General features: G+C 44.6%; 5 protein-coding genes and 1 pseudogene across 6 annotated transcripts; 4 read left to right on the top strand and 2 right to left on the bottom strand.

The window, feature by feature from the left end:
• Window positions 1-7,304: 7,304 nt before the first annotated feature.
• LOC136468777 (UDP-glycosyltransferase 73C1-like) lies at window positions 7,305-25,443 on the bottom strand (annotated as a pseudogene).
• LOC136476067 (3-ketoacyl-CoA synthase 11-like) lies at window positions 25,298-27,744 on the top strand. The gene is made up of 2 exons (XM_066473745.1): window positions 25,298-25,435; window positions 25,951-27,744. Exon 2 carries the CDS (start codon window positions 25,958-25,960, stop codon window positions 27,518-27,520), a length of 1,563 nt encoding a protein of 520 aa, XP_066329842.1. The 5' UTR covers window positions 25,298-25,435; window positions 25,951-25,957; the 3' UTR covers window positions 27,521-27,744.
• A 287-nt stretch (window positions 27,745-28,031) lies between these two features.
• On the bottom strand, window positions 28,032-34,861 carry LOC136471436 (uncharacterized). Of its 2 annotated transcripts, XM_066469168.1 has the most exons (8): window positions 34,524-34,657; window positions 33,636-33,730; window positions 33,424-33,559; window positions 32,657-32,738; window positions 31,443-31,618; window positions 30,703-30,840; window positions 30,478-30,617; window positions 28,032-28,528 (listed from the first exon to the last, which is right to left on the bottom strand). In XM_066469168.1, the coding sequence occupies exons 3-8, from the start codon at window positions 33,546-33,548 to the stop codon at window positions 28,359-28,361; spliced, it is 831 nt and encodes a 276-aa protein (XP_066325265.1). In that variant the 5' UTR covers window positions 33,549-33,559; window positions 33,636-33,730; window positions 34,524-34,657; the 3' UTR covers window positions 28,032-28,358. The 2 variants fall into 2 exon arrangements, with proteins under 2 accessions (XP_066325265.1, XP_066325264.1); XM_066469167.1 differs by lacking the exon at window positions 33,636-33,730 and having other exon boundaries at window positions 34,524-34,861.
• Window positions 34,862-38,539: 3,678 nt separating this feature from the next.
• Window positions 38,540-43,311, top strand: LOC136471435 (26S proteasome regulatory subunit 8 homolog A-like). The gene is made up of 9 exons (XM_066469166.1): window positions 38,540-38,864; window positions 39,733-39,830; window positions 40,855-41,079; window positions 41,148-41,210; window positions 41,296-41,459; window positions 41,590-41,746; window positions 41,834-41,932; window positions 42,020-42,130; window positions 42,907-43,311. The coding sequence occupies exons 1-9, from the start codon at window positions 38,654-38,656 to the stop codon at window positions 43,045-43,047; spliced, it is 1,269 nt and encodes a 422-aa protein (XP_066325263.1). The 5' UTR covers window positions 38,540-38,653; the 3' UTR covers window positions 43,048-43,311.
• Window positions 43,312-53,384: 10,073 nt separating this feature from the next.
• Window positions 53,385-54,912, top strand: LOC136471434 (BIIDXI-like protein At5g11420). The gene is made up of 3 exons (XM_066469165.1): window positions 53,385-53,539; window positions 53,628-54,128; window positions 54,254-54,912. The coding sequence occupies exons 1-3, from the start codon at window positions 53,458-53,460 to the stop codon at window positions 54,787-54,789; spliced, it is 1,119 nt and encodes a 372-aa protein (XP_066325262.1). The 5' UTR covers window positions 53,385-53,457; the 3' UTR covers window positions 54,790-54,912.
• A 3,010-nt stretch (window positions 54,913-57,922) lies between these two features.
• LOC136468776 (uncharacterized) lies at window positions 57,923-59,684 on the top strand. Its single transcript, XM_066467223.1, has 5 exons — window positions 57,923-58,093; window positions 58,151-58,470; window positions 58,548-58,617; window positions 58,818-59,066; window positions 59,193-59,684. Exons 1-5 carry the CDS (start codon window positions 57,923-57,925, stop codon window positions 59,682-59,684), a joined length of 1,302 nt encoding a protein of 433 aa, XP_066323320.1.
• The last annotated feature ends 3,708 nt before the right edge of the window (window positions 59,685-63,392 follow it).

Raw genomic sequence — 63,392 nt, 5'->3', positions numbered from 1 at the left:
CGGATCAAGATTCAGTCTTAAAGATTCTCAGGCGAAATAAGGGTGGCTCCGCTGGTTGATCAAGTTCCTTATGCTGGGACCTGCATGCTCACTTATGTCGTAAGTTCTCGACTTGACATGCATGTTTAGAATTTTTTCAATTTAGTGGTAAGCGACACTTGACAGCAATGAGCTTGTCGGACCAGTCTCAATCTTTTGAAGGTACTCACAGAAGCAGGGTGCGTATGTGTGTTTATAGAAGTAAGATTGAGGTGGGCACGTAGGTAGGATATATACATGCATTAATAGGACTGAGTGCACATGCATATATGAGTACTGTGATTCATAAACAAACTCACAGAACTTAGAACAACTCCGCAAGCCTCTCTGTATCCTTCCTTTTTGATAGGAGTAAGGATTTTAGTTTAAAAAATATCTTAAATTAGATCTTCAAATATTGTTATCCTCTATTCTGAATCGTCAAATAGTATATGTTCAGTCATTAACTTGTTATCCTTAGTGTACGGAAAATAATGTGTGTTTTCCTAGACCTAAATTTCAGGATCGTTGCAGCCAAAGGTGATTGATTGCTCTCACTTTGAACCATATTTTTATCGATGTGAAAACGAGCAACTAGGAACTCAGTAATTTCAGAATGATTCGCGAGAGAGGTACCCCAACTTTTCATGTGAGCGTCGAGTAAAGGGTGATGGAAGAAGGAAAAGGCCCATTCCCATGAGTTCAGTTAAAAGTGATTGGTGGTACAAAAGTTAGTGGTGAACTCCTAGGGGATGTTTGGTTATAGAGACTAAAGTTTAGTCCCTGTCACATCGGACGTTCGGATGCTAATTAGAAGGACTAAACATGAGTTAATTATAAAACTAATTACACATATGGAGACTAATTTACGAGATGAATCTATTAAGCCTAACTAATTCATCATTAGCGTATATTTACTGTAGCACCACATTGTAAAATCGTGAACTGCTTAGGCTTAATTGATTCATCTCGCAGATTAGTCTCAATCTGTGTAGTTAGTTTTATAATTAATTTATATTTAATACTCTAAATTAGTGTTAAATATTCGATATGATAGGACTAAAATTTAGTGCGCGGAATAAACACCCCTAGGCCTTCACTAACGCTCCACCGTGGCGTACTGCCCAAACCTCCACGTCCACATTTTACAGTCATGTCATATGATTTGGTAGCCCCGCGGACTGTCAGGTGCAGGCAACAATGCCCTCGCCTGCCAAAAGGCTGAAGCAGCCAAGATGTTCGGCTGGCATAGATCGGCTGGTCGTTTTTCTGACTGGAGTAGTAGTTTTCTTTCAAAAAAAAAATCAATATAAACAGTAAAAATCAGTATAAACAGTATTTTTTTTATTAGTCCAGCCGAACGAGCTGAGCGTCCGAAGAGTGCATTGTAAGGAATAGGTGCTCTGCCCTGACGCCGTCTCTCTCCAAGACCACACTCTGGCAAGGCTAGGAGCTAATCAACAGTGACTGCGTTGCAAGTATAGGATGTGACAGGAAGGGAGAGAGTAGACGGGTCCAGGACTAGAGATATCACTGTGTGCCTTGAAAGAACAGTGGCCTAAATAATTTCCTACCGACGTGCACATCAGCTTTTAGGTGAGACTAATAGCAATTGCTGCCCGCGTCGGGAAGCTCCTGTGTCCCCCGCTTCTGTTATAATCCGTATTTTTTTAGTTTTTTTATTAAAATAGTATTTTTTTAATAAATCAGCTAAAACAGTGTTTTAACTTTTTTTTTCGAGACTTGTCACCCTTCACTTATCAAAAAATGAATGATGGACTCTGGTTAGAACGAACCGTCACTATCAACTCAACGGTGATAAATATGTTTCTCACTAGGGTGTTTTGGCTGCCCAACGAGTTTGCTAGTGAACCAAACGGACGACAAAGCAGAGACGACAAAGGACTCCTAGAAATGGTGCCCACAAAACATATGCTTCGATCGGCTGTTCGTTTGTTGGTTTCAGCCAGCCCAAACCAGCCAGCCAATAGTATTTTCCTCTCACAGCAAACCAGCACCAGCCAGTCCAAACCAGCTTAGAAACCAACCAGCGAACAAGCCAAATATGATCGGCGTGCAAAAGGGGAGGCGCATGTATCCCAGGACAAATTTGGGGTTGAGGACCAGGCCGCGAGACAAACGAGAGATCCATCGCACCGTGCAGGACTCGCGTGGCTCGTTATGCATGCGTTTGTGCGGGAGATGCCAAAGGCAATCATACACCTGCTCACTCGCCCCGTTTGGCCGGGCTCCGGCGGCTCCGGCTCCGGCTGGTTACTGTTCACCAAAGCCGTTTTTCTCTCTCCTTCTTTCCTCTCTCACTGACACAACCGGAGCGGGAGAAGCTCGTTTTTCTGGCTCCGCAGCTCCGGCTCCTGTAGACACTGTAGGCCACGGGAGCCCGGCCAAACGGGGCAACCTGGAAGCGTGGGGGTTGGGTTGGTTGCCGTTGGTCGGCAGGCAAAGCCGAAATTATGGTGCACCGTACGTGCAAGACGCCAAGACTGTACACTGATATGTTCGTTCCATATTTATCCATTTCATTCCAGTTGGAACAGAATATACGGATACTGTAGGATCGATTTACTATAGGGCTAGCATAGGCAAGCCGAGGGGTATGATTGCGAAAGCTAATTATTATTATTTTTACGATTAATACAACACCTCAAATAAATTTCGACTTACCCTTGTTGTTAGAAACAACAATAAGAAATATCATGCATAGATGAATTAAATAATTATCTCGTCGATGAAAAGAATGTAATTATAGGATCCGCGCCAGTCAAAGTAGCTCAAGTTTGACCAAATTTATAATAAATAGAATTAATATTTATATCTTCAAATAAATTTATTATGAAAATATATTCTATGACTAATCTAATGATACTAAATTTGCATCAGAAATGTTAGTGTTTTTTTATATAATTTTGATCAAAGTTCAAATTAATTGACTTATCAGAAAGCGAGAATTGCATTCTTTTGTGGACGGAGGGAGTATATATGCAACAATTTCATATAGTTTGGTGCTTTCTGACCGAGTGCAGTATATATATAACAGCTATATATACATACTATACTATATATAGTAGAGACTTCTTGACTCTCTTTTTTTATGGGCAACATGACGTATCATCAGGCCTCCGCTTGATCATCATCCTAGTTTGTCCGGAGATTTGGAAGGAAAGAAATGCAAGAGTATTCCAACATGCAGAGTCCACAAACCTTGCGGTACTTCAGAAAATCAAGGAAGAGGTGAGAGTGTGGATCATGGCGGGAGCGCAACACCTAGCTAATATTGTGAGCCACCGCCATTTGCAGTTTTGATCGGCACCTCCCCAGTGGAGGTCTTTTTTCTCCTCTTTCGCTCTCTGTGTTTGTGCTTGGTTTTCTTTCTCGTGGTTGTACAGTGCCTGTCCAGGCATTCCTTCTTTTTAATATAGCGGGCAGCTCTCCTTCTTTTTAATATAGCGGGCAGCTCTCCTTCTTTTTAATATAGCGGGCAGCTCTCCTGCCGGTTCGTTTCAAAAAAAAAAATTAAAACCATATATATTTTGTACTAATATATGATCCCAATGTTGACTGTGCAACGTGTACCGGAGGTGGAGGTCCAAATGATGGGAGGAACACGAACCCACAGATAGGAGGGAAAACCGCCAACGGAAAACAGGGGAGGAAACCTCTGCACACATGTTCATTGTGCATGACGCTTTCCAAACACAGCCAACGCCCTTGGACATTTTACTTCAATTTTTAAAGGCCAGTTGCATTGCCTCAACGGCGACTGATTCAAACCTGCCCATTTGCATTCTTGAACTAACAGGAATTAAGCACATTATTGTTATATAGTAGTATCTGTTTGCTTGCATTATATTGTGTACAAATCATCGATCCAGTAGGCGTACGATTAAAGTACAAACTTCCAGCTGAAGAAGCAGTAGTTTGACATAATAAATTCTAGTATATATATATGTGCATAACCGCCGTCACGTTAAAAGTAAGGTGCGCACATACATGCATGCATGTATGGATTTTATTTGATATTCTTGTTGTAGCCGATGATATGATCCGCGCCCTCGTGTTGCCGTTGATACCATAAGCTGCTTTCGTTATTTTGACCCTGTTCGCTCGAACTACTTCAGCAATAATTTTCAACGAATGAACAGTATTTTCGTATCACAACAAACCAGCATAAGTCAAATTTCAGCTAAACGAACAGGGCTACCTCAACCATGCTCTCTCTCTCTCTCTGGCATTTCTTCCGCTGAGATTGCTTCTGAGAAAACTACCAAACCCAGCGCACGCACAAAATATTTGTTTTTAGCAACGACTTTGGTCCTGTTCGTTAGGAGGAATTTGGAGGAATCTGTATGAATCTGGAAAAATTTATGAGAGCGTGAACAATGAAAACCAACTATGCACAGTGACTTCCGGCTGGTTTTCTTACCAGCCGAACGGCGCCTTTGGGTAATTTGCCCAGTATATATAGGAATCTAGCTAGAATTTTTTTGGGGCTCAGATAATCCAAAACAAATGATGCAAGAAAGAGTTGTTCACACGCTCTTTTTGGAGAACTCAACTAAAGTTGCCACTTTTGTGGCTTTGTGTCATCAGCATGTACACCTCCTAATCGCTTTTTCTCGTGGAAGTGGCATATTAGTGCTTAATAAAAAAAATGCCTATGACCCCGTTCGTTTGGAGAAATCTAGATGAATCTAAAGAAATTTGTGAGAGGAAATCAATCATAAACAGTAGCTTTCAGTTATGAATGGTAACTTTTTGCACCATCCGAGCGGGGCCTATATATAATAGTATAATTATTATTATATATCTCTCTAGTGAGGTGAGCTCTTGAGACTCGAGAGTAGCCGTTTTGATCCGGTGGGGATAAAGCGAGTGGTGGCCCCCTACTGATACCGGAGGTCCGGAGCCCCATGAATTTTTAGGTAAAGTTCTATCGTGTAGGTGGGGCTAACGCTCTGATCGGCTGGTATTAAATCGGCTTCTGCTGATTTGTATGACTGATTTATTATGAGAGAAAAATATTGTTTCACGGTTGATTTATACGGATTAAAATCGGCTGAATAACACAAGCGAACAGAGCCTAAGACTTAAGATCGAACAGTAATCGAAGGTATATTGCTGTCGCACTTTTATTCAACCACTAAAGTTTTTCCTAGATCCGCCGCTGCACCTGCGTACTGCTGGGAGGTTCGGTACATATCTTTTTGTGGCCATGATTTGGTTATCCAACTTTGTGCCTATTTATGGTGTCGACGAATAGGGTTCAATTAGTGCCTACAGTAATTAGCAGACTATGCATGTTTTTTTTTTGTTTTGGCACAGTATCGTTTGTAATCTTTAATTTTGTCCTTGTCTTCGGGTATTCAAATTCCAGTCCGATTATACTTGTCATGATACGTATATCATGACAAAGTTGAACAACACGTACGTATACATTATACTATGTAGATTGTTACTAGTCTCTAGGAGAAAACATGTACAGTATAGAAATAATGCAATTCTGTATAGTCCACGTATTCAGTCTGTTCGTTGATTGGTTTCTGGGCTGATAAGGCCGACCGATGCTGGTTTACTGTGAGAAAAAAACATTGTACCAACAATCAAACAGAACCATTCATGAGAAGCAGAAGATCATGATGAGAGGTACTGTGTTGATTATCTTATTATATATACGTCGTACATATATTGGTAGGATTGATTAGATAGTAGCTACAATATATATATATATATATATATATATATATGAGTACAAACGTAGGAGTACATGATACGGCCGTCTATACTAATTAAGCGGTTGTTGTTTACTGTACAAACATAGGAAAATTATATTCTTGCCTTTGTCCAGTACTCCAATTGTAATTTTGCCCCTGTGTTTTTTAACTTTGGGTTTTTACCCTTGTTATTTTGAATTGAACTGTCCGTCTGGCCTGCTTTTGGATGTTCGTCAAATACCCAGGCAATAGATGGATTAAAAAAATTTGAAACCTGAAAAGAAAAGGCCAAATGACCGCAGTGCCCCTTATCTCTTTCTGGCTCTTCCTCGACTCGTCCAAACACATGCCACTAGGAGCGGGTGGTGGTGCGATGTAGGCTCGTGTGGTGTAGGGCGACGTGGTGCGTGGCGGTGGTGCGGCCTAGGGCGCACGGTGCGGTGGCGCGGAGCGGGCTCGGGCGCGGTGCGCGGGGGGCTGGCGGCGTGGCATCTCGGAGCAGGCGGTGCGGCATCGAGAGCGGGCAGCGGCAGTGCCTGCTGGCGGGTGTCCGCGGCGCCTGGTCACGACTCCTGGCGGCTCCTGCCGCCCGGCGTTCTTCTTCTGGGTGCGGCTCAGGGGCGCCCGCCTCTTGTTCTTCTAGGCACGAGATTGGCATCAAGGTGCGCAGATAGCCGCGTGGTTGCAATCCTACATCCCGGCCACCGCCACCGCCTTTGTCGCGCTCCTCTCGGCTTGCCCCACACACAAATGAAACATTGTGTATGGCGGGTTGCACACAAATAGCCTTCCCCTGCAAACAAATATAAGTCGGAGAGGAATGGATATAGATATCAAGTATCCAGTCTGCTGGAGGTTTGATGGGGATGGGGGCCACTTATTTCTGAAGTGTAAATTTGTTTTGGAGTGTTGGTTGACCCTGAACTTGGAAACACAAGAATCGAGGAGTCAAATGGGATTGATCTGCCATTTCAGTTGGCACTGGAATGGAAGATCAGAATGGGATTGATGAGCTTGGTACTTCATCTTCGTCTTCACCCTCCTCCCTCCGACCCTAGAGTTGTCACGTAATCTAAACTGTATATATTTATACAGTACGTACTAATATTAAAAAAATGAAATGAATGTTTGGAGATGAACGTTACACTAGAATCGAGACACGTCACGAAACATACTCCCTTCATCTACAAAATGATGCAATTATCACTTTTTGAGTAGCCAAATGATTTCAAGTTTGATCAAAGTTGTATAAAAAATTAATAACATTTATGATAGAGGATAAGTTCCATTAAATTAATTATGAAATATATTTTTGTAGTAAACCTAGTTGAAGACATAAATGTTAATGTTATTCGCTATGAGTTTAGTCTAAGTTAAGTTAATTTGACTTATACAAATCCTATAGTTGTATTCTTTTTCTTTTGTGGACATAAAGAGTACAGTACATGAGACTGAGGCCACTATATATTCAGGAGAATATGAATATGATACCAACACATTATCGGCAATTCCACCGAATCCGAAGAGTTCAAGAAATGCAGAAAAACACACTAGTCATCTGTCCTGGTGTTCTTTGACTTCACTCCGCATGAAGCTTTGTGCCAGCCGTGTCAAGCTTTCATAGGACGAGCCTCCTTTCTCCATGGCCCTGTGATCTTTCTCCCCGTACTCCTTGGCCTTCCTTTCGCCCATCAACGAGCCTCCTTTCGCCCATCAACGCGGACACGGCCCGCACGATGTCGCCCCGCACGACTACCACGGACTCGTCGTCCAGGATGAACACCGGAGCTGTCACGCCGATGGGCACGCCGACCCCGAGGACGTCCACGGCCAGCTGCTCGTTGAAGAACTGGTCCCCGAAGTGTGGCCACGTCACGATGGGCACGCCATGCACGATGGCCTCGAGGAGAGAGTTCCACCCACAGTGCATGACGAATCCGCCGACGGCGCGGTGTGACAGGACGGCCAGCTGCGGCGCCCAGCCGCGGACCACGAGGCCGCGCCCGGCCGTGCGCGCCTCCAGATCCTGGAGCCACCGCTGCACCTCCGCCGTGCTTGCCTCGGACTCCTTCACGACCCAGAGGTACGGCCTGCCGGAGTCCTCGAGGCCGTGGCCGACCTCGAACAGCTGCTTGGGCCTTGGGGCGCTTGCGCGCGACGCTGCCGAAGCTGACGTACACGACAGAGCCGGGGGCCTGCTTGTCCAGCCACGCCGTCATGGCCTGCTGCTGACCAGCGGCGCCGGCGGCCACCTTGCCGCGCGACGCCGTGGCCTCGGCGTCCCGGTTACAGAGGCTGAGCGGGCCGAGCGTCCACACCGGCTTGCCCAGTGCCGCCTCGTAGCGCGACACGAACTGGGCCTCGATGTCCAAGAACGTGTTCACGACTGCGCCATCGGCTGTGCGCATGGCCTCCATGGCCTCATCGCGCAGCAGCTGGGTCGCTGGGTGGATGAAGAAACCGGGCGCGGTGGCTTTCGTCACCACAACCGGCACTTGCATTTCCGGCACGGCATGCTTGTCCTGGTCGCCGCCCGCGGCTATCCGCTCGTGCAGCCCGTGGTTGGAGGCCTGGAGGTCGCAGAGAGAGAAGAAGCACGACGTAGAAGAACAGCCGCGGGATTCCGAGGCTCCTGGCCACGCCGGCCGTCCATGGGTTGCACCAGTCAGAGATGATACAGCTGGGGCGCGGCGTTAGCGAGCGCACGTAGGCGTCGAACGGGCCGGCGAGCTCCCGCAGCTCCAATAAGAAAGGGAGGAACTGGCTATTGTTGGGCGAGCATGTCGGCATTCTCGAAATCGGGGGGCAGACTGGACTCAGCCGGCGGGAAGGGGAGCTCGACGAACTCGAGGAGCAGCCCAGCGCGTGCGGCCTGCTCGGCGACGCCGCGCTGCCGCGCGACGTTGAGCGGCGTGGTGACCACGCTCGCGCGCGCTCCGCCCTCCGCGCTCCTCGAGGAGGCGCGCGAGGTCGACCAGCGGGATGACGTGGCCCTGCACCACGAGAGGGACCAGGACGAAGTGTGGCGGCGGAGGTGGTGTCGCTGTCAAGGAAGCTGAGAGGGGCGTCCTCCGTGCGCACCATTGTCGACGTAGAGGCGAGTGGCAAGGAACTTGGGGAGCATCCGGATGGATGAAGAATGTTGGCCACTCAAGTGGCAAACAATTTGGCCACTCAAGAATGTTGGCCACCGAGAATGGTACAAAGTTTCGACTGGAAATTGCTTGCGAAAAATTACTTGAGTTTGTTTTCTTGCTAGAAGAATTCCCCGCGCGTTGCTGCAGGAATTAGTGATGGCTATTGTATTATTCTTTATGGAGCACTGAGTATTTAGAACTTTTAGATGTAATATGGAAACATAAGCAAGTAGTTGTCTATTGGACAACTTAGAAATTATAATAAGCACTCTTCACTATGATGAAAAAAAGATCAAAAGTATTGAAACGTATGATCTGAATTTTCTAAGATTATACTGGAATTTTTAAAGTAATAAGTAATAAACATGGGGACAAAGAGTGGAGCTACAGTGATTCCCAACATGAATTATAAACTGATTCGACACAACAGAAAGGGAAAATCACTGCTAAAGTCTAATAGACTATAAGGCTGTCCGCACCGTTGGACGCTAAAGGGCCCTGCATCGCGCACGCGCGCCTGTAAACGCTGCACCGCGCGCCTGTAAAGCGCACGCGCGCATAGCGGCTGGCTGCGCGAGCGCTATTTCCAAAGGCCGGCTGTTCACTCGCCAAACACTGTAGCGAGAGTGAGAGAGAGTTGGGGAGAGAGAGAAAGGGGTATGGAGGGGAATAAAATATGGAATAGTGGGTATAGAGTATAGGATAGAGATAACACGGGTGCAGGAGAAATGGGTATAGAGTAGAGAATCTCGATGACTAGGATAGAATATTCCTTTTTAGAGATAAAAATAGAGGTGGACGAGTGCGGATAGCCTAAAACGCTTCAGCCTCCATTGGGCTTTTGTACGCAGCCCAATAGGCCTAGCAGGAGTCCAGTAGTTTGCTCGTGCGCAGAGTCGTCCGCCGTCGTCTACCTTCCGACCTCCGTCCGTCGCGCGAAAAAAAAAAAGAAGCCGAGCGTTGCCACGCACGAAGAAGAGGCAGTCCGCAGGGGTTTCTCACCGGAGCGGAGGTCTGGAGGCCGCCATATTAGTAGATCCGCCCCTGCTGTGTGCCAGCCTCATGTTCGATCGCACGGCTCCTCCGCGCGTACACCGGCGTGGCCGCGTGGGGCAGGCAGCAGTGTCCAGCTCCAGCGGGTCAAGGGCGGGGAAGACGGCGAGGAGGTCGTGGGGAGCTCACGCAGGAGGAGATCGCAGTGTTCCTCTTCTTGGGTCATGGTGTGGAGAGGTTCGACCTCGGTGGTGGTGGATCCGCGGATGAGAGGGGAGAAGCTGGAGGCCGTCATGGTGCTCCTCACCTGGTGGTGCTGTATGCGCTCGTCTCTGCTGGGTGCACCTTCTTATCAAAGATGAGTGGGTGATGACCGTTTCTCTGGATTTGTGGGGAGGTGAAGAGGTGCTGGAGATGACCGGGCAGTGCGCATGCAGTCGAGCAGATAGGAGGATTAGTGGTAATCTAATGGCTGGGTGATTCAGGCGTGATTAATTGTTGCGGTTTTTGTTAGTGATGACGTAGAGCGCTCTGGAATGAGATAATTCTTTAGTGAGGTTTTGCTTTATAAAAGTATAGGATATGATACGGCGGATCTAGGATTGCAGGCTAAAACTACTTCCATTTGGAAATACGAGTTCAGAGGACCCTTATCCACATCAGCAAAGTTGGCATTCGGGTTTATCATTTATGTGGCGGACGTAGGTATGGCTTTGATGTGTTTATATTTAGAAATAAAAAGGAAAAATAAACTCTCCTCCTCTCTTCTCTCTTCTATCTATATACTCTCCTACTCTCAAAATAAATATTGTTTTCATTTCTCGAGAAGTCAAACGTATTTAATTTTAACTAAATATATACAAAAAAAATATCAATATTTATAGTACATAGGTCCTGTTCGGCTTACCCCATATTCGGCTTGTTCGGCTTCTTTTTTCAGCCGGAACAGTATTTTTCTCTCACAACAATTCAGCCGGAACAGTGTTTTCAGCCAGTTTCAGCCAAGTTTCAGACTAGCGAACGGGGCCATAATTAGTATCATTACGTAGATCGTCCCATCTATTTTTTTAATAAACTCATTTGGAGATATAAATGTTGCTAACATTTTCTACAAACCTAGTCAAACTTAGGAACAATAAGCCTGTTCGGTTGGTTGGTTCGTATCGTTGCTGGTTCGTGAAGAAGTACTACTGACTGATTTGTGTGAGAGAAAAATACTGTTCCGGCTGGAAATTTACGATCGTTTACGATAAGCCACAGCCAAACGAATAGGCTGAATATACCATAGCGACACTTATTTTAAGATGAAGAGGGTATATCTCTACTAGTTAATAGCTTGTGTGTTGCTATGGGCTCACATCATGATCAATAAGGTGGATCTTTGGTTAAACTAACTAAAATGCTTATATAAAATAATAAATCAAAATCCAACTTTGCATAACCAAAGTACAAAGGATTATATGTAGCTCTGTATCAAGCATCCTTGTGAGACTGAACCAAAATCGACTCAACGCAAACAAAGAATAGATTGATTAAAACATGTCTCCTAAGTACATCTATAATTGGAATGCCCACAATGACATATATAAAAGAAAAAAGTACCAAAAACATATGAATAATAAAATATGCCATCTGTGTAACAGATCTGGAGCCTATCAAGTGAATTTACGTGACTCATTCTGTTTACAATTTCGATAAAATATTAACTACAAATCTAACATGGATCTTGGAGCCAGAGTTGTGCTAAGCAGAAAAAAAGACAACATGCTCTTTACTGCAGTGCTAATCATACTTGCACTGTAGCAACTACGAAATGAACCTATGAAAAGGACATTGACCATTTAGCAAATATACATTAGAAAAGGGTAAACCTTCTATGGACGATGTTCTGCCTCATCTTCTAGTTCAGCTGAGCTTGAGCAGTCTCTTTCGGGTTGATTACACTCTGATATATGTGCGTTCGTAGTTATATAATTTTTTTATGGCAGGATAGTTTCATATAATTTTTTGTTATCGATTGATCATGGGAAAAATAGTGAAATTCCCAGCTGTCCGTAAAAACAATCTACTCCCTTCATTCCAAATTATAACACATTTTGGCTTTTCTAAATACATTGCTTTTACCATGTATCTAGACATAGTGAATATCTAAGTGCACAGCAAAAGTTACGTATCCAGAAAAGTCAAAATGTCTTATAATTTGAAATGGAAAGAGTACTGTTTTAGAATAATAGGCTCGAAGCCCGGTGCATCACAATACCTTAGGACCATATATCGTTTTGAGAGAATTTTTTATTTTACATTGGAATATAACGATGAGAACTCAAAATTATGGGCTGCTAGCTTCGAATATAGAAGAGCCTTGCAAAGATCGATTGAATGGCACTTTTACATTCTTGTGATCAAAATCCTTGCTTGCTTACGATATAAGATATCCTCCCCAATCTTCATTTTCTTTTCTCTATCTTTTTAAAAACCTAACTTACCTTTTTAAAAAGACTAAATTACCTTTGTGGTCCATGTGAGCCATCAATCTAAAAAGCACTTCCTTCTCTCTCTTTTCAGAAGGCTTAATTTATCTTTGTAGTCTACGTGAGCTACACCTCTAAAAATCTTTTCCTTCTCTCATAAGGTGGGTCATAAAAGTCCAAGATTCTCATAGAGTAACCACACCATACAATGTAAGACACAATAATCTTACCACAAGATAGCTCGTTTAAAGCCAAATACTCCCCTCATTGCTTATACAATACTCCTAAGAGCGCTTGCTTCTCTCCAGACCCATCCCTTGAGCGAGTTCGACAATGGACCTCCTCTCGTGGATCCTTGTCGGCTCCATCATCGCCTTCCTCATCCTCTGCGTCTTGCTCATGATCCTTGGGAGCCACGTGAAACGTCGCGCCCCGCAGACAGACCTGCTCCCCAACGGAGGAGCTGCGTGTCATTTGGGTGAGCCACCGGCGCCGTGAGATACATAATAAACCCAAAATGACATATAATTTGGGATAGAGGGTGGTATCAATTAATTTGTATGGTTGTCTGCAAGTTTCCTACCTAAGGCATTGAGCTACACATGTGCTAATTCTCAACCTATAGAGCTTGGGTGCCCAGTGATTGTGCCAACTGCAAGCGAATGTGTGGCATCCCCTTAAGCTGCACTTTCCGCATGTACGTGTATTTGAGTTTGCGAGCGCTTTGGGGTTGAAATTGGGACAATAGCTAAAATTGAAAGAAAATTGGATTAGGCTCCTATTCATCCTCTCCTCTGGTCGTCTGCACAGTCCTTCAATTGGTTTTAGAGCGGGTTAAGGAGCGATTTGGCAAGAGAAGCCGGAGCTTTGTGATGCCTCCCAATTATTCATGGTTTAGAGCATAGTTAATAAACCAAAACTGATGCTACTCCTGCTCCTTGCCCAACTTGACGTTGATTCTAACTTTAATGGATATATGTCAAGAGTTTATCTCCCATTATTAGCCAAAACCTAGCTTATCTCAGGTGGGACGGGATCTGAAATAAGTCAGTAACTCGAGCTAAGCTTATTCCATTATGTGTATCTTGTGTCGAGCTTTTAGCTCCTGTTGTAGCTCATGGACAAAGCTTTTATGACTTTTTATTATGATAATAATGAAAATATGGTCAAGAAAATAATACTAGGATTGAATATTTTTTATTATTCTTAATAAAAGTCTTTACTTAACATAAAAGTGTGGGAGTCCGGCCAAGTTCTAATGAGACTATAAATGAGACAAAAACACTCCTCGCATTGTCCGTCGTCAAATCCTGACGTGCCCCTCCACGCTGCCATGATGACCTCCTCCGTGTGTGTGCCCAGTCCATCACCATGAACAGAGCGTCGTCTTGTGTGCCCATCAACCTCAATTGTGACCACCGCTCAACCTGCGCTGAGGTGGACGGCATCTGCACCGTGTAGCCCCCCGCACGGCATGCTTGTTAGACCTCATCCTTGGTTGTGGAAGGCCAACGATGGCAGCAAGAGTGGAATGACCGTCACATCACTCTTAAAGAATAATTTTTTAAATAGTACCACGCATGTTCAAACTTAAGATTTTCAGGGTATTATTTTGTTTCTGCTGTTACGCACGGTATGATCCTATAATTATAAATATAAAAACTAAAAATTATGGGTTGCTAGTTTCGAGTACAGAAGGGTCTCACAAAGATTGATGGAATAGGCACTTTTGTATTCTTGTGATCAAAATACTTGCTTGCTTACAGTATAAGATATCCTCTTAAATCTCCATTTCCTTTATTCTATCTTTTTAAAGGCTTAATTTACCTTTGTAGTCCATATGAGCCATCAATCTAAACAGCATCATTCTTTATCTTTTTTAAAGGCTTAACTTACCTTTGTGGTCCATATGGGCTACACCTCTAGAAACCCCTTCCTTCTTTCATAAGGTGGGTCATAAAAGTCCAAGATTCTCGTAGAGTATCCGCACCGTACCCTAAGACACAATAATCTTACCATGAGATAGCTCGTTTAAAGCCAAATACTCCCCTCATTGCCTACACAGTACTCCTAAGAGCACTTGCTTCTCTCCAGACCCATCCCATGAGCGAGTTCGACGATGGACCTTGTCTCGTGGATCCTTGTCGGCTCCACCATCGCCCTCCTTATCCTCTGCGTCCTGCTCATGATCCTTGAGAGCTACGCGAAGCGTCGCGCCGCGCAGGCGGACCTGCTCCCCTGTGGAGGACCTGCGCGTCGTCTGGGCGATCCACCGGCGCCGTGAGATGCATGAGTCCTCTGTTTCTCCGCGATCCAGTTGGTGTGGTGTGCGTGTCCTCCATGCATGTGTGTGTGCACATGCTAGTTGCTTTAATAGATGTCTGGTCTGTTGGTCATTGTGTAGTGTAAGGACAGCATGGTGTGATGTGTTTGTAAGATAAGTTTAATGATCGATCACTATGGTGTCTGATTGGGGTTTCAGTAGCAATTAGTACTGCATTTGCGTTACTGTATGGTAATTTCGTGCTGTAGCTAGTAGTAAACGTGCGACGATGTCTTGTTCCTCTTGTTCTGTTCCTTCCAAATGATATGTTCCAGTACTTCATTTTTACAGAACTGATCGTATGCGCAGGCGAGGGTGTTTCACGTGACCCAGCTTGGAATTTCTTTTTGAAACAATAAGAAAGAAATGATTTGATTTATGATTTTTGTTTGGTAAAGTCTTGAGCAGGAACAGATGAAGAAGCATTTGCATTTGCTTGTGCTCCGCCATGTTTTCTCGGTGTCGTCTCTGAAGATTGTCTGAATTGACCAAATTGAGAGGAATTTCCTTGCTCCTGACAACATTGTAGACATGCCGCAGCTTGCCAGATTGTGTGACGCGTGCCGACTCTTGCTCCTCTGTCTGTACGCAGATGATCATTGGAGATTTCAAGAGATGGGTGGAAAGTAATGAGATAGGTCAATCGAGGTATGTAACTCGATTCTCTCGTAGAAGCTTCACCAGTGAGTTACCTTTAGTGGTTATCTTAGTATTGTTTGATCGTTTCCAACCCTGCCTTGCTAATTCTTATTCAGAAGCTAGAAGAGAAGGAAAGGAAATGCCTTAGTGATTCAGAGTTTCAGTCTCGCTACTCAGAGTTTCAGCCATTTCAATTCATATTTTGTCTGTTTTCCAATGACATAACCAATGTTTACATCTTCGATGTGTGCTTTTGTATCAACGCCTGTCTGCAAGTTTCCTACGTACAAAGGAATTTAACCTACTCATGCGCTAATTCTCAACCTGCAGAGTTCGGGTGCCTGGTGGCTGTGCCAACTGCAAGCGAATGTGGCAGCTCCTTGAGGTGCATTTCCCGCATGTATGTACACTAGTGATTCGGGAGGAGCCGGAGCTTTGTGAGGCCTCCAAATTATTCACAGTTTATAGCGTAGTGAATATACAAAAACTGTTGCGGCTACTCCTGCTCCTTGGCCAACTTGACGTTGATTCCAATTTTAATGGATATATCTCAGGAGTTTATCTCCAATTATTAGCAAAACCCTAGATTTGCTTAGGTATGATGGAACCGTGAAATTAGTCAATAACTCGAGCTGGGTTTATTTTATTTTTGTATCTTGTGTCAACCTTTTAGCTCCCATTGCAGCCCACAGGCAAAACTTTTGTGACTTTACATTATGATAACTAGAAGAACATCGAGCGTTGCTGGGGAAGTTTAATATGATTTAAAATCAAATTATACGATGGCCTTCTCCGTGTGCAGAGTCCATCGCCATAGACAGAGCAAAGAGCATCATCCTGTGTCTGTCAACCTCAACTGTGACCGACGCTCAGCTCGTGTTGAGGTGGACGGTATTTGCACTGTGTTACTCCCCGCGCGGCGTGCTTAATGTTAGACCGCTTCTTGTAGTTGTGAAGACAAATGATAGCAGTAAGAGTGGAATATATGGCCGTCTCATGACTCTTAAAGAATCATTTTTAATAGTACAAGACACGTCCAAACTTAAAGTTTTCATGACATTATTTTGTTTCCGTACAACGCACGGGCATGATCCTATAATTATAAACATAAAAACTGAAAATTATGGGCTGCTACATTAGAGTATAGAAGGGTATTGCAAAAATTGATGTAATAATATTTTGAAGTCACTTTTGCATTCTTGATATCAAAATCCTTGCTTGCTTACGGTATAAGATATCCTCTCCAATCTTCATTTCCTTTTCTCTGTCTTTTTAATGACCTAACTTATCTTTGTGGTCCACATGAGCCACAACTTTAAAAAGCATTTATTTATCTCCTTTTTAAAGGCCTAACTTACCTTTGTGGACTAGGTGAGCTATAACTCTAAAAAGCCCTTCCTTCTCTCGTAAGGTGGGCCACAAAAGTTCAAGATTCTCGTAGAGTATCCGCAACATATTAGAAGACACAATCTTACCACGGGATAGCTCATTTTAAGACAAATACTCTCCCACATTGCCTATGCTATACTCCTGCATCTCATCAGGATGTTTTCCCAGCATCCTTAGAAGTTTAAACACAACGTGCTAGCCATAGTGCCGCACTTGCTTTACCGATCAATCGATCTCCAGTGTCCGTCCCATTTTTTGTGTCCTCTGACTCGAAGCGCTTCTTCTCTCCTACCCATCCCTCGAGCGAGTTCGACGATGGACCTCCTCTATGGATCCTTGTCGACTCTATCATTGCCCTCCTCATCCTCTACGTCATGCTAATAAATAAATGTTCTCACCACTAAATTGTTGATGTAGATTTGATTAAGAATAAAACTCATTATTCTTAATAGAACTTCAATCAGACGATGATCCAACTAATCAAACTGTAAACTAAAATCTTGAACAATTTATTATACAATCTAATTGTAAATAAATGTATTACCAAGATGTAGCATATGTTGGAAATAAGTGCCTAATATACATTCCAGATTTTGTTTGGAGGAAAAACTCATAGATAAAAAATGATGCAAGCACATAACACAAGTAAACAGGCAACATACTGACTAGAACAGGATTGCGCAAGGAAATTACTCAATGATCCCGCGCAAAACGTAGTCGAACGTGTTGAAGTAGATGTTGCAGATCACCAAGCGGTCGCGTGTAGACGCTGCCCAAAAACCTGATTGCCGCTCCGTGCAGGAGTCTCGCGGCAGTGGTTTCGGAGATCCCGCTCTCTTCAAGTCCGGTGCACGTCGAACTCAAAGGTCGACGAGGCGCAGCAGCGAGAAGCTCAGCACAGCGAGTGAGAAGGTGAGCGTGTGAATCCGTACCCTTCAACCAGGACGTCTCCTGGTTTTATAGGCCTTCATAGTGCATCAATTCCCTTCATCAAGAAGTAAAAACTGCCCAATTTAATGACAGAAAATGCTGCAATCAAGCAGCAGAAACTGACACACCTTATTACTGTTTAAAACGGCAGTTTCAATCACATTGAAGCGCCATTACGCTCAGCATAAAAAATAGAAACTGCACAAATAATAGCCTGCTGTACACGTACGCGTCCGCCGCAAGTCACAAGTCACGCGATTTTTCACGCGAAAAATGCGCGCGAGTTGCGCGTGCGTGTAACAACAATCTCCTTCTCTCTCATTTTCACCTATTTTGCATAGAGAGAAGACTCCCATATTTAAGCAAGACAACCTCTCCTTGAATTAGCAATATGGGACTATAGGTTGTGCATGCTTTGGAATTTTCAGATTAAGCCAAACATGGGCCTAAATTCAACAGAATATACCGATATAATCCTTAACATGACGCCAACTAACTTTTAACGGATTGTAATCAAATATTAGAATTATATATTTTTTATGGGTTCTGTTTCCTAAAATATTTTTATGGATTCTTAAAGAAATTGATGGACCTCGATATCTAACTCTATCAACATATGAATAGTATAAAATTAAAGTTATAATATATTTATGAGTAAATATTTTTGTGCCTTATAATAGAAGAATATTAAAGTTGGAAGACTTAATAGGACATTGCCATATTATGCCCAATATTAAGTTATATTATATATGTCATGGTCATCATAAAATAAACTATAGCTTTCAAATTTTATAGAGTTCAATGTCTCTAGAAAAGGCAGAACGACTTATAATTTAGAACAAATGGAGTAGCTTTTTTCTTCTCCCATTGCAATGCATGAACGTGTTTTTTGCTAGTAGAATAAAAAGTGCCAAGGCGTTTAACAAGTAAACCGTTAGGCACCTCTCTAATTTCATCTTCAAAGTAAAGTAGTGGCCCTTAAACTTGGTAAAGACTATATCATCTGGGCCCCTAGATTCCTAAAATGCGCATCTAACCTGGCTCGCACCGTGTCACTGTCCAAACAGATCTAGGCTAGACCCGCTTGTCGACATGGCAAACGGGTATATGTCTAGAATCTGTTTGGACCCAGGATGTAGTGTAGGTCTAGTACTTTAGGATGACAATGGGTACCTGATCTCCAATGTCTAACGGGGATTTGATACATTAAGGAATGGATTTAGGACGAATTTGCTCCCTGGTTGCCTGCTAGTTTTTTAATGGAAAAATTGCATCCCCATCGAGTATAGTGGGGATGAGAACGTTTTGTATATCCCCATCCCTGTTACCTATCAAGTTCCTAGAAATTCTAGAGTTTCTGCGAAAATAGGTCAAAATAACCAAATACAAGTATTTTGACCCAAGCTAAAAGATGGCGTATATAAACAGTAGAAGTGTGGAACCCTAGATTTTCTCCCCAAATCACATCATCTCTTTGTACCGTACTAGCCAGTGGCCCCCACCATCAGTCCGACTCCCGCGTCCAAACAACGCATGGGATACGGGTGGGTGGGAGCAACACTACGCACGACACAAAGCTCGTGCGGACGTATGGTGCCACCTTCGCCCACGGGCCACACCCAGCTCATCACCACCAGTCCACGCCACCACCTCTAAGGCTCTCATCTCACCACCCACCAGCAATCAAGAGAAGTAGAGAACCCTTCTTCCTCCTTAGCCCAATCCTCAGTTACTCATGGGTTCGAGAAGCCATGGTGGCTTTGGGATCATGCAGTGACGGCCGATGACAACGCCATCAAGCTCGAGCTCCATTAGGTTTAACTCCAGCAGGGACATCAAGGGACACCGAAGATGACACCATCGAGCTTGGGATGATAAGGACATTGGACTTTTTGATAGGGGGTGTATGTGACTATGGCCCAATAAGGATTTAGCTCATAGCGACCCATGTGTATATTGACGTGAGCTTGTGCGGGTTCAGTTCCACTTTGGTTGTTAAGGGTGGGTTAGGCCACTATCCCCGGTTTAACTCTTTTACGTAAAACATGGATGAAAGTGTAAGAGGGTTGGAGGTAGTGTGTGGTTCGCTCAGCAGACAGAGTAGACCTATGTCATTTGGACTCTAGGGAGTTACACCAAAGGTGATTGATGGGGATTCAACTTGTTGGGGATTTAATCCCCTTCAAGCACTTAAAATCCTGACAAAATGGAACAAGGTCTAAATTATTCAACCCTATGCCATTTTCTCTTAGAGAGATGATTGCAAAAAAAATTAATACTAAATTAACAAGAACATATTTTTACAATGCTCTAGCATGCGGCAATGAGAAATATAATCATTCACACAAAGCCATGTGGAGTTTATTTTCATAAAGAGACACAATTGCTTGGTTTGTCCATAATTAATTAATGTCTAATCATAGTTAAAGCCAGCACAATGATGTGTTCTACAATAGTATTAGACGATGTTGAATTGATTCAAAAGCAATTAACAACACTATGAAGGGAATTTGATTCAAGGAAATAAAAATGACTATATATTTAACCTGGATATGGTAACATTTGGTATTTGAATCTATCAAGATTACAAAACATGACATTGAGATATGCAAACATTAACATAGATAAGGGCATGCCACAAGGAGAAAAATATAATCATCCACACAAAGCAATTTCAAGTTTATTTTCATAAAGAAACATAATCGTTTTGTCTGCAACAATTAATCGATGCTGAAGGGGACCGTGACGCCTAAGAGGGGGGATGAATTAGGCAACTTAAAAATCTAACTCTAAACTATGGCCTCTTTTTTTAACCTTAGCAAAACTTATGCAAAAGATAAACTATCTAAATGTGCAACTACGGTTTTGCTAGTGTGTTGCTATCTCTACCGCAAAAGGAGTAATACAATCAATGTAAATGTGGAAGCAAAAGAGCAAGGTAGAGATATGCAAACTCTCGTCGACGACTCTGGTATTTTTACCGATATATCGAGAAGCATGCAAGCTTCCCCCTAGTCCTCGTTGGAGCCCCTCGCAAGGAATCCCTCGCAAGGGCCAAGCTCCTAGTCGGATAACTTCGTGGATAGCCTCGGGCCTTCCTCATGTGCAAGTGGGTCTCCGACATGCCTTCCGGCAAACCTCTCCCGGATGCTCTCCGCCGTCTTCACTATCAAGCTTCCGGCTGAAACGTCGCGGGCCTTGTTCTATCCAGTACACGGTGGCGGCCACACCACAAACGCGGTTGGTGTGATCTCGCAAGACTACAAGCCCCTCCGATATACAACAATGGTGCGCGCAAGCACCGAGTGGTAATAGGTATGCAAACCTCACTAAACACTAGGCCTAAACCTAGAGCAAGCGCATAAGAGGTGGTCTAATCAATCTAAGCACTTCGCAAAGCACCTATGCTAATCACCTAATAAAATACTAAGTACTATGCAAGTGGAGATCACTAAAATGGTGTATCAACACCCTTGATATGTTTCCTCAGCTCCACTGTACTCAAATGGTCGGTTGGGGGTTGTATTTATAAGCCCCACTGAGAAAGTAGCCATTGGAGATGAAATCTCGCTTTTCTGCTACTGACCGGACGCTGATCACGTCCTGACCGGATGCGTCCGGTCATCCCGACCGTTGGAGCCGCGATCCACTGATCGAACGCTGCCAGCGTCTGGTCACATGCCACCGGACGCGTTCGGTCGTATTTTCGCCTCTCTGGAACCTCTTTGTACTCGACCGGACTCTGCTATCCTGCGTCTGGTCGATCTGCCGCCAGCGTCCGGTCTAGTGTCCGATCGCGCCTGTTGCCGAGCCTCTTGATCGTAGCGTCCGGTCACTTTCCTCCAGCATCCGGTCACTTCTATGAGTTAGTTTCTTCGCGATTTTGTGTATGGCTTGGTTCCTATCTTCGTGCTTGGACTTTACTTGATATCTTGGGTCTTCTCTTGTGCTTCTAAGGTCTTGCTTATGGTGTTGATCATCGGATCACCACGTTGCCTTCGTCCAAGTCACATCTTGCACCCTATTGAACTACAAAACAATCACTTGCAAATTCATTAGTCCAATTTGGTTGTGTTGGTCATCAAACACCAAAATCCAAAGTAAATGGGCCAAGGATCCATTTTCCTTACAGATGCCTAATGGGAGTTAAGGCTAGCATGAATGGTGTGTTCTAGAATAATATTAGACCATGTTGGACTGATTCAAAAGCAATTAATGACACTATGAAGGGAATGTGATTCAAGGTAATAAAGAAGACTATATATGTAACCTGGTCACATTTAGTATTTGAATCTATCAAGATTATAAAACATGTCATTGAGATATGCAAACATTAATATAGGTGAAGGCATGCGGCAAGGAAGAAAATCATCCACACAAAGCAATTTCAAGTTTATTTTCATAAAGAAACATAATCAAATGGTCTACCAACAATTAATCAATGTCAAATGAGAGTTAAGGCCAGCACGAATGATGTGTTCTAGAATAGTATTAGACCATGTTGAACTGATTCCAAAGCAATTAATGACACTACGAAGGGAATATGATTGAAGGTAATAAACAATATTATATATGTAACTTGGATATGGTCACATTTAGTATTTCAATCTATCAAGATTACACAAGATGCCACTGAGATATGCAAACATTAATATAGATAAGGACAACTGGTATTTATTATATCATAGTCCATGCCTCTATATAAATACCATCTAAGGAGCCTATCAAGGACCACACTAAAGTAGAAGCACATTTGCAAATTGTTCTTTCCTCAAATCATGGCAACCTCTAGATGTGGCATAATGGGGAATGTGTGCCTTATAGTATCTCTTGTGTTTGTCATGATTATACAATCAACATCATTCCCCTCAAGAGGTACATACATACTTTTTGATACCTAATATATTGAGTTGAGAAAATACACTAACCAGCAATTTGCAGATGATGTGCACTATGATTGGGTACAACAACGATGTGTTCCTAAAAATTGTAATATCCAATGTCAAGTGTGGTACGGAGAACACCAATTCAAATCTACCTTTCGCAAGAGGACTCCTCCTTTTTCCTGACCAGTGTTGCTGCCAAATGCGTGCCCCACCACCAAGCTCCTAACTCCAAGACCCCACAAGCCCAGCGTTCTACTTAAATAATAATATTCCCCATTACTATTTTCTTGTTTCAGCAATATCAATAAATAAAGATGTACTTGGCCAACTTCCTTATGTATGTAATGTGACAAATATTTTCTAACTATATAACCATTACAACATATGTGGCCTGATGTGATGACTAGATATTTGCATTAATATATAGGTTTATTTTCCTCACATTACCTATTCCATGACATGACGCCCTTGTGAAGAAAAACTATTGTCATACAAGATGTGTCGTCTCTAAACACCTTCTGTGGTAAAACAATAGAAAATCCTAGATTTGGTGATGATCACATTTTCATGGAAAACAATTAATTATGATGCTCGCAATCTTCATAGAAAATGTCATAATGCATAAGGCTTTGACACATGAATGATAACATGGCAACTTGGCAAGTGACTTGTTAGATAATGTGGCATAGTTGCATATGGATCCGAATACGGATAGTGTCAGCCATGCCGGATATGATACGATTGGGTATCGACATCATAAATATGCGATTTGAGTATTCGGATATGGATATGGATATGGTATCGGATGTTGAATATCTGGATTCGGATACGGACAGATTTGAACCCCTCTAAACGGATTCGGTCTCGAATACGGTCGGAAAATATCCGTACCGTTTTCACCCCTAATGGCAAGTGACTTGTTAGATGACGAGGCATAGTCGCGTATGGATACCCATCAGGTATGTTGTCCCCTGTCGAGGCGGAGGCGGACAAAATCTGTCCTCGGGACTAGAGACAGGGATGGGGATGCGACGATTTTTGCGTGGCAAGGATGAGAATGTTCTAGTGATATTCAGCAAGTACAACCCTGATGCCACCCCTAGTGTACCTGCACTTGGATATTTAAGAGGTGCTTAATTAAGTGGATAGCATTGTTAAGATGGAATTTGTGATAAAAATTACTCAAATAATAAAATATGTATGAAGTGCAAAGAAAATATAACATCACAAACATACTTGGCATTCTATAACAGGATCTGAATTGCTTAAGTACAAATGGAACAAACACATATATGTATAGATTCATAATACATCAGATCTAATTTAAAAGGACAAAGACTAATAACACTGATGAACTACGAATTCTTAAATAGCAATTAATAGAAAGGACTACATTTCTAAATTACTCCAAAAATTAACAGAAAAGGTAATTGTTATTGCTACGAGCCAATTCAACTTAAAATTTGGTCCACACCAACTCGCAATACGTGGAGGCGTGAAGCCCAGGTGAGTGAGACGTAGGCCATGACCTAGGCTCGGGCCAAGATCTCAACCCATGAGGGGCTGGAAACGGACACCGCCGCCATGGGTAGAGCCCGATGCCCTTCCTATTCCCACTGTCATTGTCGTCAATCTACCACGTCCCGAAGTACATCCAACACCAGTGGTTGCAGATCTGATGGTCCACTGCCACTGTCACCATGGGAGGGAGCCGTCAGCCGCTTCAGCTAATTTCTTCCAAATCCTACACCCAGCGTCGGCGCTTCTCCCTATGGGACCAGGGCTCAGGCCGAGCATGGCCTGCCGTTGGGTTCCGAGTTGGTGGCGTGGTGACCGCTCCAAGTTCGTGGGAGGACATAGGCTCCCACGAATAATTGATCCTATAGCATATTCTTATCAAATTGCTAGAGACGTTTCTGACCGATCAAAGATTCTGCTTCTGGAAGACTGGAACAGCAGCGACGCGGCTCCACGAGGCGGGCAACAAGCAAAGCCTTTCCCGGCTGCCCCCGCGCGCAATCGCGGCTGGGGCCGTGACCGTCAGGCCGTGGAGGCGTGGACCGCTTCACGTTTCCCAGGCCAGCTGAGCTGAATGGTCCCGCCGTGCGCTCGCGTGCTCCTTCCGTGGCAGGTCCACGGCCGCCGAGCGCTGACGAGACGTGCGGCAACAACGTGTGGAAGCTTCCATGGACACCCCCCGGTTCTGGAAGGCCTGATGAGCCTGAACGCCAGTCAAAGTCGCCCCCCTTCTTGCTTTTGGTACCCCAGGAATGCGTCAGAGGAAAATTCTCAGCACAGTGACTTGTCAAAGGACCGTCGTGACTGTAACTCGTCAATCGTCATGGAAGCATGGATGGATTCATGATCTCGCCGTACCATCATACCGTTCCTGTCTCTGCTAGAGTTCCATTTCACATTGACAGTTGCCTTATCCACGAATTAGTAGAGTCCTGCTAATCCTCCGAAAAGATGTCTCGCGACTTCAGATCCAAACTGCAGCTGATCCGCGGAGAAAACGGACAAACCGCCGGCTGTTCCCGCAAGAAAATCCCGTCAACCCAGCCACGTTCTCTCCGCCCCACATCTCACAAACTCACCCGCCACCGCCAGATGTCGCTGACCGCTGGTGCCCCCAACCCTCGGCCAGCCCATGCCATCTCGATACGGGCCCACCTGCCCGCCAGAGGCCCGTCGGGGGACGCCGAAGCTGTCAGGTGGACCCTCGCACCGTTCCGCCTTCACCGCCCTCTCCTCCTCCTCCTCCTCCTCTATTAAAACCCCGGCTCCGGCGGGCGGGGCAGTGAACGGAGGAGGCCGCTCCTCTCCTCCCTGAGTTCCTTCCCCGTCGTGCTTCGAGTGGAGCCTGGTTCCGATCACAGGGGACTTGATCTGGTGCGGCTCCTCTGCAGTTTGATTGGTACGCATCGAGACGCCTTTCCTCTTTTGTTGATCGCGCACATGGCGTATTTGATCCGTTGTTGCTCGTTTCTCCTACCCTTGAGGGAGGGAACCCGTAGCCATTTCCGTGATCGGATCTTGAGCTCGCGAGAAAGATTCTTGTTCGGCTTGATTAGTTTCTTCCGCGCTGTTGTTTGGGAGTGATCTCTTCGAATTTACAAGGGGACAGAAAGAAAAACTTGTGACCATTTCTGTTCTGAATTGCTGTTCTTTGGCACCTAAGATAACTGATAATTCAGATTTAAGGGGAAAAAATATGAGGGTTACTTTTCATTCATTTTTGTTTGGTCGATTTTTGTGGCAACTTCTTGACTCGGATGTTGAAGAAATTAAGGAAACGCATTGCATTTTTTTCAGCTAGCCATATCTCTCTACTCAGATCCTTTACACAAGCAACAAAGCACAAGATTGTGAAGTTTCATCTCGGCGTTGTTGTTTTTCTCGCTTTACTGACCTGACCGAACTCTGTTACAGAGGGGCCATGGAAAACCCGGCGCCGCCGACCGATCCGGCCGCCGCCACGGGCGCCACGCCGTCGCCGTCGCGGCAGCTGCCGGACTTCCAGCAGTCGGTGCGGCTCAAGTACGTGAAGCTGGGGTACCATTACCTCATCACCCACGGCATGTACCTGCTGCTGACCCCGCTGATGGTGCTGGTCGCCGTGCACCTCTCCACGCTGTCCCCGCGCGACGTGGCCGACCTGTGGGCGCACCTCCGCCTCAACCTCATCTCCGTGGTGGCCTGCTCCACGCTGCTCGTCTTCCTGGGCACGGCCTACTTCCTGACCCGCCCGCGGCCCGTGTACCTGGTGGACTTCGCCTGCTACAAGCCGGGTCCCGAGCGGCGGTGCACGCGCGACACCTTCATGCGCTGCTCCAGGCTCACCGGCTGCTTCACGGACGCCAGCCTCGAGTTCCAGCGCAAGATCCTGGAGCGCTCGGGGCTCGGCGAGGACACGTACCTTCCCCCCGCCGTCACGCGGGTGCCGCCCAACCCGTCCATGGACGAGGCGCGCGCGGAGGCGCGGGAGGTGATGTTCGGCGCCGTGGACGAGGTGCTGGCCAAGACGGGCGTGAAGCCCAAGGACATCGGGATCCTGGTGGTGAACTGCAGCCTGTTCAACCCGACGCCGTCGCTGTCGGCCATGGTGGTGAACCACTACAAGCTGCGCGGGAACGTGGTGAGCTACAACCTCGGCGGGATGGGGTGCAGCGCGGGGTTGCTGTCCGTGGACCTCGCCAGGGACCTGCTGCAGACGCACCCGGGGTCGTACGCGCTGGTGATCAGCACGGAGAACATCACGCTCAACTGGTACTCGGGCAACGACCGCTCCAAGCTGGTGTCCAACTGCCTGTTCCGGATGGGCGGCGCGGCGGTGCTGCTCTCGAACCGGCGGTCCGACCGGCGGCGGGCCAAGTACGAGCTGGTGCACACGGTGCGCACGCACAAGGGCGCCGACGACCGGTGCTTCGGCTGCGTGACGCAGGAGGAGGACGCCGAGGGCGTCCTGGGCGTGTCGCTGTCCAGGGACCTGATGGCGGTGGCGGGCGACGCGCTCAAGACCAACATCACGACGCTGGGCCCGCTGGTGCTGCCGCTGTCGGAGCAGCTGCTGTTCATGGCCACGCTGGTCGCCAAGAAGGTGCTCAAGATGAAGAAGGTGAAGCCGTACATCCCGGACTTCAAGCTGGCCTTCGAGCACTTCTGCATCCACGCGGGGGGGCGCGCCGTGCTGGACGAGCTGGAGAGCAACCTGTCGCTCACGGACTGGCACATGGAGCCGTCGCGGATGACGCTGCACCGGTTCGGGAACACGTCCAGCAGCTCGCTCTGGTACGAGCTGGCCTACAGCGAGGCCAAGGGGAGGATCCGCCGGCGCCACCGCGTGTGGCAGATCGCGTTCGGGTCGGGGTTCAAGTGCAACAGCGCCGTGTGGAGGGCGCTCCGCTCGGTGAACCCGGCGGAGGAGACCAACCCGTGGATGGACGAGATCGACAGGTTCCCCGTGGATGTTCCCAAGGTCTCCAAGGTTTCCAGCGAGTGAAATGCACCACCGATCGTGGTTAACGATAGTGTTTACTATTCCTTCGGAGTTTGCAATTGTTTGGGTAAAGGATCTGGTGGGGATTTTCTTTAGTTTATATCACTAGGAAAGGCGATGATTGACTTCTCTGAGTTCGGATTATACATAGAATTCGTGTTGTTTCTGTATGGCCCTCGGCCCCTGCCCTATCTAGCAGTTGACAGTTCTGTGTTCTGACAATTCCACACTCTTGTTTGATCTGAGCCTTTCTGCTCTTCGATACATAAACCATCTCAACTCACTAGCTCCGTCTGATTTTAGCTTCATCTCATTTTACCTGAACCAAACAAAGGACATGCCGCTGAGCATCTCAAAACTTTCAAACAGCACCATCGAAGGGGAAGCTTCAGTGTACAGTGCTTTGCTAGCTCAATCAAAGGGACAGGCAGTTATGGAAATCCGCTTCGGTGTCGCGACCAGGCTAACAATCATCCTCGTGGGAGTGGATTACTCTTTAGCTGCACACGATTAATAACGAACTAAAAATGTCTCTCTTTTTCTTTCTTTTTTTACTCTTGTATATTCGTTCACCTCAGTGGGAGTACCCTCCAGACTTTGAGAAGTACAAGGAGGACCCCCAACAAAATTCCACCATTCACCTAGGTGCTGTTACAGGAAACCCAACCACAGAAGGCCAGTGCTTATACTTTTACAAGTTTACAACAACCGATTCTGGGAGGAAGGAAGGGAAAGAGCATCCCACAAAAGTCTCCTAGCAAGCATGCATCCCTACCCCTCTGCCTGCACGTCCTTAGGAGTTAAGGAATGTGGAAGCCTTCGATCTTGCGTGTGACATCATTTACCCCACCTTTGTCTTCCCGTTTGCATTTGCTGCCTCCTGTTCGTCGCTGTTAGCTGGACCCAACTGCCAGATTCGGATGGTTCCATCTTCGGATCCTGATGCATAAGATTCACCAACTGGAGTAAACCGTACGCAGTGGACCGGACCATGGTGCCCCTTGTTACATGCTGTTTAGCAGAAAGCAACATAGCCGCAAGTTCAGTGAGGATAGTCAGGTGCATAGTTTTTTGGATAATAATAATAAATTACAATAACGACTGCAATGGAATGAATATTCGACTGTCATGTAATGAAAACAGAATGTTCTATAGCTTCTATAACATCCCTGACCCCTGAGCTACTTCAAATGAATGGTAATCATGTTTTGCAAAACAAAAGGAAAGAAAGAATGCTAATAACTTGAGATTCAAATCCACACAGAGAATGCTTGGAATGATCCCATAAGAAACAGAACACTTATGTCAACTAGCAATATTTGTTTAACCACAGCTGTGAACCAGGCAGCCAGCCGAAACAAACTTATATAATACCAGAAACAACTTTAACGAAAGGGCACCCTTAAAGAAATGGTACCATAAACAGACTTTGGAAATTCAGGTCTACAAGCAACTGGCACTTATTAAAAAAGAGAGGACCAAAGTGAATAGACAAGCAGAATATCAGCTACAATTTTAAATAAAGAGCCTACTGGCATGGGCCAAGAGATGTCTCCCTTGAGAACTAAGTGGACTAGGCATCTCTAATCTCCAAAACCTTGGTTGGGCTCTCAGAATGCGCTGTGGCTGTGGTTACAAAAAAACTGACCCCGGTCGGCCGCGGTTGAAGTTTCCTATTCAAGTTCATCACTGTGTCCATGCTTTCTTCTCTATGGCAGTAACAACCAAGGTGGGAGGTGGGGTAAAAACTTTATTTTGGACCGATAGATGGATTCATGTCCAGAGGATAGCCAATCTTGCTCCTAGTGTGTTTAGATTGGCTCCCAAAAAGGACAGTGCTTGAGGCCCTCATTGGTCAGGTCTGGATTTCTGATATCCAAGGTGCATTGACTGTAATTGTGATTTCTGAATGTATACTGCTTTGGGATCTTCTTTCTGAGGTGGCCCTGCAACCTGGTGCGGAGTACTCAGATTTCACATTTCTCGACTAATGGTCAGTGCTCCACTAAGACAGCATACGAGGGTCTCTTCCGTGGGAAATGATTTGGAAATACTGGGCCCGGGCAAATCCCGCTTCATTTTGTGGCTAGTTGCCCATGGTAGATGTTGTACTGCTGTTCGTCTCGCACACGAGACCTTCCAAATCCAGCCTAATGCCCACATTGTGATCAAGATGAAGAGATGATGAACCACCTTGTCCTGTGTGTGGGAATTCTGACTCAACATTTTGCAAATGATCGGCTACTGATCCTTGCTTCGCAAGCTGCGGAGTTCTCCCTTGTTGATAGGTGGGAAAAAAATCTGTTGTTGGAGTTGATAACCTGATTCGGAAGGGACTTAACTCCCTCATCATTCTAGGGGCCGAAAACCTGATTCAGAAGGGACTTAACTCCCTCATCATTCTAGGGGCGGACCTTGTGGAACCACCACACCCGTTGTGTGTTTAATGGGGTTTCTCCTAGCATAGCTAGAGCACTTCAGCTTGCTTGTGAAGAGCTACAGCTGTGGGGCCTGGAGGGATTTCGTACCTCCTTGTCCTTGAGCCAGATGTAAGTTCAATCTTAGGCCGAGGTCATGTACATCTTTTAAAGGCGTGCATGAAGAATTGGGACAGTGTGGTTGTGTGTTGTAAGTGTTCTTACCCCCCCCCCCCCCCCCCCCCCCCCCCCCTTTTATTTCTTCTTAATAAAATGATGCGCAGCTCTGGCGCGTGTTCAAGAAAAAAAATGAATAACAGACTAAGCGAAGAAGTAAAGATTCGTCATATGGGGTCATTAACCATAGTTCATTGCAGCCTTGCAAGTGACAATCTAATGTTACTAAAACAGGAAAATACTCGGGGGGGGGGGGGCCTCTCGACAAGGCAAATTTGTTGCAGCAAGAATGTTCTGAAACAAGTTGTAGGTATCATGACAAAGAACTATAGACAAACCTTGAAACAGAGAGACTGAGAGACTTACCTAATTCTTCTCCAGTGAAGAAATCGAAGACACGAACCCACATGTCTTCTCCACCAGTGACAAATTTATTCCCACACTTCGGTTCAAGAGAAGCCGACTCCACTGCACATGGCATATTATAGCTCTTAACAAGTCCAAAGCTGCAGAAAAACAAGATATATTATGTAAGCAACAAAGCCAACGCATCTCTCGGCATTGTCAAAGTAAGGTACAGAAATGGCTTACTGATTTGCATCCCAAAACTTCACGCTTGAGCCATCAGTTGTCGTGATAAACCGACCATCTTGGCTTACTTCTGCGCTGGTGACAGGTGATTTGGTTTCAAGTGTTTGGACAATTTTCCCACTCCTTACATCCCATAACCTATCAAGAGGCGGTACCAATCAAGAAGAACAAAAAAAAATACATAACTTAAATTTAACACATGTTTTGATAAGGTACTTAAATACATAGTTCAGCTTAACATTATTTTAATTAGAGTTCTTCAAAAAAGTGCAAGGAAGTTGCTAGAAACCTGTAAAGGGTAAATAATCAATCTGATTACCTCATATTCCTATATCAAAATCATTGGATTCACAGATGTATATGTCCATATTGGTATTTGCATTGATATGTACGTGACACACTTTCGACAGTGACATACTTAAGGTGCAGACTTTGCAAGTAAAGAGACACAGAAGACAGAGATCAAGATATGATTTCTAGGGAAATAGAGGAGCTTCTTCAGTGCAAGAATTTAATTATTATTTCAAAATTAAATGAATTCGTAAAAGTTGAATTCTGAATTATGTCTTTGTGTTCGCAGTTTAACAGGGCCCAACCCCAAATAACAGCCAACTCTGCCAGGCCCTATCAATAACAGTTCAGCATGCTTATTTTGTATATAAAATCAACTTCTACATAGCAAATTGGCAATACAAATCTGGGGCTAAAAATAATGCAGTTAACAGTACATGCAGACAAACCTCACACCACCTAAATCCGTGCAGGAACTTAATATAGTTTGGTCACTATGAAGCCAAGTGACAGTTCTGACAGAACCAGGTGATTTGTCAATTTCTCTTGGAGTTGCATCTGGGAGGTTCAAATCATATATACGCAAAATCTTCTCAAAACCTCCTGTAAGCAACATGTGGGTATCCTGCAAGAAACATTTGTGTTTTAGATGAGATATAAATCTATGCATGCAGAAAACTCTCTGAGTTAATGCGGCGAAAAATAAACTGAAGGAAAGAAACTGTAGGGATTCAAAGAAGTTTAAAATGATTTAATGGTTAAATTTCTAGAATTAGTCATAAGAAGGTTATGTTCAAGATTATCTTCAAGATGGACATTTCCAAATCCTATTTGATGAGTAAGTTAACTGGGCTTGAGAAAATAAACCTTATACAGAATTTCAGACTAGACTAGCAAGTCATCTTGCTACAGTTCAGATTTCAGAATGTACACAACTGGACAAGTAGCTATACATAATAATGAAACTACATATTCTCCATGAAATACAAGAGGCATAATCGATCACCTTGTTAAATTAGAAAACTCCAACCTGAATCACATGAGAAGGTTGAATAAATAGAGTTAAATGGAAAGGAAAGTTTATGATAGCTTAGGAGATAAGAAAGAATTGAAATTCTACTGTTTCATCATAAACTAATAACTTTCTTAGACAATGCAAGGCTGTGGATCACTTCGAAGTATGATATCAACTAGAGCCACTTAAAAACTTGTGATGATCAGATAAGTGATGTTTACATCAGTAATTCAATAGGATGCTAATTTAAGGTCAATCGGTCAATCCAAAAATTGTAATAGAATATTGATAAACTTTTAGGTACAAATATACTGTTTTTAGACACTTCCTAGAGACCTAGACAAAGTTTGCATAAATCATCAATTCTAGGGATCCATGCAACCACACAAAAGTAATGGGTACAGACATTTTTGGCATTATTAATAACCAATATGATAAGCAGGCATCTAAATTTACAACGCAAAATAATACAAATAATCACCATTACACTCAACCAATAAAAAATAAAGGAATGTGTTGCAGGTCACCAGTAAAAAAGAAAGAATTGATCGGAACAAGGCGACAAAAAGGGCAATAAAAGCAGCCAACAGAATTACATGACTACAGGAGAGGAACATTTATGATGCTTGAATATGGTAAGACTATAACCTCGGAAAAAGCACATGCACGGACAATATGCTTGTGTTCGAAGGAGTGGAGCACATCGCCTGTTAGTGCATCCCATATTTTTCTGAAAAAAAAAAGAGATAATCAACACATATTCCCAAAAATGGAAACGGACAATCTAGAGCATCATGTGGAAACTGAGCTTATATGCCATTCATGTAAACCATCCCATGTCATTTTGATAGTTCATTTTTTCATTCAGGTAGCTGGTGCAAAATCCATCCAGTTGACATATTATTCAAGATATAGAAGGGTTGGTTAACTTACATAGATTAGTATTTACACTTTCGACTTTTACAACAACAACAACAACAACAACAACAACAACAACAACAACAACAAAGCCTTTCAGTAGCAATTAAGTACCAAATTCAAAGATAGATAGTAATTAACAAATGCAATGAAAAGTTAACCAAATCGAGTAACATACTGAAATCAAATCGGGAGCCCTCATTTATCTTGGTGCATTCTAACTCTTTAAACATCATGTATTATGAAAATTGAGAATAACCCTTGAAAAGAAAAGAAAAATGTGACTTATATTACAAAAATTCCCAGCCAAATTGAGATGCCTTTACAACATATAACATGCCAAAATTAATGTAGTAGTAAATAGCCAAATTGAGATAACACAAGAAAAAAATACACCAGAGAATGGTAAACAGATGGTCAATTCAAATGATATGCAGCATCCTTCAGAGGGAATAATTACAGTAACACCAGGGGACTTTGTGAAATGAGAACCATACGCTGAAAAGTCAGCAGAACCAGATGCAGCACGCAGAGCATTGGTGTCAAGACAAGCGCTCCATACAGCGCCTTTGTGGCCTTGAAATGTCCCAATCCAATCTCCAGTTTCACCATTGCGAAGCATTGGATTTGAATCTGCAAACAAAACCATGCTATCAATAACAGCGATGCAATAAGCAAGGAACACTATCCAACAATAGACGAAGCTCACACGGTGCAAATTGTAACTGATGACATTGCCCCTGTACCGTATAAATATGGACACGCCCTTCACCAGAATTTATGATATGATCCAGTAGAATTGAACTGCTGAATAAATAGTCAAATTTCTTGTGCCAACTAATAATGCTAAAAAATCTAATGATTGATGTACAGTAAAAACTATAGGAACTGACTATTTAGCTAAACCAAAGAGATACCTAAGACAATACTTCCAACAAGGAATCCAAATTTATGCATAAGCAGATCAAGTAATTAGGCTCAAAAGAACAGTTATATGGTCAACACTCAACAACTTAGTATCTGGTTCAGCTTAAGCCCTGAACATTACAACAGTTCCTCAGTTTTGCTATGTTAAAGAGCAATAACCCAAGTCACTTAAACACTGACTGCCATGGGATCGGAGGCAAACAAGAGGTGGTCTCATCTATCAGTGACTCAACGGCTTGTTTTGAACTTGAATGCACACTGAACTTGAATGCACACAAAACGCGGAGGCAGCTAAATGCAATGAGCCAATGACAACTGAATAGCATAGCCAATTTATCAGGTATTGACAATTTGATGGTTCGATCTCCCAATTCAAAGAGCAATTGCTGGAAACTAATATAATAAAGCATCCACATGTAACAATCAATCGATATAGATCCAGATTCTGGACCAGGGTCTCTGTGACAGTTACATGCTTACCAAGATGAACATCAGTAGCAGCCGAATGTACATGACTACACAATCCACCAGTATCTACGAAATTAACTGCATTTTTCACCTTAGGAACCATCTATCTCAATCATCTTGCAATTCATATCCACAATATAACTCACACACTCACTCCCAATCTATAAATCAAGCAAAAGTGACGGGTTCAGCGATGGCGTACCTTTGCTAGCGCTGATGAGGAAGTAGCCGTCGGGCGTGACGGGGCTGTAGAAGAGGTCCACCACCGGGCGCGAGTGCCCATGGCACACCGTCGGCACCGCCACCTTCTTCTTGTCCATCCCTCCGCCTCTCGGCAATCCTTTCCTAACCTTAGCAGCTTCAACACCTCACCGCCACCGAGCACAACCTAAAACAGCGCGGTGCACTAGCCCTAGCCCTAGACCGATTAAAAAAACGAAAAAATCAGGGTTAAATTGGGGTCCGTACCGGATTGGATGATCCGGATCTGTGGTTTGATTTGTTATTTGTACACAGAAATTGTGCCCGGTGTCGATGGTGGGATAATTACAGCGATGGACGGATCGGGAATCTATCTAGTACTATTATTCTATATACTAGGCCTTGTTTAGATTACAAGTTTTTTCGCTCTCTTTTTGTCACATTAAATCTTTAAACACATACATAGAGTATTAAATATAGATAAAAAAAATAACTAATTACATAGTTTGATTGTAAATTACGAGACAAATCTTTTGAGCCTAGTTAGACCATAATTAAACAATAATTGTTAAATACAAATGAAAGTGCTACATTGCAAAAAACTGATTCCTAACCTCAGTCTAAATGAGGCCCTAATGTGATGTGAAACAGGCGAGCAGAGAAGGGATATTTTTATTTTTAGGCGTGTCAGACACTACTTTTTATTCCCTTTTTGTCCATTTTAATAAAATAGAAGGGGATGCTAGAGGAATTTTAGTCTCTAGTCCACTAATCCTTTAGAATAGGTTTTTTAGACTAATAGACCAACTTTACAGCTCTTATCTCTCCCTCTCTCTACTCCCTCACCCGTGTCCAAAGAAAGAAGAAGGATATTTTAGTCTTTATTTAACCCTTTAGTCTTTTTTAGTCCCTGAAATCAAATATGTTATTTAGTTTCTCTTTTAATTTTTTTTAGTCTCTAGTCTTTAGTCCCTGAATAACATGTTTAATTTCAAGAACTAAAGGGCTGAATAAAGACTAAAATATCCTTTTTCTTATGGACAGAGGCGAGAGAGGAGCAAGAGGGAGGCTTAAAGGCTGTAAAGTTGATCCATTAGTTCTAAAAAGCATCTTTCAAAGAAATAGTGGATTAGAGATTAAAAGTCCCTCTAATAGTCCCTCCTATTTGGTTAAAAGGGATTAAAAATGACTAAAAATAGTCTTTAGTCTCTAGTCCTATAAACCACTTTTAATCCTCTTTTAGTCTCTAGTCTCTAGTCTCTAGTCCAATCTCAAAGGCTCTGTTTGGCTAATCCTATATTCGGTTTGTTCGACTTTTTTTTCAGCTAAAAACAGTATTTTTCTCTCACAACAACTCAATCAAAACAGTATTTTTGAGCGAACGGGGCCAAATGGCTGTTACAGTGCAATTGGGAGCGGGGAGTAGGGGTGGCCGTCTCGCCAGTGGCACTCGTTGACACAGAAATTATTTTCATTCTTTATTTTATTTATTTAGACGGACGGGAAGCCTTTTTAAGTAGTAACAGAACTGTTTCCCATGAACATTAAAAAAGCGTACTATATATAATATATATAAACAATTCTTCAATTATGGCTCTATTCGGCTTACTCTATATTCGGTTTGTTTGGTTTCTTTTTTCAGCCAGAATAGTGTTTTTCTTTCACAACAATTTAGCTAGAACAGTATTTTTTAGCCAGGTTTCACACCAGCGAACAGGCCTATGATTTCACGGGCAAAATCTTCAATTATTTTTTCCTGATTTTTCCTGTGGGGTTTTTGTTTTCCGATTTTTTCCACCTTTTCTGGTTTTTTCCCACCGGTTGGGTTTTCTGATTTTAACCTTTTAAATAAGAATATAATGTTCCACCGGCATGTTAAGACCAATTCTAAGAGACACTTTTGGTGAAAAAAATACCTAGCAACAACTTGTTTAATTGGTTATCCAAGTATAAGTATTATTTTTTTTGAATTTTTCACTAGTCAAAGATAGAGAGTGAGGCTAGCTCTCTAGAGTGCGCACATTTTGATGAGTAAGAAAGTTATAGAAAGTTTTTATTCAATGAGTCTGTAAATGATGATTTAAAAAGTGAGTTTTATAAAGACTATTAGAGAAGCTCTATGAAGCGAAAGTTTATTTAAATTTTGGTCCAACACACTCTGCTTTTCATAGCGTAAGTGTTCTAGCCAGTTTTACTTAAAATAGTATTACATGATAAATTAGAAATTAAAATCTTAATTTGTTCATTATCCTATTTATATTTAAGCTCATGACCTATATTCACGTGAATTAAAATAAGGCATGTCTCACGATACTAACAAATAATACGTGATTTATGGTGTGTTTGGTTCGTGGAGTCACCACATGCTTCATGAGGTGATGCATCGTGAGTTTATCCTATGAATTTTGGTGGAATCAACACATTCGTCGTGCGTACACTAATTATTAGTTTATGAGAAATGAGGTGACCATGAATCAACTCATTCTATTCCACAAACCAAATATAAAAAGTGAGGAGTGAGAAGATGATGGATCACCTTATTCTTCGAACCAAATACACCCTTAAATTCCATTGTATATTGTAGTGTTTGTACAAGTTTGCTGATATATAATATGAAGATAGTAAATATCATAATAGATAGAATAGAGATCAGATAAATAAGAAGTCGGCTTAGAGCATTTCCAAGAGTACCTTATTTTTTCTCCCAAAATCATGTAATTTTGCAACTCCCCAAAAGGTACTGGGAGGAAAAAATAAGGCCATCTCCAAGAGTTCTCAATAAATGACTTCCAAAAAAATCAAAATTTGGTCCCACCTGAGTTTTTTTTACGGTATTTTTTTCCTGAGCGAAAGTCATCGTGGTCGCGCAATCCTAGGCCACCGCCTCCTCCTTCCTTTGTCGAACGTGCGCATGCAATCTGCCGGTGTGTAGCATTGCAGTACAGGCAATCTGCTGGATCGGATCATATCGCTCCAATCCATGAGTGCAGCATGGCAGCCTCATGAATCGTACGCATACGACCTCTGATCTCCATGCACCATGGATCATGACGAAGGATTCATCGATCGATTGTCAGGCGTTGTGGTTCCGAATGCCACCACCAGCACCGCCCCGCAATTAGACCCTCGCGGTCACGGTCGCTGCCGGAGATGATAGCCGCGACGTCCCTGGCGATGCGCGCCCTCTCCTCGCTCTTGCCCCAGAGCACGAGGAAGAGGTCGGCGACGAGGAGCACGGTGCCGATGATGCCGCCCAGGTAGAACTTGTCGCCCAGGGTGAGCGACGCTATGATGGCCACCACCAGCGTCTGCACGGGCTGGTACACCGCCACGAACACCGGGCCCCGCGGCGTCGCGGGGAAGTCCGTGCGGAGGAGGCCGGTTTGTCAAGTGCTAAAAGATGATGAAGGGATATAGGGTACTTTTGAAAATGAGTTTTTCTTATTTTTCCTATAAAAAATAGATGGAGAAGGGACACGGAGAACTTTGCTGAGTTCGGAGTCGACGTTGTCAACTTAGACTCCCTTTCTTCGCATCTACGAAGAAGGCCTTGTTTAGTTGGACGAAATTTGGTAATTTGGCTACTGTAGCACTTCGTTTTTATTTGGCAATTAATATTTAATCATGGACTAATTAGGCTCAAAACGTTCGTCTCGCGATTTTCAACCAAATTGTGCAATTAGTTTTTTTTGTCTACATTTAATATTCCATGCACGTATCATAAGATTTAATGTGATAGATACTATAGTATTTTTAGGGAAAAGTTTTTGAACTAAACAAGACCAAAGAGCATGAGTGAGTCCCTGTTCGCTTGTTGGTTTCAACCAGCCCAAACCAGCCAACCAACAGTATTTTTCTCTCATAATAAACCAACACCAGTCAACCCAAACCAGTCCAGAAACCAACCAGCGAACAGGCCGGATAAGCCCAGCAGAGGGATAAGCCCAGCAGAGAGAGGTTTCGGAGTCGGGGGCTGACCGCCTCTATTAACCGAGGCGCCGAAACAAACAAAGCTGCCCTGACCGCCAGACCCAAGCCAACAAGCAAGCCCACTTCAGCTTCCGGGTCGACCTTTCTTCCAACGCAAGAAGAACCCCCCACCCCGAACGCGACCTACCCGAGCCGGCGAATATGGCGACGGTGGCAATGGACATCTCGAAGCCCACGCCGGCGGCGTCCGGCGACGAGGCCGCGGCGGCCGCGAAGGGGAGGAGCGGCGGTGGGGGAGAGGGGCTGCGGCAGTACTACCTGCAGCACATCCACGACCTGCAGCTCCAGATCCGGCAGAAGACCCACAACCTCAACCGCCTCGAGGCCCAGCGCAACGACCTCAACTCCCGAGGTGACATCTCTTCTTGGTTATTACGCCCCCACAAAACCTAGAGTCGATGTGCCCCTCCCGCAAACGCGGTTTCGTGTGGTGATGATTCCTCGATCGCGTTGGTGGAAACCCTACCTGTAGCTGGGTGTGAATCGTGGCCAAAGGCACGGGTTTTAGTTGCCTTAGTTGGGTTTCGACGCCCGGTTGTTCGTCAAGCTGAAGTTTCTTAGCCAAATTATCTGATCTGATGAAGATGGCCTGTTAATTACTAATCAGTGTGTTGGATTGACTGAAGAATAGCTCCAATTGAATATGCTTTAGATATTTAGCTGCTTGAGCAGCAGGATGACTTGGACTTTTCAGTTTGAATTGTGGATGGTAGTGCCATAGTGGTAACTGTTGTTTTGCTGTGTTTGGGCCTTGATTTTGGGAGTGAATTATGCATATAAGATGTGCAGGCTATCTGTTGCTTGTCAGTGTTTGCGTATGTTGTCTTTCACTTTTGTTCTGCCACATTCTTGTGGGGTTGTTAGGATAATATATTTCAATCAGGTTTCTGTATTCCTGAGGTTATCCATTATTATTCAATGCCTTCGTTTCTTTGACATGATTGTGGTATTGTGGCTGCCTATTGTGTGACATTCTAATAGAAATCATAAACTAAATTCGCCTCTAACTGAACATTTCCAATGTGAAATTATCTTGACGCCCTGCGTCCCCATTACCTAGTGGAGTAATATTCACTCGCATGATTGCACCATGATGCTTTTTTGTTTATAGGATTTACTAAATTCCTGCTGTCTCTGTTTCAGGAGCAGCACATCCTCCTACATGTATTGTTTTCTGATTACCGTACTCTAAATTTGGCCTTGCAATTTTGTTTTTTCAGTTAGAATGCTCAGGGAAGAGCTGCAGTTGCTTCAAGAGCCTGGCTCGTATGTTGGTGAGGTGGTGAAGGTCATGGGGAAATCAAAGGTTCTGGTGAAGGTAATTTTTTTGCCTACTCTACAATCAGTACTTCATATGAATATCATTTTCTGCTTAAAAGTATTGATTCTTGCTGTTATATAAAACAAAGCTCTAATGAGATTTTACCAGTGCTCTGCTAGAAGAGTACTCTGCTGCCTCCATTTAACACCTATAAATGAGCTTATAGGAATATGTCTTTGTTTTTAAAGATAAGTTCATCTGTGGAAATTGTGACTCTTGTATTTTACAAAGAACAAATATTCATCACCTTGACTGCATTATGAATCCATGGAACTATGCTTACAAAGAACAAATATTCAGCACTGGACTGCATTATATAGATCCATGTTCCCACCACATATTTAGAACAACTAAACAAGTAAAAGAATTATTTGGCCATGGTAATACAAAGTATCTTAGATGCCTTGTACAAATTAGCACCAGCCTTCACATTTTTCTACCTTGTCTGTCACATTGTCGGTATATGTCTACTGACAAACAGGCACAGATCTAGTGGTTGGGTGGGTGGGACTTGCCCCCCCCCCCCCCCCCCCCCCCCCCCCCCCCCCCCCCCCCCCTAATTCTGCGATAGCGGAGGCCCTCCTAATTTTTCGAAACACGGAACAGATCAAAGAGGGGTTCTAGAGTTTGAAGATGATTTGGGCCCCCTCTTTTTTAGATTTCTATAGGTCTGCCACTGCTGACAAATAATCCTTAAGTAGCATATACTGCATATGCAGTCCAGTTTGTGTAAACTATGTTTTATGGATCCCAGTACCAATTGAAAATTCTGTATTTTCTTGCAACTCTGCATATTAGAAATGTTTTTGAACACCTGATATAAGTTTTTTTTTAATATGGAGAAGAGTTCCCTGACATTGTTTTGTGAATACATGTTTAAAGCTGTGACTGATTTGGATGTGGCAGTTTTTTGTAATCCAATATCTTGTTATTATTGGATTCCTTGTCTGAGAGCTCTCAATGGGAGTTCTAACTTCCTGGTTATCAAAGTGATATTAACTTTCTAAATGAAATTGCTCAGGTACATCCCGAAGGCAAATATGTGGTGGATCTAGATAAGAGCATTGATATCACAAAGATCACACCTTCAACAAGAGTTGCTCTTCGGAATGACAGCTATATGCTCCATCTGATCCTACCAAGCAAAGTTGATCCATTGGTCAATCTCATGAAAGTTGAGAAGGTTCCTGATTCTACTTATGATATGATTGGAGGCCTTGACCAGCAAATTAAAGAGATCAAAGAGGTTTGTTTTGAACTAAAATGTGTTATCATCAAAATATGCACATTCTGATTTGTGAAGTCAACTTTCAGGTCATCGAGCTTCCAATCAAACATCCGGAGCTGTTTGAGAGCCTTGGAATTGCCCAACCAAAGGTTTGTTTTCTCCCTTGAAGACCATCTTAACTTATTTGAACTTTACATGTAGCTGGAATAGACTGAGATCTTATTTATTTTTCAGGGTGTCCTCCTTTATGGACCTCCGGGTACAGGAAAGACATTGCTGGCACGTGCGGTTGCTCATCACACTGACTGCACCTTCATTAGGGTGTCTGGTTCTGAGTTGGTTCAGAAGTATATTGGTGAGGGCTCCCGGATGGTTCGGGAACTCTTTGTTATGGCCAGGTAGGCTGAGCTCCACATTTCTTTTCCTGTTGTACCTGAAGCATTAGTTGTTTGTGAGCATAATTTTGCATATACATATTCTGTTATTATCTTTAATTGTGGGCTTAGTTATCTGGTTAACTTATTGCAGGGAACATGCACCATCCATTATATTTATGGATGAAATTGACTCTATCGGATCTGCTAGAATGGAGTCTGGAACTGGCAACGGTGATAGTGAAGTGCAGCGTACCATGCTTGAACTTCTAAACCAGCTTGATGGTTTTGAAGCATCAAACAAAATTAAGGTATGCATCACTTGTGTTCCTGTGTGCTGAATTAGTGATTTGTAAATGTATATAATTGTGATGTGATGTTTTAAATATTTAATGCAGGTTTTGATGGCAACGAACAGAATAGACATCTTGGATCAAGCCCTTCTGAGGCCTGGCCGCATAGACAGGAAGATTGAATTTCCAAATCCTAATGAGGATGTATGTTCGGCTAACTCGTCCTGTTATACCCATTGATTTTACATGGCTACTCCTGCTGACAGGGTGCTTAATCTTTTGCCCTTGCAGTCACGTTTCGATATCTTGAAGATTCATTCAAGAAAAATGAACTTGATGCGTGGTATTGATCTGAAGAAGATCGCGGAAAAGATGAATGGGGCCTCAGGAGCTGAGCTCAAGGTTTGTTAAATCCACTTCATCTGATGAACTGTGTGCTGCCTCTTATTTCAATTTTGTGATGTTTGCTTGTTTGTCCATCCATTCAAGCAGAAAGTTATGCTCTCGCATCTTTAGTCACAACTCGCAATAATGCTCATGATTATAGAGTCGAGAGTTCAGAAAGCTTGCTCATATAGCAATCTCTAGCTGATACATCTTGGACCTCAGCAAATTATTCGCATCAAGTTCTATTCCATTTTTGCCCACGTAGTTACATCGCCATCAGTATAAGATCAAGATTTAGGATTTAAAGCCTAGAGAAGTTAGTGAGCTATAAGTGGTCTTAGTTGAGCTTTTTATATGGTAAGTACTGAAATTCATCACACTCATTAATGACCAAACTACCATGTTGGGGCATTGACATGTTTGCACTACAATAATCAGGTCTGCTGAAAATTGAGGCAGAAAATTCTGTTTATTACAACCTTTAGATAGATTAGATAGATAGATCTATTCTTGTCATAAGGCACTTCGTGGCCTTTTCTCGACCCTGTGAAAGAGAGCCTTCTTATTTACTTATTTATATTTATTTGTTTAGCAATTTTGTTTGTACTATCATTTTTTTAGAATTTCTTGTTTTAACTGGGATTTCAATGCTTATGTGAATTTGTGATCTTATAGTTCCTACGTGCATAGCTTTGTGTTTTGGTGCCTCATTGTTGCTATTTTCTTGATAGACCTTGTGTTGATTCGAAGTAACTCAGACTGTTTTTTTCCTTCCATTTTTTGTTGTTCAGGCCGTCTGCACAGAGGCCGGGATGTTTGCTCTCCGCGAGAGAAGGGTGCACGTTACCCAGGAGGACTTCGAGATGGCAGTGGCCAAGGTGATGAAGAAAGACACGGAGAAGAACATGTCCCTGCGCAAGCTCTGGAAGTGAGGCTCATCATGCCTTGTTGTACCCACCTTTCACGGCGTCCCTGAAGCTAGTGCCTTCATATTCTTATTATATCTTTTACCACCTTTGCCAAAGCAGTGGAATGGTGTAACGGCATGCTCTGGACCTTTGCGATGTGCTCTTAAGTTATGCCGTGCATGCCTATGTTTAAAGTTTTCCTTGTAACGGATGTAGTATGTTGTTGCAAAGTTGAATTTTATCAGATCAGCTAGATTACAGTACTAATGCATTGCTAGCTCGCGATGATGAACACTGCATAATGGTTTGCAGTTCCTACTTGGTTTGCGGTGTTTGCAGTTTGCCAACCCAATCGTAATGAACACTGCATAATGGTTACTGCTCTGATTATCGATGTTCTATTTGATTGTCCATGCGATGTTCTGTGTCTTTGGAGGCAATTGATCCCATGTTCTCGTGTGTAGCATGTTTTCACGTTGTTAGAGCAACTCCTAGCCCAAGTGCTCTTTAATTCAACCCCTAAGTGCTCTTTAATTCAACCGGCCTGTTCGCTGGTTGGTTTCTGGACTGACTGGTGCTGGTTTTCTGTGAGAGAAAAACACTGTTGGCTGGTTGATTTGGGCTGGCTGAAACCAACAAGCGAACAGGGTGAACACCCAAAAATCTTTCTAAGAAAGGGTAAAACCTGTCCTCAAATAGTTTCCTATCTGAATTCCCTCAACATCCATGCTTGCTTGTAAATCTGTCCCGTGTTCATATTTACAAACCCCCCGCGTTCACTCGCTCTATCTGCTGGTTTGCCTTGATTTTTCTGTTTCACGCTAGTTTTTCCTGAACTTTCTATTTCTCCGCCGCTTTGCTGCCTCTGCCCACCCACCGTAGGCACACTGCCTGGCCGTGCCTAGCCGCATTTTTATTAGTAATTGTTGACGGAAGATAAATAAATTGCTTTCTGCTCATTTTAGCCACTTAGAAAAATGTTTCTTAAGAACTTGGAGATGCCGTTTGCAGCAGAAATTAGTGCTTGCAACTTTGCCGTGCTGGTCGGGTTTGATTCCCTAGATCACTGTGCAATAAGACCATCACAAGCTTACTTGAAATCAGATTGGTCTCCATCAGACGTCAGTGGGCGGCAGCGGCTAGCTCGGCTCTGAACCTGAAGCGATGTTATGTTAGTTTGCAGGATCTATGTGACGCACGTTCCTTCTGAACAGAAACAAAGGCACAAGTATCTACTAACATGTGTTTTTCAGAAAGAACTGATTAGATGTTAAATTCGGGATGGACAAAGGGCACAAGTACTACTAGCATTTGTTTTTGAGAAGGGGATAAGTACTGTCATGACACAAGTACTACCCACACAAGTGCATAGCAGAGAGAGTGAGGCGTTGATTATTGGGCGGAACGCAATGCATTCATGCGTACACACAGCTCCCGTGACTGTGACCATAAAAAAACAGGCAAGCCCTTGACGGCTTGACGCACATAGAAGAGAGTGTGGAGACAACACAGATTCAGGTTCTGGAAGAGGCTGGATGCAGCGTCTCATGCATGCATGTCCAAGACCGGGATTTCATCTCCGTAGAGTTAGTTCATCCTCCTACCATCTTCATTCAGACCGCCTTTACTCCTCTGCCTTGAACATGCAGCACAGAGACGAACAAAATCCCAACGAACATTATTTGGGAGGGTTTCTTTCCCCGCTCCCTACTACAATACCGGAGAGGAGCCAGAGAGCCCAGTAAAATCAGTTTTTTCTAGTTTCACCTGCGAGCATATATATAGGTTGTGTTTCAAAGAAAAAGAAAAAAAGCTGTGTAGGCACACAGTCCATTCTTCATAAAAACTGAGCACACATACACTAGCTTAAAAGCTAAAGAAGAGGTCATAAAATAGGAGAGCTGTCGGTGTGGCACTGATGATCCAAAACGAAATGGAACCGTTTCCATCCGACAGGATCAACTTATTGAAACCTAAGCGTTCGTTCGTTTAGGATCATTCCTGCCGGGAACAATTCCTGGTGAAGGCTGTCCTATACAAATTATATAAGCGTTCCTGGCCGGAACGATTCCAGGACGTGTTTCCCTGAGAACCGAACAGGCCCTAAATCGGGTAGCGGGTACTTATTGGAACCTAAAGCTGGAGAGACACATGCCCACATGAGCATTGAGCACAAGCCTTGGCGTAGCTCCACCTCCACATGCAATTGCACATGCGAGTGCCTGCCATCTTCTGCCCTGCTGCCTCCGCCCTCCTTTCGATCAGCTCCAGCCTCCACGGGCACATGATCGATCTGCCGACCTGTGCAGATATGCACTGCATGAGCAATCCGCGATTACTACAGGTAAATTTCAGTCCATGATATGGTCGGTGGATGCAAGGAAGATAGAACAAAGGTCTTTGGCATCGTCAGTCCCTCACATGGATTGGAGTGCCCATTATTTGCCATATAGGCAAAACTGCCACTTCCACGGGTTCAGAGATCAAGCAAGCAAACTAATCACAGAAAGGCTCAGATTGTCTGCTGCGCTGCTTTTTGATCTGCAGACCGCAGGCTTTGTATATCATCCACAAGACAACAACAATGTAGTATTGTAGTTAGCACTTGTAAAGATCGGTGCTTGAGTCTCGACTCTTGGCGACTTGGCCATACCCGCGATGTTAAAGGCCACACTTCTCACTGAAAACTGAATTGCGAAGCAGAACTCACGACGTTGTTGATCTGCACTGTTACAGTAGAAACTGTCCCAAATTGAGAACACCTGTACATCAGTTTTAGCATGAATACCGACGGTACCTAGCTAAATTCAGTAAAAGCCTCACCATAAATGATGATCTGTCCAAAAAATGCCACAAATTAAAGGCATACCGATAAGGCAAGGTCTTCTTCACTTTGAAGATCTCATCTTATGCCAGTCACTCATGAAGCTATTGTTGACATTCTGTGGATCGACTAGGGTAGATCTAGGCGGATGAACTCATAGATCCATGAAACACATGCACATTTAGACCTAGAACACTACACCGAGAGGGAGATAGGGGAGAGAGGGGCTGGTGATGAACCTGAGCCTCCAGATGATGTCGCGGTTGTGCTGGCCATCGCGGGTTCGGTGACGGAGGCAGCACACGGGCAGCGACGGGTGGAGTAGAGGTTGCACGGACGTCGATGCAGTGCGGTCGGGCGTAGCAGTGACGACGGCGAGGATCCGCGGAGCTTCCCGTCGCTGGCTGCGCGCCCTCTTAGATCGGTCTAGGGTTTTGTCGGTGGGTTTGCGGCTCACGGCGAATCCTCGTACTTTGAGCCGCCGGCCCCCACCTCTCTATATAGCGCAGTGCGACGGGGGCCCACCAACTATGTAGGGTTGGGCGCCCCCGATCAGGGCGCGAGACCAAGGCCCAATAGACCGTTGGGCCTATTGGTCAGGAGATCAATCTAACATTCTCCCCCTTGATCTCACTATTACTTTTATCTTTAAACTTTAAACTTCAATCCTTTAAACCTTACTCATTTCTTCACAGATGATGCATAGAGCATGTTTCATCGTCTCGGTCAATCGCCGATAGATTTGACAGCTACAATGCACGTCTCTGATCTGAAACAGTTACTTTAACTTTTGGGCCATTTATAGTCCAGGAATCATAGGCTTTCCCTTAAACCCATGCCGGCTACATGTTCTCTGAACACGTTGGGTGGTAAGCCTTTTGTAAGCGGATCCGCGAGCATCTTTTCGGTACTTACATGCTCAAGACTTATCATCTGATCCCGGACTTTATCCTTCACAACATAATACTTTATGTCAATGTGTTTGGCAGCACCACTTGACCTATTGTTGTGAGCATACTGTACTGCTGGATTATTATCGCAGTATAATTTCAGTGGTCTATTGATGTCGTCAACCACCTTCAAACCGGGTATGAACTTCTTTAGCCAGTTCACCTGCCCCGTTGCCTCATAACACGCTACAAACTCGGCATACATTGTGGACGATGTAGTGACGGTTTGTTTTGAGCTTTTCCATGAAATAGCTCCCCCTGCGAGAGTAAACACATATCCAGACGTGGATTTTCTATTATCTCCCGCATAATCAGAATCTGAATATCCCACTATATGGAGTGAATCAGATCTTCTATACGTCATCATGAGGCCTTTCGTTCCTTGCAAATAACGCAAGACTTTCTTTACTAATTTCCAGTGTTCTATTCCAGGATTGCTCTGGAATCTGCCAAGTAACCCGGTAACAAATGCCAAGTCAGGGCGCGTACATACTTGAGCATATTGCAAGCTTCCGACAGCTGAAGCATATGGAACCACTTTCATTTGATCGATCTCATATTGGTTCCTAGGGCATTGAAAATCCCCATATCTGTCGCCCTTGACTATAGGAGCAGGTGAGGGACTACATTTGTGCATACTGAATTTCTTTAAGACTTTTTCTATGTATGCCTTTTGTGACAGTCCTAATACCTCTTTACTTCTATCTCGGTGAATCTCGATCCCTAGAACGAATGAAGCTTCACCAAGATCTTTCATATCAAACTTTGAGGACAAAAACTTCTTTGTTTCCAGTAGTAGACTGACATCACTACTAGCAAGTAAGATATCATCCACATACAGGACAAGGAAGATAAACTTCCCATTCTTAAACTTTGCGTAGACACAATTGTCCTCAACATTATCTTTAAACCCAAAATTCTTTATTGTCTGATCAAACTTCAAGTACCACTGTCTTGAAGCTTGTTTTAATCCATAAATAGATTTCTTTAGGCGGCATCCCAAACGTTCTTTTCCTTCCATGACAAAACATTTCGGTTGTGCCATGTAAACATTTTCATCTAAGTCTCCATTGAGAAATGCCGTTTTTACATCCATCTGATGTAATTCCAAATCGTAATGTGCCACTAATGCCATTATGATTCTGAAAGAATCCTTACATGAGACTGGAGAAAAGGTCTCGTTGTAATCAATCCCTTCTCTTTGTGTAAAGCCTTTTGCCACAAGTCGGGCTTTATATCTCTCTATATTCCCTTGAGAGTCAAGTTTTGTTTTGTAGACCCATTTATAGCCTACTGTTTTGGCTCCTTTAGGAATTATTTCTAAATCCCAAACTTTATTTGCATTCATTGATCTCATCTCATCTTCCATGGCCTCAAGCCACTTTGATGAATGATCATTTTTCATGGCTTCTTCAAATGAGGTGGGATCATCCTCCATTTGAAATTCTTCAGTGTTGTACACTTCATAATCAGCAGGAATAGCTGATTTTCTAACTCTTTGAGACCTTCTAGGGGCCTCCTCAATTGGCACATTTTCTGTTTAAGGCTGTTGTTGCTCCCCCTCATGTGTGGCAATAGGTTCTATAGGATCCTGAGGCACAGGTTCCTCATCTTCATTCATTGTTGCCACAGGCGGGATAACAACAGGTGCTGGCACCACAGTGTCTTGTCCTGTTGGTGCAGCAATAGTGGGTAGTGAGAAAAATGGCTCATGAATGATCGGAGTGGGTGCATACACCCGCTTCTCTTCAAGGTCAATTTCTCGAGCTACCATGCTCCCCCTAATCATTTCATCCTCTAGGAAGACAGCGTGTCTCGTTTCCACAAACTTCGTATGTCTGTTAGGACAGTAGAAACGAAAACCTTTTGACTTTTCTGGGTAGCCAATGAAATGACAACTCACTGTTTTGGGATCTAGCTTCCCAATGTTTGGGTTAAAAACTTTAGCCTCAGCAGGGCTCCCCCACACACGCAAGTGGTTAAGTGAGGGTACTCTTCCTGTCCACAACTCATACGGTGTTTTGGGCACCGACTTACTTGGTACTCTATTGAGAATATGAATGGCGGTTTTTAACGCCTCCATCCACAGACTCATGGGTAAAGTGGAGTAACTTATCATACTACGCACCATATCCATCAGGGTACGGTTACGCCTTTCAGCTACTCCATTCTGCTGAGGTTCGCCCGGTGTTGAATACTGGGCGACTATACCATTCTCCTGTAAGAACCTTGCAAAAGGTCCAGGAACTTGTCCATATGGGGTATGCCGACCGTAGTACTCTCCTCCACGGTCAGACCTGACTATCTTAATCTTTAAATTATGCTGATTTTCAACTTCTACTTTAAATATTTTAAATTTATCCAACGCTTCTGTTCTTTCTTTAATTGGATAAATGTAGCCAAAACGAGAGTAATCGTCTGTGAATGTTATGAATGAATCATAACCATCCACACTTTTCACAGAAAAAGGACCACATATGTCTGTGTGAATAATCTGTAGAATTCCTGCGCTTCGTTTGGCATCTTTCTTAATTTTCTTTACATACTTTCCTTTTATGCAATCTCTACATTGTTCTAACTCTAAGAGCTCTAATGGAGGAAGAATATCATTCTTAACTAGTCTTTCTATTCTCCCCCTCGAAATATGGCCTAAACGACAGTGCCATAATTTCGACAACGCATCTTGAGCTCTCTTTCATTTTCTGTTTCCATTGTTCGATGAGGATACATTTTCATTCACATCACATACGGAATTAACATTTTCACGAAGTGATAACAAATAAAGCTCGTCTTGTCGGAAGGCAAGACCAATACATTTATTATTAAACAATATCTGACATTTGCCATTTCCAAAATGACAATCATAACCATCATGGTCCAACTTTGAAACACTAATCAAATTTCTTTGCAAAGAAGGTACATAAAGAACATCTCTAAAAATAATTATGAAGCCATCAGCAAGCTCTAACGGAAGATCACCAACGGCCTCAACATCTGCTTGTTCTCCATTTGCTACTTTAATGAAACTTTCGCTTCTTTGCAAAGTTCTCATCGAACGGAATCCCTGTGATGAATTAGCAACATGAATAGTTACACCTGAATCAATCCACCAAGTAGATTTTAAAAACTTTACATACAAGGATTCATTTACGAACGTAATAATGTTCTCACCTTGATTCTTCATAATCATCTTTAAGAAATCAGGACAATTCTTTTTATAATGCCCTGTCTTCTTGCAGTGGAGACACTGGTCTTTAGCCACTGGGAATTGCTGGTTCTGAGACTGTTGCATGGGACCTTTTCTAGATGATTTGGAGGAAGAGCTGTTATTATAGTTCTTTTTCTTATCTTTTAGGTAGTTGACAGAACCACCTTGTGAAACTTTTATTCTTTCCTCCTCCTGCACACACATGGCAATGAGCTTTTCTAAATTCCATTTTTCAGGCTGTATGTTGTAATTAACAACAAATGTGTCAAATTCTTTGGGCAAAGAAGCAAAAATCAAATGAATAAGGAACTCATCCTTGAGTGCCAAATCCATTGGTTTGAGCTTAGATGCCAGATTGCTCATTCTCAGTATGTGCTCTCTAATGCCACTGCCGCCACCAGAGTACCTTTCTGTCACCAGTTGCTTGATCAGCTGGGTTGCATATGTCTTTGAAGAGCCAGTGAACTGACTCTTTATTCTATCCAGGTACTCTGTGACCGTGTCACAGTCTGGAATTGAGCCCACAATAGCAGGCTCAATCGTGTTCTTTATCACTGCCAGACACTTCTTGTTGGCAGTGACCCATTTCCTATGCTCAAGGTCATAGGACATCTTTACGGGAGCAAAATCCCGCTCTCTGTTCTGCCATGCAGTATCAGTCTCATCTGTCTCCCTCACCGGTGCCACAGGTTCATTGGGGCACGGTGTGGTGACAACCCAGTCCACCTCAGCGAGGATAAAGGCCAGGTCTATCTTTTTCTTCCACTCAATATAGTTATCACCTTTTAGAGTGGGGATCTCTTTGATACAACTCATTAAGTTGTATCCTCCTGAAAACATAATTCAAATAGGGTGAGAACAGAAATGACAACAATAATTGCATGCCTTAGTTTAACGTTGGTCAAAATTAAAACATACAATTATTTTCTACACTAATTCTACATCACCGTTGGGCAGAAATAGAATTAATGTATAACAAAAATATTATAATATTGCCATTAATCAACGTTGGTCAGAATAACAACAATATTATAATCTATTTAAAACATATCCATTTTCAAAATTAAATTCTCCCGTTGGTTCGAATTTAATAACGAAAATTACAACTTTAAATACGCAGCGGAAACTTTAGCATTTAATAATCTTTTTCCTATTTTCCAGAAGCAAATTTACTATTTACTGAACAAAAAATATCGTTGGATAAATTTTGTACAGAAAATTATCATAAAAATCAATTCAAATCGATCAAACTGTTTTCTGGAAAATAAGAAAAACAAAAAATGTTACTTTACTGTTTACTTGGCCATTTCGGCCCAGCCAGCACACGCGCGGCCCACCAAAATTCGGCCCATGGCCTTTTCTCGCGCGCGCGCGCCAGCCAGCACACCCGGCCCAGCGGCTTGCGGCCCAGCCGTGCGCTCCAGCGCTCCCCCGCGCCCAGGCCGCAACCTGGGCCTGGGCCGGGAATCCGGCCGCGCATCCATTCCCGCCTGGGCCTAAAGCCGGTCCGGCAAATCCTAATCGCTGGATCGGATCGGACGGCTGTCCGGCCGTTTCGCTCGAACAAAAACCCCCGGCCGGCGCTTCTCCCTGAACCCTAGGTTCATTCTCTTCCTCTCCTTCTCTCTCACCCCGCAGCGCAGCTCGGAGAGGCCCGCAGCAGCAGCCGTCCTCAGTGGCCGAGGGAGAAGAAGGGCGGCACCGTCCAGCGCCCTCTCGCCGGCGTGCGTGCTCGCCCGAGGCTGAGCACGCCACCGTCGAGGGGCCGCATGGTGGTGCCCTGTTGCCGTGACCGCTTGAGTGCGGATCTCGGCCCTGTCCCACGCGCCGTTCGGGAGCGACGCCGCGGTCTCCTATCCGCGCGGTGGCGATGCCGCCGGCGGTGGGTAAGAGCCCAGGTAGGCTTCCTTTTAGGGTTTTGTTTTGCTTTTCCGATTTGAAATCGGTTCTTCTCCTTTCTCAGTCAGTCACCGAGCGGGCGCCGGATCCCGTCGTGACTGCAGTACCGCGCAAACGCGAGGTATGCTACCCTCTTCCCCTTTCGGTTTCTTTGATTCGTATTTTTGCACTATTTTCCCGATTAGGGTTAGGGTTAGGGTTAGTCACGACGCTGTTTTCTTTTTCCCGAATCACCTTCGGGTTTTAGGGTTCGTTCTTTGCATGAAAACCGAGCCCTTCTTCTTTTCTCAGATCCGACGGATCGAGTTAGGGTTCAACCGAACGTCGGGTGACCCTTTTCTGCTTAGATCCGCACTGGATCTCTTCGTCTTTTTTCTTTTCTAATCGGTACCCGTTCTAGATCTACGTGCTAGTAGGCTCTGGTACCATTGTTGACATTCTGTGGATCGACTAGGGTAGATCTAGGTGGATGAACTCATAGATCCATGAAACACATGCACATTTAGACCTAGAACACTACACCGAGAGGGAGATAGGGGAGAGAGGGGCTGGTGATGAACCTGAGCCTCCAGATGATGTCGCGGTTGTGCTGGCCATCGCGGGTTCGGTGACGGAGGCAGCACACGGGCAGCGACGGGTGGAGTAGAGGTTGCACGGACGTCGATGCAGTGCGGTCGGGCGTAGCAGTGACGACGGCGAGGATCCGCGGAGCTTCCCGTCGCTGGCTGCGCGCCCTCTTAGATCGGTCTAGGGTTTTGTCGGTGGGTTTGCGGCTCACGGCGAATCCTCGTACTTTGAGCCGCCGGCCCCCACCTCTCTATATAGCGCAGTGCGACGGGGGCCCACCAACCATGTAGGGTTGGGCGCCCCCGATCAGGGCGCGAGACCAAGGCCCAATAGGCCGTTGGGCCTATTGGTCAGGAGATCAATCTAACAGCTATTTCGCTTCAGATCTACCTATCTAAAGCCTAACACCTCCTATAATGTCCGAAAGATCTGCATACTTCGATTTTTAGTCCATGTCACATAAGTTGTTTGGACACGAAACTGAACCGAAAAAATGGGCAATACCGACACTCCGATTTTTTCTGACGGTTTGTCACTGACTCACATCATCTCAAACTTTAGCTTTAGCTTTAGGAGAGTGATCCAAAGAAAAAACAATTCAGAACTATAAGGTGGAATCTTGGTCCATATTACAGGCTGAGCCCTGCAAATTGATTGCATTTTGTTTCAGCAATAAGAAGCGTTACTGATTGATCTCGAACATGGACTCATGTTCTTGACTCTGCCAGATCATGAAGACCGCACGTTGCAGGTTCTGACATAGTATAACTGAACCTTGCAGAGGTAACGCCTCAGTGGCAGAACGGTTAAGCTCTCCCAAATCGAGGTGCAGTTCCGGAGGTCGCCTCCCACTCCATTTAAGCACCGCGCCCTCCTCACTCCACCTCAGGCCACATTGATCGATCGATCGATCAGAAATTCAGAGCAACACGATTCGTAGTTCAGAGTCTGTTCGTCTCTTTAGATCGAGAGCAAATTGGAGCAAGATGGGAAGGTTAACCATCGCTGTGCCAGTGATGCTTCTGCTGCTGTGCGCAACGTGCAGACTGACGCTCGGAATCACTGATGGTAACGTGGTTGATTTTGATTCACTGTCGTTGTTCAGTTTCTTGGCGCCATCTTTCATTGATTTTTCTGCCATGGAAATGGAATGCAGGTCTGCTCCCGAACGGCAACTTCGAGCGGGGGCCGGCGCCGTCGCAGCTGCGTGGGACGCGGGTGGTGGGCGCGTCGGCGATCCCGTCGTGGCAGACGTCGGGGTTCGTGGAGTACATCCCGTCGGGGCAGAAGCAGGGGGACATGGTGCTGGTGGTGCCTGAGGGCGCCTACGCCGTGCGGCTCGGCAACGAGGCGTCCATCCGGCAGCGGCTCCGGGGCGCCGCCCGCGGCGCGCGTTACTCGCTCACGTTCAGCGCGGCGCGGACGTGCGCGCAGGCGGAGCAGCTGAACGTGTCGGCGTCGGGGCAGTCGGGCCTGCTGGCCATGCAGACCATGTACAGCAGCAACGGCTGGGACTCGTACGCCTGGGCCTGGGTCGCCGACGCCGACGAGGTGGAGGTCGTCATCCACAACCCCGGCGTCACCGAGGACCCCGGCTGCGGTCCGCTCATCGACTCCGTCGCCATCAAGACGCTCAACCCGCCTCACCGCACCAACAGTAAGCATGTTTGCACCCACCCTGAGCTGCCGCGCTGCATCATCATCGATCAGGCGTGCCGGCCGGCGGTGGCCTGACCTGACACGACGGTCGACGAGTCCTTAATTTTGTATGCCTGATTGCAGAGAACCTGGTGAAGAACGGCGACTTCGAGGAGGGCCCGTACATCATCCCGGGGACCAAGTGGGGCGTGCTGATCCCGTCGCGGGTGGTGGACGACCACTCGCCGCTTCCCGGGTGGATGGTGGAGTCGCTCAAGGCCATCAAGTACATCGACGGCGACAGCTTCGCGGTGCCCCGGGGGCGGCGCGCCGTGGAGCTGCTGGCTGGGAGAGAGAGCGCCATCGCGCAGGTGATCCGCACCGTGCCGGGGAGGCAGTACGCGCTGTCCTTCACGGTCGGCGACGCCAGCAACGCCTGCCGGGGGTCGCTCATGGTGGAGGCCTACGCGGGCCGGGAGTCCACCAAGGTGGCGTATGAGTCGGCGGGGAAGGGCGGCGTGAAGCGCGCCGTGCTGCCGTTCCGCGCCGCGTCCACGCGCACCAGGCTCGTCTTCTTTAGCTCCTTCTACAGCACCAGGAGCGACGACCTCAGCTCGCTCTGCGGGCCCGTGCTCGACGACGTCGCCGTCGTCAGCGTGCGCACCAATAAGCGCGGCTAGAGAGCAAAAGCCCGGTGGTCGGTAGAGCTCGGGCTTGCCGCGTGCGTGCGAGAGGGAGACGGAGGAATTTTTTTCGTGCTGTTTTTATCGCACGGTTACTTGCCGTGTTTGTCAGAAAATTGATCGAACCATGGGAATAGCATATGTGCTCTGTTCGTTTAGATTTGTTAGGCTTATAAGCCGTACTTTTTCAATCAATAAACAATATTTTTCTCTTAAATCAAATCAGTTAACAGTACTTTCAGCAATGACTTATCAGCTAAACAAAGCCCAAACGAACAGGACGATGGTTTCTACTACTACTTTAAGTTTCCACATAAACAAGAATTAAAGAATTCAGTGTCCGGATTAGAGCATGAGTGAGAAATATATGAGAAAAAATTAAACAAAATTTGGATGGAAGTTTCAGATTATTTTAGGTGCTCCGGCCACACGTCATATACGTGTTATTTCTGATGTTGGGCTAGGGCATGACCAAGGCCCTGGTCTCTAAATCTAGGCCTAGCCCTATTGGGCCTTGTATGTTTAGAGGGAAAAAAGCTCATCCTGGAAATCGAGTAAGAAAAAGGGCCTATCCATCAGGGCGGAGAGCCCTACAGGAGAATGGAGGCCAATCCACGAAGGAGAAAGTACAGTTACCTCCTTTAACTATCGCAAAAGTCCGATTTTCTTTCATGAACTGAAAAACCAGACATAACTCCTCCCTCTTCTTCTTCAACCGGACATATGACCTCCCTGGCTGATTCTCTATGTGGTTTTTCTTTTTTATTTTATATTTATTTTGGTTGAATATTTGAAAAATCATAGTGAATTACAGAAAAATCATAAAATAAAAAATCTAATTTTGTTAGACTCCGCATAAGTAGATATATACAATAAACATATGATATGGTATGCTTTAGTACAAAAAATTTTCTGTAGCTTTAGATCTATGCTTTTCTGTGATTAATTTCTAGTTGCAGTTTTATGTGGTCCGATTGTGGTGAAATTTTTATGGTAGATAATCATTGTATGCTTGAGAACATATATTTTCTATTTTTTTATGGTAGACTAAATAAATCTATAACTAAATTATACATGATTCAATGAGTATGAAATTTTTACTACAGTTTAAGCATTTAAAAACAAGAGAACAGTAGGAGCCGGCCTGGCCTCAGCGTGGCCGCGTCATCAAAACGAATGCCGGCGGTTGGATTTGGATCCAACGGTGGCGCAATGGGCCTGGCCTCCCGCGCTACAGTAGTCTCTGCGGTGCCGGTCAGAGGGCCTGCGCACCTTTGCCGTTGTCGCTCGGAGATTGGCCAGCCCAGCTCGTTGTCTATCGGGATTGGTTGACGGCTTCGGTCTCAACAGCAGTGGTGCCTGAAAAATCTGCCTTTTGCCGGGCCTGCTGGGCACGTGCGCGGGGTGCGGTGGTGCGATGCGGACCAGCCTCCTCCGCCGCGATGCAAACCTGACATGGCATGGAGTAAAGACGTCGGGCGCCCCTCGGTTCCGTCTCCCTAGTCCCCTGTCGTCCTGCCGACTGCGATAGGTGAGCCGCCCAGCCTCTCCCCATCCTCGCTTTCCCATTCATTTTCCTGCCCGGGCGGTGCGGGCGGTCGGCGCAGCGTAGCGGCCCAGCGAGGTTGACTGCCATATCTCCTCTCCTATCTCTCTCGCCCTCAGACTTTTTAACACTGGTGAAGCTAAGATCTCTCAGCACAAACAACGGTGGCGGCAGAAGAGGAAGGTCGCCTGCGTAGAACCCGGCGGTGGCGGCTCGCTGGCTCTAGGTCATCGCCGTCGCCACTGCCTGCCAGGAGGAGCCGACGCCGCCGCCAGCTAGGAGGGCCTCCTCAGGCTCGGTGGCAAACATAACGGGAGCGGAGGCGCCGCTCTGGCTAAGGACGTGGCAGATGCGCGTCGACCCGCCCCCTCCCAGAAGCAGTGCCTACTAGATCCATTGTGTGGGGCCACGATGATGATGGCAACAGAGCTGTGAAGCACCAAGACGGAGGAGGAGGCGGCTCCGACGAGCTCGACCATCTTTCGATCTTGACAGGTACCCTCGCTTCCGCCTCCGGTTCGTTTGATCTGTCCAAAAATTTTTTTGGGATATTTAGATTGAGGCCATTATAATTCTTCAAGTATTGAGAAACGCCATTATAAATCCTTTATTCAGAGATAGGCCATTATAATTCCTGTTATCCCTGAACCTTGCCATTTTGTACACATGCCATGTACTAGGGCCCACTATCAGCACCGTATGCGTACAGGGACGCAAACGAGCGTTATCTATCGGCCTCCTCCGTTAAGCAGCTCATGTCGCTCTCACTCTTTTTCTCCCCTTCCCGTTCCCCTTTCTCAGCGACGAACCCTAGCTCGACGATTGAAGGCGGCGGCGGCGGCGGCTGGCGCGATTCAAGGCGGCTGGCGCGATTGAAGGAGGCAGCGACAGCGGTGTAGGCGGTAGCGGCTGGAGAACTAGAGTAGGTGGCTAGGCAAGTAAGCAGACGGTGGCGGCTGGGGATCCTAGAGGCAATCGTGCCTACACCGAAGGTGATGGAGCCCCCATAACCCCCACCGGTGCTTCGCGGCAATTAGTGGCGGCGGTGACGGAGGACGACGACAACATGTACCTTTCTTGCACTCTTGATGTCGTTTTGTCCATCATAGTGTTGGGATTAGGGTTCTATGTGCTTTGCTAGTGTAGATGTACGCCATTCTGCATATTTACAATTTCATTTATGTTAGGTGTGAGATGTTCGCGCTAGAGGTTAAAGTGGAAGCTTTCGCTTCCAATGGCTCTGATGGGAGGAAATCGTACACAAAGGGAACTATTTTTAAGTGGGATGTCAAGTTTGGGAGTTTGACACTTGAGTTGCTACTGAGTAGTCTGTGTAAGGAGTTGAATTTATCTTCTGCTCAGAAACCTACAGTGTGGTTCTATGACAAAAGACTACATGAGGATGTTAGGCTAGCTAATAAGATTCAGATTGTTGATATGTTTGAAATGTACAAGGAGGAGAGGAGCTATTAGGTTGTAGTTGGAGTGTTTGATAAGGTAGTTTGTTTAGATGCTGAATTTGATGCACTAGAGCCACTTTGTGTGGTTCCTCCTGATGTAGAGTTAGGCAACCTTGATGCTAACATGCCTATAGAGCCTACAACCAAATGCAATGTGTCTGCTGATGACATTCCAAAGGTAGCTGCTGTAGATGTAGATGTAGTGCTTGATATGTTTCATAACGCTGAAGAATATGTTGGAGTGGATGATGAAGCTATGTATATTCCAATGCCAACTGCACAGGCAACTGGGAATGTAGAGGCAGCTGATGACAATACACAGTCTGACAATGCACAGTCTAACAATGCATAGGCATCTGAAAATGAATTTGCTTCTAGTATTAATAATGATGATAGTGTTGTTCCTGTTGTTGATGAGGCAGAGGTTGGTGATAAAGACCCTTTGGATGTTCATGTTCTGCATGATCCTTTGAATCCAAAAATCCAAAAGGGAGAGCTATTTCCTGATATCATTGCATTCAGGAAAGCCATAAGGCATTACGCTGTCGTCAAGGGTTTTGAGTTTGCACTTGGGGTCCGAACAGACAAGACAAGGTTTATTGCGAGGTGTGCTGCTAGTGATTGCACTTGGCACATACATGCTTCTACCATTTTGACAGAAAAACTATACAGGTAAGTTCATATCAACCTTATTGTACATTGTACATGTCAATATGTGTGACTAAGTCATTGTAATATATCTTTTTCAGATCAAAGTCCTACCTGCCAAGCACAATTATCCTACCACCAAGCTTAGAGAAGGCAAAATGGCTACCCAGGGTTGGTGTGCGGATAGACTTGGGGATTGAATTAAGAAGAACCCAACTAAGGGAGCCAAGGATGCTAGAGACAAGTTGGAGGGTGATTTTGGTATAAAGCTGAAGTACTCAAAAGCATGGTCTGGTTTACAGCAAGCTCTAAACCACATTCATGGTAAGTGTGAGGAAAACTTTCAAATCCTTTTCAATTGGGCTGCACAGATTGAACTTAGTTCTCCTGGAAGTAGAGTACAAATCGAGTTAGAGAAGGTTGGTAAAAAGAATAGGTTCAAGAGAGTATTTGTTGCTTTGAAGCCATGCATTGATGGCTTCTTAGCTGGTTGTAGACCATTTATTGGTGTAGATGCATCTTGTCTGCATGGAAAATATACTGGACAGTTAGCTTTAGCTACTGGGGTGGATGGACACAACTGGTTGTACCATATTGCATATGGAATTTTTTACTCTGAGGTTGAGGATAACTAGAAGTGGTTTTGGGAGAATTTGCACGTAGTCATAGGAGACCCTCCAAGTCTGGTGTTATGCTCAGATGCTTGTAAAGGGTTAGAGAAAGCCATGTGGGTTGTGTTCCCACAGGTAGAGAACAGGGAATGCATGAGACACCTATATCAAAACTTCATGAAACGCTACTCAGGGGAGGTCTTTACTGAACACCTGTACCATGCTGCAAGGAGCTACATAGAAGGGTTTTTCAAGTGGCATATCCAGAAAATCTATGAATTCGCTCCAGGTGTAATTGACTTTCTGGAGCACTATCATGGCAGAATATGGTATAGGTGTGGCTTCTCAGAGGAGAGCAAGTGTGGCTACTTGACAAATAATGTGTCTGAGAGTTTCAATGCTCAGATTAAGCAGTTCAAGGGACTTCATATCCATGAGCTAGTGGACAGACTCAGGGAGTTGATAATGGAGAAGAGGTACGTCAGAAAGAAGATAGCACAACAGTGGGAAGAAGGCATACTACCAAGTGTTATCAAGGAACTTAACCTGATAAGCAAGAATGTCAAAGTTGTCAAGGTTGCAGTAAGTGATGAAGACTTTGCAGAGGTGACTATTCTTGATGACTAGAATAACCAGAAGAGGTGCATAGTGGACTTGAAGAATCACAAGTGCTCCTGCAAGGAATGGTAGATTACTGGGAAGCCATGCAAGCATGCCTTGGCCTGGATACTATCAAATAGAGGCATCAAAATTATAGATTATGTGCATGAGTATTACTCTGTTGCTAGATTCAGAGCTGCATACGAAGGAAGAGTTGAGCCTATGCCAGATAGAACACAGTGGCCTAAATTTCTGTTTGGGTTCAAAGTACATCCACCTTTGCTTGGGAGAGGAGCAGGCAGGCCAAAGAAAGTAAGGATAAGGGGCTGCCTAGAGAAACAAGCCAGCAAGAAGAAAGTAAGGTGCAAAAGATGTAGAGGTTTTGGACACTTCTCCAAGACATGCAAGCTGGAGATGGTAGGTGAAGATGGTGAAACTGCTAGAACAAACAAAAGGTCAGCAATCATTTCCATTTAAATTTGTACTAATTTTTGCATTTCATTTCCATTTAAATCTGTACTAATTTTTTTTATTTTATTTCCATTTAAATCTATACTAACTGAAGCTGTTGTAATAGGAAGAGGCAAAATGAAGTTCATTGTTGGCCCATTGAAAGCTCTAGTTTGGTTTTGGTTAATTGATGAAACCCTAAGTGCTAACCTAGTTTATCAAGATGATTATGAGATAGGTAGCACTACTCCAAGTGATGAAGCAATGACGAAGATCATGACAAAGGTGATAGCATGGTGATGATCAAATGCTTGAACTTGGAAAAGAAGAAAGAGAAAAACAAAAGGCTCAAGGCAAAGGTATAAAATGTAGGAGCCATTTTGTTTTAGTGATCAAGACACTTAGTGAGTGTGATCACATTTAGGATAGATAGCCGTACTATTAAGAGGAGTGAAACTCGTATCGGAATGCGGTTATCAAAGTGCCACTAGATGCTCTAACTCATTGCATATGTATTTAGGATCTAGTGGAGTGCTAACACCCTTGATAATATTTGTGAAAATATGCTAACACATATGCACAAGGTGTTTGTAGGGTTGAGATGGGTTTGGGTCCCTCTCTCCCCTCGGCGGGATTCGGCGCTTTCGGGAAAATGAAATGTCTATTTTCTATTGCGCCGGATGCAAAATTCTTGGTGGTTGGCACATTTGAGCAAGGGTGAAGAAGTTAGAGTTGAAATGGAGTTGGTCGAAATGATGCTGGCGTCGGTCTACTGACCAGACGCTGGGTCACTCAGCGACCGGACGCTGAAAGGCTGCGTCCGGTCGAGCTGGCAGAGAGGTCGCCAAATTCAGTGTTGCACCGGACGCTGGACCTGAGATGCACCGGACACTGGTTTCTACGTCCGGTCAAACTGACGGGTCTGCACAGTGGCTAAGGGTTGAGCACCGGACGCTGGTCTGCGTCCGGTCAAGATGGACCGGACGCGTCCGGTCGAAAAAACATGCCTCGGGGAGCTTACTGGAAACGACCGGACGCTGGGGCTTCAGCGTCCGGTCAGTTTTGACCGGAGCGTCCGGTCAGCTTTGTAGCCGTTGAAATCTGACGAACAGCGTTTGAAGCTGGTGACGCGTGGCGTCCATCGGGCGACCGGACGCTGAGGGCCAGCGTCCGGTCGGTATGACCGGAGCGTCCGGTCAGAGCGCGTTTTGCCCAGTGAAGGGGTATAACGGCTCTATTTGATGGGGACTCTATTTATAGCCCCATGGCCGGCTCAAAGGAGAACTCTTGCACATTTTCATTGACATAGCATCCTTGTGAGCTTAGCCAAAGCCCTCCCACTCATCTCCATCATTGATCCATCATCATTGTGAGATTGGGAGAGAATCCAAGTGCATTGCTTGAGTGATTGCATCTAGAGGCACTTGGTATTCGTGTTGCGCTGCGGATTTTCGCTTGTTTCTCTTGGTGGTTGCCACCACCTAGACGGTTGGAGCAGCGGTGGAGGATCGGCACGAGTTGGTGATTGTTCGTGGCCGTCTCCGGTGATTGTAAGGGGGGTTGTACCTTCCCCGGCGGAGTGCCGAAAGGTAACTCTAGTAAATTGCTCGTGTCATTGAGTTACCTCACTTGTGGGTTGGTTCTTGCGGTGTCCAATCGTGTGGACGAGGTTTGTGAAACACCTCTTAGCCGCCGAACCACCAAGTGTTGGTCGACACAACGGGGACGTAGCGTGTTGGCAAGCACGTGAACCTCGGGAGAAAATCGATTGTCTCTCTTCTTTGACATTCTCCCGGTGATTGGCTATATATTCATCTTGTGATTGGTTCATCCCCTACACGTCGGTATAATCACTCTACTCACTCATTTACATTCTTGCAAACTAGTTGATACAAGCTCTTTAGTGTAATTAGAATTGAGAGCTTGCTTTATTATTTACATTCATCTAGTTGAGCTCTTTAGAGTAGCAAGGTTGAGAGCTCTTAGTGAGTAATTACATAGCAAGTTTGTGTGCCTAAGTATTCATTGCAACTAGAATTGTTGGATAGGTGGCTTGCAACCCTTGTAGAGCTAGAGCAAGTTTGCATTACGCTATTTGTCATACTAATCAAATTGCTCTAGTTGATTTGTAGATTTTTAAATAGGCTATTCACCCCCCCCTCTAGCCATATTAGGACCTTTCACCCATCCAAAAAGGCAACTAAGAAGAAGGCAACTAAGAAGAAGTCACCTAAGAAGAAGACACCATTGAAGAAAAAGCAGAAGAAAGTTGCAGCTGCTCCAGCACCTAAAGTGGTTAAAAGCCTCAAGGATTTGCTCTTCTCAGTTGAATAACCTTGTTGGGTTTTGATCATTTTGGTGGCCTATCAAATGGTTGTCTGCTGGCTTGTTGAAACGAAGTTGAGCAGTGGAAGCAGGAACGTACCTAGGATTTAGAGGGCCCTGAACAAAATACACGATGAGGCCCTAAAACTCGAGAAAATCAAGACATACTTTCACTTAATTATAAAGCTTCAGAATATACATAGGTCTTACACTACTAAGAACAGATTAAATCTTAATGCTAAAAGAGTAAAAAGTAGTACTCAAGTAACAAACTAGCATCCCTAGCAGCTAGTATAGTACTTCCTCCGTTCCGAATTATAAGACGTTTGACTTTTTTAACACCAAGTTTGACCACTCGTTTTATTCAAAAATTTATGCAAAATATCACTTCTTTTGTCGTGGCTTGTTTTATTAATAAAAGTTTTTCAAAAATGACTTAAATTTGACTATGTTTGCACAAATTTTTTTGAATAAGACGAGTGGTCAAACTTAAGACAAAAAAAAGTCAAACGTCTTATAATTTAGGATCGAGGAAGTAGTATCGTGGCACGAGAAAGCAAAATGTGGCAAAGAGGAGAATGAACAGTCCAAGGAAGCTCAGTTGCCAAGCAGGCTGGTGGACATGGCCATTGGGCCTTACTTTGGTGAGTTGATCCAATTAACAAACCAGAAATTGCAACTTGCAAGCCTTTTTTGTGGATATGCTACATTTTTTGTATTTAAAAGATTAGCTATTATTTATTAGTACTTATTGTAAATTTAGAGGCCCCCAACAGCTGCCCACCTTGCTCCTGTCAATCTACGGGCCTGAGTGGGCCTGAGTGGAAGTGACGGGACAAGGGAACGTTTGGCAAAGTGCATCCGACACCGCGGCATGGACACAGCTGGTACCGAAAGCTCATATCCCCACCCGAGCTGGTGGTACCCACGGCCAGGGGCCATCATCGGAGCGTGCATGGA

The sequence above is a fragment of the Miscanthus floridulus genome, chromosome 8 (genome assembly GCF_019320115.1).
Source record: "Miscanthus floridulus cultivar M001 chromosome 8, ASM1932011v1, whole genome shotgun sequence".
NCBI lineage: Eukaryota > Viridiplantae > Streptophyta > Magnoliopsida > Poales > Poaceae > Miscanthus > Miscanthus floridulus.
The sequence above is the reverse complement of the archived record's forward strand: the minus strand, read 5'-3'. Positions and strand labels throughout refer to the sequence as shown.

Excerpts from the sequence above, each read along its gene's own strand:
- LOC136476067 (XM_066473745.1), top strand. The coding sequence starts at position 25,958 with ATGGAAAACCCGGCGCCGCCGACCGATCCGGCCGCCGCCACGGGCGCC.
- LOC136471436 (XM_066469167.1), bottom strand. The coding sequence starts at position 34,641 with ATGGACAAGAAGAAGGTGGCGGTGCCGACGGTGTGCCATGGGCACTCG. Across the intron at positions 33,560-34,523 it reads CCTCATCAGCGCTAGCAAAG|ATTCAAATCCAATGCTTCGC; the intron begins GTACGCCATCGC and ends TTTTGTTTGCAG. Across the intron at positions 30,841-31,442 it reads ACGGATTTAGGTGGTGTGAG|GTTATGGGATGTAAGGAGTG; the intron begins GTTTGTCTGCAT and ends GCCTCTTGATAG.
- LOC136471435 (XM_066469166.1), top strand. The coding sequence starts at position 38,654 with ATGGCGACGGTGGCAATGGACATCTCGAAGCCCACGCCGGCGGCGTCC. Across the intron at positions 41,211-41,295 it reads TTGGAATTGCCCAACCAAAG|GGTGTCCTCCTTTATGGACC; the intron begins GTTTGTTTTCTC and ends TTTATTTTTCAG. Across the intron at positions 41,933-42,019 it reads TTCCAAATCCTAATGAGGAT|TCACGTTTCGATATCTTGAA; the intron begins GTATGTTCGGCT and ends TTGCCCTTGCAG.
- LOC136471434 (XM_066469165.1), top strand. The coding sequence starts at position 53,458 with ATGGGAAGGTTAACCATCGCTGTGCCAGTGATGCTTCTGCTGCTGTGC. Across the intron at positions 53,540-53,627 it reads GACGCTCGGAATCACTGATG|GTCTGCTCCCGAACGGCAAC; the intron begins GTAACGTGGTTG and ends AATGGAATGCAG. Across the intron at positions 54,129-54,253 it reads CCCGCCTCACCGCACCAACA|AGAACCTGGTGAAGAACGGC; the intron begins GTAAGCATGTTT and ends GCCTGATTGCAG.
- LOC136468776 (XM_066467223.1), top strand. The coding sequence starts at position 57,923 with ATGCCTATAGAGCCTACAACCAAATGCAATGTGTCTGCTGATGACATT. Across the intron at positions 58,094-58,150 it reads CTGCACAGGCAACTGGGAAT|GCATCTGAAAATGAATTTGC; the intron begins GTAGAGGCAGCT and ends AACAATGCATAG. Across the intron at positions 59,067-59,192 it reads ATGGAATTTTTTACTCTGAG|GTAGAGAACAGGGAATGCAT; the intron begins GTTGAGGATAAC and ends GTGTTCCCACAG.